General features: G+C 45.4%; 3 protein-coding genes across 3 annotated transcripts in view; 2 read left to right on the top strand and 1 right to left on the bottom strand.

Moving 5' to 3' along the window:
• Positions 1 to 14,199: 14,199 nt before the first annotated feature.
• Positions 14,200 to 36,949, top strand: LOC139383369 (mitochondrial amidoxime-reducing component 1-like). Its single transcript, XM_071127885.1, has 7 exons — positions 14,200 to 14,534; positions 23,453 to 23,623; positions 25,672 to 25,837; positions 30,084 to 30,224; positions 33,512 to 33,573; positions 34,675 to 34,746; positions 36,449 to 36,949. The coding sequence occupies exons 1-7, from the start codon at positions 14,284 to 14,286 to the stop codon at positions 36,573 to 36,575; spliced, it is 990 nt and encodes a 329-aa protein (XP_070983986.1). The 5' UTR covers positions 14,200 to 14,283; the 3' UTR covers positions 36,576 to 36,949.
• Positions 36,950 to 39,239: 2,290 nt separating this feature from the next.
• Positions 39,240 to 42,209, top strand: LOC139383660 (involucrin-like). Its single transcript, XM_071128195.1, has 6 exons — positions 39,240 to 39,264; positions 40,002 to 40,135; positions 40,471 to 40,629; positions 40,687 to 41,331; positions 41,567 to 41,923; positions 42,012 to 42,209. The coding sequence occupies exons 1-6, from the start codon at positions 39,240 to 39,242 to the stop codon at positions 42,207 to 42,209; spliced, it is 1,518 nt and encodes a 505-aa protein (XP_070984296.1).
• Positions 42,210 to 58,630: 16,421 nt separating this feature from the next.
• LOC139383733 (probable carboxypeptidase X1) overlaps positions 58,631 to 72,089 on the bottom strand; it is a 34,948-nt gene continuing 21,489 nt past the window's right edge. Inside the window, exons 10-13 of the mRNA XM_071128292.1 lie at positions 65,860 to 66,154; positions 63,908 to 64,047; positions 63,315 to 63,417; positions 58,631 to 60,587 (exon numbers count right to left, since the gene is read on the bottom strand). Of these exons, the coding sequence (XP_070984393.1) occupies positions 60,247 to 60,587; positions 63,315 to 63,417; positions 63,908 to 64,047; positions 65,860 to 66,154 (879 nt within the window). The 3' untranslated portion in view covers positions 58,631 to 60,246. The remainder of the gene's footprint in view (positions 60,588 to 63,314; positions 63,418 to 63,907; positions 64,048 to 65,859; positions 66,155 to 72,089) is intronic.

The raw sequence follows: 72,089 nt of genomic DNA on the forward strand, positions 1-72,089 counted from the left end.
GCAGAAATGTTAATGAATTGAATCTATTGTTAATGACATTGCACTCGTGTAGTGTACATTTTATGTATAATTCTGCTCCATCACTATGAATGATTATCACTGTGGCTAGGCAATCATTGATTTCTGATCGTCTAATCAATTTCAATTTAAAATAAAATAAAAACATGTTTATTTTAAACTCTCCAGGTATTACTTTTTTGTGCATATTTTTTCTTACACTTTAAGTTGCTCTCAATGGTCATTCACCAAGTACGACCATATTTAACTTATTTGACTAGATTTGTGCCTAATCTTGACAACACAGAACCCAGCAAATATCCAGCAAACTACATAATCTATATATATATATATATATATATATATGTATGTATGAATAATCTATATCGACAAGAGATTAGTACAAAACCAGGTCTGAAATGCACCAGAAACAACAGCATTGTGACGAAACAAGGCATGTGACAAGTCCTACACCAGGACAGGTGGTTTCACCACAGGACCACTGACGCCAGGCCCAGGTCCTACTCTGCTCTTCTAGCTATCCAACAGACCCTTTTCTGAGGTGTCATCATACCCAACCTGTGCCACTGCATCACAACTAACGCTGAAACGTTCCAGTAACTCCCCCCTCCCCCCAAAAATGTTCAGGTTTCCCAGAAATCTTAGTTTGGAAGATTTTGGAATCCTAATCTGAAGTAAAACAACATTGGATATACAGTTTATGAGTTGTAGTATTCTGTCTGGTATGTTATGTGCTTTAAACGGTACGAAGAGATTAAATAGAGCTTTTTCTGAACTCGTAATGTAAAGGAAATGTTACGTCTTGTGTACTAGTTACAGTACATGGATACAATCAGAAGTACAGTACATGGGTACAATCAGAGTTCCAGTACATGGGTACAATCAGAGTTCCAGTACATGGGTACAATCAGAGTTCCAGTACATGGATACAATCAGAGTTCCAGTACATGGGTACAATCAGAGGTACAGTACATGGGTACAATCAGAGGTACAGTACATGGGTACAATCAGAGGTACAGTACATGGGTACAATCAGAGTTCCAGTACATGGGTACAATCAGAAGTACAGTACATGGGTACAATCAGAAGTACAGTACATGGGTACAATCAGAGTTCCAGTACATGGGTACAATCAGAGTTCCAGTACATGGGTACAATCAGAGTTCCAGTACATGGGTACAATCAGAGTTCCATTACATGGGTACAATCAGAGGTACAGTACATGGGTACAATCAGAGTTCCAGTACATGGGTACAATCAGAAGTACAGTACATGGATGCAATCAGAGTTCCAGTACATGGGTACAATCAGAGTTCCAGTACATGGGTACAATCAGAGTTCCAGTACATGGGTACAATCAGAGTTCCAGTACATGGGTACAATCAGAGTTCCAGTACATGGGTACAATCAGAGTTCCAGTACATGGGTACAATCAGAGTTCCAGTACATGGATACAATCAGAAGTACAGTACATGGGTACAATCAGAGGTACAGTACATGGGTACAATCAGAGTTCCAGTACATGGGTACAATCAGAGTTCCAGTACATGGGTACAATCAGAGTTCCAGTACATGGGTACAATCAGAGTTCCAGTACATGGGTACAATCAGAGTTCCAGTACATGGGTACAATCAGAGTTCCAGTACATGGGTACAATCAGAGTTCCAGTACATGGGTACAATCAGAGGTACAGTACATGGGTACAATCAGAGTTCCAGTACATGGGTACAATCCGAGTTCCAGTACATGGGTACAATCAGAGGTACAGTACATGGGTACAATCAGAGGTACAGTACATGGGTACAATCAGAGGTACAGTACATGGGTACAATCAGAAGTACAGTACATGGGTACAATCAGAGGTACAGTACATGGGTACAATCAGAGTTCCAGTACATGGGTACAATCAGAGTTCCAGTACATGGGTACAATCAGAGTTCCAGTACATGGGTACAATCAGAGTTACAGTACATGGGTACAATCAGAGTTCCAGTACATGGGTACAATCAGAAGTACAGTACATGGGTACAATCAGAGTTCCAGTACATGGGTACAATCAGAGTTCCAGTACATGGGTACAATCAGAGTTCCAGTACATGGGTACAATCAGAGTTCCAGTACATGGGTACAATCAGAGTTCCAGTACATGGGTACAATCAGAGTTCCAGTACATGGGTACAATCAGAGTTCCAGTACATGGGTACAATCAGAAGTACAGTACATGGGTACAATCAGAGGTACAGTACATGGGTACAATCAGAGTTCCAGTACATGGGTACAATCAGAGTTCCAGTACATGGGTACAATCAGAGTTCCAGTACATGGGTACAATCAGAGTTACAGTACATGGGTACAATCAGAGTTCCAGTACATGGGTACAATCAGAAGTACAGTACATGGGTACAATCAGAGTTCCAGTACATGGGTACAATCAGAGTTCCAGTACATGGGTACAATCAGAGTTCCAGTACATGGGTACAATCAGAGTTCCAGTACATGGGTACAATCAGAGTTCCAGTACATGGGTACAATCAGAGTTACAGTACATGGGTACAATCAGAGTTCCAGTACATGGATACAATCAGAGGTAGCCAACAAATGCTTTTTTGCCTTGATCACATTATTCCACCCATTCACTTTTCATTTTCCTTGTCGCTTTTAATCTTACCTGGTACCCAGGCTATTGTGGGCAGAGGTGGCTGTGAACCAGATTACCATAGCAGGCATATACAGTACAGTAGTGACCAGTTTAGGCTTCCATAGGGCTCTGGTCAAAAGTAGTGCACTATATAGGGCATAGGGTGCCATTTTGGAAGCACCCTTGACCAAAACAGCATCAGAAGGATGACCCATTCAACAAATCCCTGTTTTGCCTCCCTATGAAGAGAGCATCTGCTGTTTTCTGCTGACAGAAATAGTTTCGCTGGGAAGGTCAGAGATGATATTACATCATCATAGGAAGTCTTCTACTCATCACTGCCTTGACCATATTAGGACAGTCTTTTTTTTGCTGATTGTAAGAGTAGATAGAGCATTCGGAAAGTATTCTGACCCCTTGACTATTTCCACATTTTGTTACGTTACAGCCACATTCTAAAATGGATTAAATTGTTTTTTCCCCCTCGTCAATCTACACACAATACCCCATAATGACATCACAATACCCCATAATGACATCACAATACCCCATAATAACATCACAATACCCCATAATGACATCACAATACCCCATAATGACATCACAATACCCCATAATAACATCACAATACCCCATAATGACATCACAATACCCCATAATGACAAAGAAAAAAAGTTTTTGGGACTTTTTAGCAAATTTATATTTAAAAAACCCCCCTGGAAATATCACATTTACATAAGTATTCAGACCCTTTACTCAGTACTTTGTTGAAGCACCTTTGGCAGCGATTACAGCCTCAAGTCTTCTTGGGTATGACGCTACAAGCTTGGCACACCTGTATTTGGGGAGTTTCTCCCATTCTTCTCTGCAGATCCTCTCAAGCTCTATCAGGTTGGATGGGGAGCGTTGCTGCACAGCTATTTTCAGGTCTCTCCAGAGATGTTAGATCGGGTTCAAGTCCACGCTCTGGTTGGTCCACTCAAGGACATTCAGAGACTTGTCACGAAGCCACTCCTGCGTTGTCTTGGCTGTGTGCTTAGAGTCGTTGTCTTGTTTGAAGGTGAACCTCTGCCCCAGTCTAAGGTCCTGAGTGCTCTGGAGCAAGTTTCCATCAAGGATCTCTCTGTACTTTGCTCCGTTCATCTTTCGCTTGATCCTGACTAGTCTCCCAGAAACTGCCGCTGAAAAACATCCCCACAGCATTATGTTGCCACCACCATGCTTCACCGTAGGGATTGTGCCAGGTTTCCTCCAGACTTTGCATTCAGGCCAAAAAGTAAAATCTTGGTTTCATCAGACCAGAGAATCTTGTTTCTGATGATCTGAGAGTCCTTTGGGTGCCTTTTTGGCAAACTCCAAGTGTGCTGTCATGTGCCTTTTACTGAGAAGTGGCTTCCGTCTGGCCACTGGACCCATGATATCGGCATCGGTATGCATGGCGACGTCAAAGTGTGTTTCAAAAATCGTCAGAGTAATGATTTAGTTTATAGTACAATATTATGGGGAAGGGGAATGAGAGGGCTACTTACACAGCGTTGGGAAGAGATCACAGCAGTGACTGAATGAGGGTATGAGGCATGAGTTGAGGTGTTCAGAGCCTTGACTTCAGTGCAGGACAGGATTTGGAAGATAAAAAAAACAATAACACAACGCACTACACAGTTAGACAACAGAGCTAAGAATGAGTTAGTCCAACCAAGGAGTAAAATCACTGATGTGTAATAACGTGATTGTGTTTGAGTATGTGATTGACTCTACATACAGTAAATGGATAGGTGTACTCACAGTGCTTGGAGAGACAACGTGTTTCTCCATCATGTCAAACACAGACTGCGTATCACGCCCACTTGACAGATCAAAGTAGCCCAAGAAACGTTCCTGAATAAAGCCCGATCATCCACATAACTGATGATAACTGACAACTGCAAGCAGACTGGTGGCACCATAGGTCCCAGAGGGGTCAGACTGGTGGCACCATAGGTCCCAGAGTGGTCAGACCGGTGGCACCACATGTCTCAGAGTGGTCAGACTGGTGGCAAGTCCCAGCGTGGTCAGAGTGGTGGCACCATAGGTCCCAGAGTGGTCAGACTGGTGGCAGGTCCCAGAGTGGTCAGACTGGTGGCACTATACGTCCCAGAGTGGTCAGACTGGTGGCACTATAGGTCCCAGAGTGGTCAAAATGGTGGCACCATAGGTCCCAGAGCAGTCAGACTGGTGGCACTATAGGTACCAGACTGGTCAGACTGGTGGCACTATAGGTCCCAGAGTGATCAGACTGGTGGCAGGTCCAAGAGTGGTCAGACTGGTGGCAGGTCCCAGAGTGGTCAGACTGGTGGCACTATAGGTCCCAGAGTGGTCAGACTGGTGGCACTATGGGTCCCAGAGTGGTCAGACTGGTGGCAGGTCACAGAGTGGTCAGACTGGTGGCACTATGGGTCCCAGAGTGGTCAGACTGGTGGCACCATAGGTCCCAGAGTGGTCAGACAGGTTGCACCTTAGGTCCCAGAGTTGTCAGACTGGTGGCACTATAGGTCCCAGAGTGGTCAGACTGGTGTCAGGTCCCAGAGCGGTCAGACTGGTGGCAACATAGGTCCCAGAGTGGTCAGACTGGTGGCAGGTCCCAGCGTGGTCAGACTGGTGGCACCATAGGTCCCAGAGTGGTCAGACTGGTGGCAGGTCCCAGAGTGGTCAGACTGGTCACACCATAGGACCCAGAGTGGTCAGACTGGAGGCACCATAGGTCCCAGAGTGGTCAGACTGGTGGCAGGTCCCAGAGTGGTCAGACTGGTGGCACTATAGGTCCCAGAGTGGTCAGACTGGTGGCACTATAGGTCCCAGAGTGGTCAGACTGGTGGCAGGTCCCAGAGTGGTCAGACTGGTGGAACTATAAGTCCCAGAGTGGTCAGACTGGTGGCACTATAGGTCTCAGAGTGGTCAGACTGGTGGCACTATAGGTCCCAGAGTGGTCAGACTGGTGGCAGGTCCCAGAGTGGTCAGACTGGTGGCAGGTCCCATCGTGGTCAGACTGGTGGCACCATAGGTCCCAGAGTGGTCAGACTGGTGGCACCATAGGTCCCAGAGGGGTCAGACTGGTGGCAGGTCCCAGAGTGGTCAGACTGGTGGCACTATAGGTCCCAGAGTGGTCAGACTGGTGGCAGGTCCCAGAGTGGTCAGACTGGTGGCAGGTCCCAGAGTGGTCAGACTGGTGGCACCATAGGTCCCAGAGGGGTCAGACTGGTGGCAGGTCCCAGAGTGGTCAGACTGGTGGCACTATAGGTCCCAGAGTGGTCAGACTGGTGGCAGGTCCCAGAGTGGTCAGACTGGTGGCACTATAGGTCCCAGAGTGGTCAGACTGGTGGCAGGTCCCAGAGTGGTCAGACTGGTGGCACTATAGGCCCCAGAGTGGTCAGACTGGTGGCACCTTAGGTCCCAGAGTGGTCAGACTGGTGGCACCATAGGTCCCAGAGATGTCAGACAGATGGCACCTTAGGTCCCAGAGTGGTCAGACTGGTGGCACCACAGGTCCCAGAGTGGTCAGACTGGTGGCAGGTCCCAGCGTGGTCAGACTGGTGGCACCATAGGTCCCAGAGTGGTCAGACTGGTGGCAGGTCCCAGAGTGGTCAGACTGGTGGCACAATAGGTCCCAGAGGGGTCAGACTGGTGGCAGGTCCCAGAGTGGCCAGACTGGTGGCACTATAGGTCCCAGAGTGGTCAGACTGGTGGCAGGTCCCAGAGTGGTCAGACTGGTGGCACCATAGGTCCCAGAGTGGTCAGACTGGTGGCAGGTCCCAGAGTGGTCAGACTGGTGGCACTATAGGTCCCAGAATGGTCAGACTGGTGGCAGGTCCCAGAGTGGTCAGACTGGTGGCAGGTCCCAGAGTGGTCAGACTGGTGGCACCACAGGTCCCAGAGTGGTCAGACTGGTGGCAGATCCCAGCGTGGTCAGACTGGTGGCACCATAGGTCCCAGAGTGGTCAGACTGGTGGCAGGTCCCAGAGTGGTCAGACTGGTGGCACCATATGTCCCAGAGGGGTCTGACTGGTGGCAGGTCCCAGAGTGGTCAGACTGGTGGCATTATAGGTCCCAGAGTGGTCAGACTGGTGGCAGGTCGCAGAGTGGTCAGACTGGTGGCACCATAGGTCCCAGAGTGGTCAGACTGGTGACACTATAGGTCCCAGAGCGGTCAGACTGGTGGCACTATAGGTCCCAGAGTGGTCAGACTGGTGGCACTATGGGTCGCAGAGTGGTCAGACTGGTGGCACCATAGGTCCCAGAGATGTCAGACAGATGGCACCTTAGGTCCCAGAGTGGTCAGACTGGTGGCACTATAGGTCCCAGAGTGGTCAGACTGGTGGCATCTTAAGTCCCAGAGTGGTCAGACTGGTGGCAGGTCCTAGAGTGGTCAGACTGGTGGCACCGTAGGTCCCAGAGTGGTCAGACTGGTGGCAGGTCTCAGCGTGGTCAGTCTGGTGGCACCATATGTCCCAGAGTGGTCAGACGGGTGGCAGGTCCAAGCGTGGTCAGACTGGTGGCACCATAGGTCCCAGAGTGGTCAGACTGGAGGCACCATAGGTCCCAGAGTGGTCAGACTGGTGGCAGGTCCCAGAGTGGTCAGACTGGTGACACTATAGGTCTCAGAGTGGTCAGACTGGTGGCACCATAGGTCCCAGAGGGGTCAGACTGGTGGCACAATAGGCCTCAGAGTGGTCAGACTGGTGGCACTATAGGTCCCAGAGTGGTCAGACTGGTGGCAGGTCCCAGAGTGGTCAGACTGGTGGCACTCTAGGGCCCAGAGTGGTCAGACTGGTGACACCATAGGTCCCAGAGTGGTCAGACTGGTGACACTATAGGTCCCAGAGCGGTCAGACTGGTGGCACTATAGGTCCCAGAGTGGTCAGACTGGTGGCACTATAGGTCCCAGAGTGGTCAGACTGGTGGCAGGTCCCAGAGTGGTCAGACTGGTGGCACTATAGGTCCCAGAGTAGTCAGACTGGTGTCAGGTCCTAGAGTGGTCAGACTTGTGTCACTATGGGTCCCAGAGTGGTCAGACAGGTGGTACCATAGGTCCCAGAGTGGTCAGACTGGTAGCACTATGGGTCCCAGAGTGGTCAAACTCGTGGCACCATAGGTCCCAGAGTGATCAGACTGGTGGCAGGTCCCAGAGTGGTCAGACTGGTGGCACTATAGGTCCCAGAGCGTTCAGACTGGTGGCACCATAGGTCCCAGAGCAGTCAGACTGGTGACACTATAGGTCCCAGAGTCGTCAGACTGGTGGCACTATAGGTCCCAGAGTGGTCAGACTGGTGGCACCACAGGTCCCAGAGTGGTCAGACTGGTGACACCATAGGTCCCAGAGTGGTGGGGCAATGTTTACCCCCTGAGGCCCCATAGTTTTTCCATATCTGTTAAACCTAACCAGGAAAACTCTGGACCCTGTTAGGTATGACAGTGATCAATCAGTTGTAAAAACGTTTTAAAGGGCCATGATGGGACCAGTTTTTTCCTAATCAGGTCACATGGTTTTAAAAAAAACTGGGGGAAAAAAACTCCTAGCCCTGGAGGGGTGAAAACCCTGTCAAATTGCAGCTACAGTACCTTATATTTGTTCATATAAATGATATTTATACTAGATTTATTCTACCCAGAGACAACAACGGCTTGTGTTTTGTCCGGTAGTGAGTATATGTTACCATAATTTCTGAATAAAAAGTGGAAATCTCTCTTCAATCTAACTTTAATGGATGATGCGATGGAAACAACTATTGAATTGATTTGGACATCCCAGAAAAAGACAGTAGAAAGTAGACTTTCACCCCCAGTGGTGTTGATAAACCGCTTGTGACTATCCCTGTTTCTTCTTACTTTTTCGTTGCGTTGCGCAGTTTGAATAAGCAGATCTTAATCATGATCGATGCGGCTCCCCCCCCTCTCCCAGAAGCTTGAATCTGATGTGGCGTTTATACACTCCTTGCGTTTAGCTGAACAATCGATGTTCTTTAGGTCACTGTACCCCTCTTTCTCCCCCCAAAAACAGGCGAGGCCAGCAATACAGCCGGTTTGATGTAAGACTTCCTGTCAACCAACTAACGTTATACTTTTGATACCAGTTGGTATTAAAATCCCTCACCTTTTCACCCTTCTTCGTGAAACTGATCTCAGGTAGAGGTCGACACCTCCGTTTTAACTCGGAACCTTTTCCGTGTTCCCCAGAGAACGAAAGAGGGTTTTCAACAACAACAAAAAGTCAACAACATATTCAGTAACGTAGGGGGCGAAAACTGCACACTGGAGCTGGCTGGTAGCACTGCTGGCTGGTAGCACTGCTGGCTGGTAGCACTGCTGGCTGGTAGCACTGCTGGCTGGTTGGTAGCACTACTGGCTGGTAGGTAGCACTACTGGCTGGTAGGTAGCACTACTGGCTGGTAGGTAGCACTACTGGCTGGCTGGTAGCACTGCTGGCTGGTTGGTAGCACTACTGGCTGGTAGGTAGCACTACTGGCTGGTAGCACTGCTGGCTGGTAGCACTGCTGGCTGGTAGCACTGCTGGTTGGTAGCACTGCTGGCTGGTAGCACTGCTGGCTGGTAGCACTGCTGGTAGGTAGCACTACTGGCTGGTAGCACTGCTGGCTGGTAGCACTGCTGGTTGGTAGCACTGCTGGCTGGTAGCACTGCTGGCTGGTAGCACTGCTGGCTGGTAGCACTGCTGGCTAGTTGGTAGCACTACTGGCTGGTAGCACTGCTGGCTGGTAGCACTGCTGGTTGGTAGCACTGCTGGCTGGTAGCACTGCTGGCTGGTAGCACTGCTGGCTGGTAGCACTGCTGGCTAGTTGGTAGCACTACTGGCTGGTAGCACTGCTGGCTGGTAGCACTGCTGGCTGGTAGCACTGCTGGCTGGTAGCACTGCTGGCTGGTTGGTAGCACTGCTGGCTGGTAGCTAGCTACTGCTACTTGCATACTGATGTTAGCAATGCAAATTGAACTGGACATAAAAATACAGTTTTAAAACCAAGAAAACATAATGTCAAGTATTTTGTACTAGTTCCAGTACATGGGTACAATCAGAGGTACAGTACATGTACAATCCTGGGTACAATCAGAGGTACAGTACATGGGTACAATCAGAGTTAGAGTTCCAGTACATGGAGACAATCAGAGTTACAGTACATGGATACAATCAGAGGTACAGTACATGGGTACAATCAGAGGTACAGTACATGGGTACAATCAGAGGTACAGTACATGTACAATCCTGGGTACAATCAGAGGCAGCCAACAAATGATTTTTTGCCTCTTTCACTTTTTATTTTCAACAAACAATTATTTTGGCATTCCTTGTTGCTTGTAGTCTTACCTGGTACCCAGGCTACTGTGATTACTTATAGCAGGCGTACAGTACAGCAGTGACCAGTTTAGGTTTTGCCTGGTAATCAGGTTTGCTTGCCATTTCAACATCAAGCCAAATAGAGAGAGCTGGCTGTGTGCCTTACACTCTGCCTTTAGCCATTAAACCAATCGTGCAGTCCCAAATAGCACCCCATTCCCTATATAGTGCACTTATTTAGGCTTCCATAGGGCTTCAATAGGGCTCTGGTCAAAAAGTAGTGTACTATATGGGGCATAGGGTGCCCATTCTCTGGTCAAAAAGTAGTGTACTATGTAGGGCATAGGGTGCACATTCTCTGGTCAAAAAGTAGTGTACTATATAGGGCATAGGGTGCCCATTCTCTGGTCAAAAGTAGCTTGGGAAGCACTCCCGCACAAAACAGCAACAGAAGGAGGATCCATTTAACAAATCCCTGTATTGCCTCCCTATGAAGAGAGCATCTGCTGTTTTCTGCTTGGCCACAGACTTTGGTAGTCATGTCAAAGACAGAAATAGTTTCCCTGGGAAGGTCAGAGATGACATTACATCATCACAGGAAGTCTTCTAATCATCACTGCCTTGACCATATTAGGACAGAAAAAGTACCCAATTGTCATACTGTAGTAAAAGTAAAGATACCTTAATAGAAAATGACTCAAGTAAAAGTGAAAGTCGCCCGGTAAAATATCACTTGAGTAAAAGTCTCAAAGTATTTGGTTTTAAATATACTTAAGTATCAAAAGTAAATGTAATTGCTAAAATATACTTAAGTATCAAAAGTGAAAGTACACATAATTTCAAATGTTTTTATTTACGTAAAGCACACTCCAACACTCAGACACAATTTACAAACAAAGCATGTGTGTTTAGTGAGTCCTCCAGATCAGAGGCAGTAGGGATGGCCAGGGATGTTCTCTGTTTAGTGAGTCCTCCAGATCAGAGGCAGTAGGGATGGCCAGGGATGTTCTCTGTTTAGTGAGTCCTCCAGATCAGAGGCAGTAGGGAGGACCAGGGATGTTCTCTGCTTAGTGAGTCTGCCAGATCAGAGGCAGTAGGGATGGCCAGGGATGTTCTCTGTTTCGTGAGTCCTCCAGATCAGAGGCAGTAGGGAGGACCAGGGATGTTCTCTGCTTAGTGAGTCTGCCAGATCAGAGGCAGTAGGGATGGCCAGGGATGTTCTCTGTTTAGTGAGTCCTCCAGATCAGAGGCAGTAGGGATGACCAGGGATGTTCTCTGTTTAGTGAGTCCTCCAGATCAGAGGCAGTAGGGAGGACCAGGGATGTTCTCTGTTTAGTGAGTCCTCCAGATCAGAGGCAGTAGGGATGACCAGGGATGTTCTCTGTTTAGTGAGTCCTCCATATCAGAGGCAGTAGGGATGACCAAGGATGTTCTCTGTTTAGTGAGTCCACCAGATCAGAGGCAGTAGGGATGACCAGGGATGTTCTCTGTTTAGTGAGTCCTCCAGATCAGAGGCAGTAGGGAGGACCAGGGATGTTCTCTGTTTAGTGAGTCCTCCAGATCAGAGGCAGTAGAGATGACCAGGGATGTTCTTTGTTTAGTGAGTCCTCCAGATCAGAGGCAGTAGGGATGACCAGGGATGTTCTCTGTTTAGTGAGTCCTCCAGATCAGAGGCAGTAGGGATGACCAGGGATGTTCTCTGTTTAGTGAGTCCTCCAGATCAGAGGCAGTAAAGCTCACCAGGGATGTTCTCTGTTTAGTGAGTCCTCCAGATCAGAGACAGTAGGAATGACCAGAGATGTTCTCTGTTTAGGGAGTCCTCCAGATCAGAGGCAGTAGGGATGACCAGGGATGTTCTCTGTTTAGGGAGTCCTCCAGATCAGAGGCAGAAGGGATGACCAGGGATGTTCTCTGTTTAGTGAGTCCTCCAGATCAGAGGCAGTAAAGATGACCAGGGATGTTCTCTGTTTAGTGAGTCCTCCAGATCAGAGGCAGTAGGGATGACCAGGGATGTTTTCTGTTTAGTGGGACCATATCACCTCCACCCTACCTGACACCCTAGACCCACTCCAATTTGCATACCGCCCCAATAGGTCCACAGACGACGCAATCGCAACCACACTGCACACTGCCCTAACCCATCTGGACAAGAGGAATACCTATGTGAGAATGCTGTTCATTGACTACAGCTCAGCATTTAACACCATAGTACCCTCCAAACTCGTCATCAAGCTTGAGACCCTGGGTCTGAACCTCACCCTATGCAACTGGATCCTGGACTTCCTGATGGGCCACCCCCAGGTGGTGTGAGGGAAGGTAACAGCATCTCCACCCCGCTGATCCTCAACACCCCGCTGATCCTCAACACTGGGGCCCCACATGGGTGCGTTCTGAGCCCTCTCCTGTACTCCCTGTTCACCCACGACTGCGTGGCCATGCACGCCTCCAACTCAATCATCAAGTTTGCGGACGACACTACAGTGGTAGGCTTGATTACCAACAACGACGAGACGGCCTACAGGGAGGAGGTGAGGGCCCTCGGAGTGTGGTGTCAGGAAAATAACCTCACACTCAACATCAACAAAACAAAGGAGATGATTGTGGACTTCAGGAAACAGCAGAGGGAGCACCCCCCTATCCACATCGACAGGACAGTAGTGGAGAGGGTAGTAAGTTTCAAGTTCCTTGGCATACACATCACGGACAAACTGAATTGGTCCACCCACACAGACAGCGTCGTGAAGAAGGCGCAGCAGCGCCTCTTCAACCTCAGGAGGCTGAAGAAATTTGGCTTGTCACCAAAAGCACTCACAAACTTCTACAGATGCACAATCGAGAGCATCCTGTCAGGCTGTATCACCGCCTGGTACGGCAACTGCTCCGCCCACAACCGCAGGGCTCTCCAGAGGGTAATGTGGTCTGCACAACGCATCACCGGGGGCAAACTACCTGCCCTCCAGGACACCTACACCACCTGATGTCCCAGGAAGGCCATAAAGATCATCAAGGACAACAACCACCCGAGCCACTGCCTGTTCACCCCCACCCCGCTATCATCCAGAAGGCGAGGTCAGTACAGGTGCATCAAAGCTGGGACCGAGAGACTGAAAAACAGCTTCTATCTCAAGGCCATCAGACTGTTAAACAGCCACCACTAACATTGAGTGGCTGCTGCCAACATACTGACTCAATGTAACAGTATAACTTTAGACCGTCCCCTCTCCCATACCCGGGCGCGAACCAGGGACCCTCTGCACACATCAACAGTCACCCTCAAAGCATCGTTACCCATCGCTCCACAAAAGCCGCGGCCCTTGCAGAGCAAGGAGAACCACTACTTCAAGGTCTCAGAGCAAGTGACGTCACCGATTGAAACGCTATTTAGCGCGCACCACCGCTAACTAAGCTAGCCGTTTCACATCCGTTACATATATAACTACTGCCACTACAACTCCAGCCACTTTAATAATGGAAACTGATGGAAATTGATGTAAAAAATGTATCACTAGACATTTTAAACAATGCCACTTAATATAATGTTTACATACCCTACATTACTCATCTCATATGTATATACTGTACTCTATATCATCTACTGCATCTTTATGTAATACATGTATCACTAGCCACTTTAACTATGCCACTTTGTTTACATAATCATCTCATATGTAATACTGTACTCTATACCATCTACTGTATCCTGCCTATGCTGCTCTGTACCATCACTCATCCATATATCTTTATGTACATATTCTTTATCCCTTTACACTTGTGTGTATAAGGTAGTAGTTTTGGAATTGTTTAGGTTAGATTACTCGTTGGTTATTACTGCATTGTCGGATCTAGAAACACAAGCATTTCGCTACACTCGCATTAACATCTGCTAACCATGTGTATGTGACAAATAAAACATTATTTGATTTGACTTTAAATTATTTTTTACTTAAGTACTTTACACCACTGTGTATATGTAGAATTAACCCTAACCCTAACCCTTTACACCACTGTGTATATGTAGAGTTAACCCTAACCCTAACCCTTTACACCACTGTGTATATGTAGAGTTATTGTGGACAAATTGGCCTGCAAATAATGTTATAATGACAAGCTGATGGTCTTCCAACTTCAGCACCTTCAATAATCCATTCATTAATTCAGGACCCAGGAACTAGTCCTTCGTACAATTCAGAGCCCAGGAACTAGTCCTGTTTATCTGACGTCATCATAGAACAGCCCCTTCACTAACAAGTTCAACACGAAACAGTCTCTGGTTCAATGTCCATCTGAGCCGTTTGAAAAGTAAAGATGTACTTTAAAGAAGTGTTAATTAATGCGTTGACAGAGAATAGGAAAGCCCTGCTGTTAGCTGGAGGTGCTGGTCTTACTGTTGTTGGACTGGGACTTGGGTATAAGTATTTCCTGAAGCCGGAGAAAGTTGTCCGCGTGGGAGTTGTGTCACAGCTGCTCATTCACCCACTGAAATCGGGGAAAGCCGTGTCCGTGGCCCTCGCAGAATGTCAACAGATTGGTTTGAAGTGCGGTGAACTACAAGATCGGTCAGTGGGCATTTATTTTCATAACTATAAATGAATGTTATTGAGTTTAGGCTAATGTTGGCCGACACCGCTTGAATTGGTGACACATGTTGATTCGTGTTAGTGATTATCAATGATTTATAGGCGTCAGTACTACTTTTACCCACCGTTATGACCACAGATCAGAAATGAGAGAATGACCATTGCAGTTCTCTATTTGACGGTGTATTGACTCCAAACTCACAGGCCAGTCTGACCGTAGCCTACGCCAGATAACTGATAAAACAATCACAGCTACTTACTCACTGTCAGGACATGAAAAGAGAGCGAACAATGCCAGCATGGCAATGTAGCAGATATCCAGTGTCCAGCGCCCTGCCATTAAATACATGTAATTTTGTCCTTAAAACATTTAATTGATACTGCACAATTATATTAATTCCTATGGCGGAGTGCCAATATGGCCCGATCAAAGGCTTCAAAGCCTCTCAAAGTCCAATACATGTAGCATCAGCAATCCAGGGTTGATTATCATTGATGATTATCATGTTGAACAAATTGCATGTTCACCACAACAACAAATTGCACGTTTGTCCGTTTTTGAATCAGGAGGTCGCCAAGTGTCATCATCCAAACTTGTCAGGAAGGTTGTGGTTGGCTGTAACCACCCAGCGTTGCCAGGTCAAGCAAACATTTCTAAAACCAATGACCAATGAAATGCTGCCCACAAGGCATAAAAACGAGCCCAATTATTTTATTTTCACAGCAAGAGGAGTTGCCATATTTTATACAATAAACCCCCTTTTTCCACAACGTTATCGAGCCATTTAAGAATTAATATCATAGTAACTTGTAACAACTTTAGCAGCAAATATTGTGTTTCCTCAAAATAATGATTATTGCAAGCTATGAAATGTACATAATAAAGGAATTTCAATATGTGGCAAGAGAAAATATAATTTAAATTAAACTCGCCAGATAATTCTCCATCAATGGATGTCCGTTTAACTCGTTTGACTGCTATGATTAAGCTATACGTCACAAGGGGGGTGTGGTATATGGCCAATATTCCACGGCTAAGAGCTGTTTTTTTTAAGCATGACGCTACGTGGTGGTATAATGGCCGTATATCACTAACCCCCGGGGTGCCTTATTGCTATTATAAACTGGTTACCAACGCAATTAGTAGTCAAACTAAATGTTTTGTCATACCTGTGGTATATTATCTAATATACCACGGCTTTCAGCCAATCAGCATTCAGGGCTCTAACCAGGTTTATAATTGTAAATAAATCGCCTTTGCTATATATAGCTATAGATATATCCGACAGGAGAGACTGAGTGAAGAAAGTTGGACAGAGGACCTCAATCTCTGAGCAAGAAACACTTGGATGAACGTTAAAAAAAAACTAATGTTGGGCTTTTTTTTCTGGCAATTGTGCCGTTATTATGTGCCAGATGTTAAGACTACAAACCGTTATAAAATGGCCCATTTGCGAGATTGACTTGTCATTTCAATAGACATAGGCTACAGACTAAAATCTGGGTTTATGATTGTAATTCAGTTTTGCCGTGGTTTTGAGTAGATAAAGGCAGGTAGCCTATAGCCCCTGATAGGTCTACATCTAATGTCAGATAACCTACAGTAACCTAGACAAGATGTAGACAAGAACGATTTAGCAGCTTGCCTAGTTCAAATTGACAGACTAATTTATTCAACATGAATAGTGAGGCGATTTTGATGTTTGTGCTTTGTTTCCCCAATAGCCTGCAGGAATAGGCTACAGAGGATGAGGGGGGGGGTCATCATTTAAATCCCTGAATGAAATATTAATAATATGTATATGAACTGAATATACGTGTCACTATGTGATTGGCAATTGCGATTAAGCTTTGATCATTTACAATTTAATGAACTAAACATGCCCATGAATAATGGCACAGTAACACAAGGCTACAACAATAATACACTGAAGTTTTATAGGCTATTTATTCAATTGGTTTTCCAGCTCCAGGTAGGCTACACAAGTGTCACAAATTGATTTGCAATAACTTCCGTGATATCGTCATTTCAACATATTTATTGTGGTAGCCTACAATTCCATTTAAATGAATAGGCTATTTGATGGCCAACAGAGACAAATATATAATTATCCACATTTGGCCTAATGTCAGTTTCATTGAGGACTTTTCCCCATTAAAAATAACCACGCGAGGGAGTTCCATAACTTCCATTTTAAATTTCCACTCGGGGCAGCCCCTCGAGACCCAGGAACTGAGCATGTTTACTTTAAGCAGGCAACATTAGAACGCAGTTCAAACCACCTCCAGGCGAATAAATGTAATGCCCTCTGGTGCGCCCAATGTTGTTTTCCAGTGCTTTGTCCCCATTAACTCGCTTGATCTGCATCAGTTCGAGCTTATTCATGTTTTATGGGGGGGGAGAAGGTTAGAAACAGGAGTATCCATAATAACAATCTAAATAGCATACCTACAAACGGGTAAAAAAAATAAAAAAAAGTTGTCACGACGACGTGCACATGCGGCGCTCTCACATGACTCAGCCAATAGCTGTAGCGCGGCAGACACACCCCTCCGGCCTCTCTCCCAACTCAGTCACTCGGCAACAGCCTGCCTCACTGCTTGACCGTCAGCTGCAGGTCATAGTAAAACACATCCAGTACTGGTCAACAGTTTGGACACACCGACTCATTCAAGGGTTTTTCTTTATTTGAACTATTTTCTACATTTTAGAATAATAGTCAAAACATCAACACGAATAAATAACAGTAATAATGGACTGTTGTTTCTCTTTGCTTATTTGAGCTGTTCTTGCCATAATATGGACTTGGTCTTTTACCAAATAGGGCTATCTTCTGTATACCCCCTCTACCTTGTCACAACACAACTGATTGGCTCAAACGCATTAAGAAGGAAAGAAATTCCACAAGTGAACTTTTAACAAGTTAATTGAAATGCATTCCAGGTGCCTACCTCACGAAGCTGGTTGAGAGAATGCCAAGCCTGTGCAAAGCTTTCATCAAAGCAAAGGGTGGCTACTTTGAAGAATCTCAAATATAAAATATATTTAGCTTTGGTTAAGACTTTTTTGGTTACTACATGATTCCATGTGTGTTATTTCATAGTTTTGATGTCTTCACTATTATTCTATAATGTAGAAAATAGTAAAAAATAAATAAAAACCCTTGAATGAGCAGGTGTGTCCAAACTTTTGACTGGTACTGTATGTAGATAGTTTAGTGCCTAAAATAAGGGGATACATGCATGTCAACAGGACAGATACTTTAGAACAAACTTCCTTTTGGGATTATCTGTTATTCAATGTGTTTCTATGGGCTAATAGCAGTAAGGACTGTCTGTTATTCAATGTGTTTCTATGGGCTAATAGCAGTAAGGTCTATGTGTTTCTATGGGCTAATAGCAGTAAGGACTGTCTGTTATTCAATGTGTTTCTATTGGCTAATAGCAGTAAGGACTATCTGTTATTCAATGTGTTTCTATTGGCTAATAGCAGTAAGGACTATCTGTTATTCAATGTGTTTCTATGGGCTAATAGCAGTAAGGACTATCTGTTATTCAGTGTGTTTCTATTGGCTAATATCAGTAAGGACTATCTGTAATTCAATGTGTTTCTATGGGCTAATAGCAGTAAGGTCTATGTGTTTCTATGGGCTAATAGCAGTAAGGACTATCTGTTATTCAATGTGTTTCTATGGGCTAATAGCAGTAAGGACTATCTGTTATTCAGTGTGTTTCTATTGGCTAATAGCAGTAAGGTCTATGTGTTTCTATGGGCTAATAGCAGTAAGGACTATCTGTTATTCAATGTGCTAATAGCAGTAAGGTCTATGTGTTTCTATGGGCTAATAGCAGTAAGGACTATCTGTTATTCAATGTGTTTCTATGTGCTAATAGCAGTAAGGACTATCTGTTATTCAATGTGTTTCTATGTGCTAATAGCAGTAAGGACTATCTGTTATTCAATGTGTTTCTATGGGCTAATAGCAGTAAGGACTATCTGTTATTCAGTGTGTTTCTATTGGCTAATAGCAGTAAGGTCTATGTGTTTCTATGGGCTAATAGCAGTAAGGTCTAGGTGTTTCTATTGGCTAATATCAGTAAGGACTATCTGTAATTCAATGTGTTTCTATTGGCTAATAGCAGTAAGGTCTATGTGTTTCTATTGGCTAATAGCAGTAAGGACTATCTGTTATTCAATGTGTTTCTATTGGCTAATAGCAGTAAGGACTGTCTGTTATTCAATGTGTTTCTATTGGCTAATAGCAGTAAGGTCTAGGTGTTTCTATTGGCTAATAGCAGTAAGGTCTAGGTGTTTCTATTGGCTAATATCAGTAAGGTCTAGGTGTTTCTATTGGCTAATAGCAGTAAGGTCTAGGTGTTTCTATTGGCTAATATCAGTAAGGTCTAGGTGTTTCTATTGGCTAATAGCAGTAAGGACTGTCTGTTATTCAATGTGTTTCTATTGGCTAATAGCAGTAAGGACTATCTGTTGTTCAATGTGTTTCTATTGGCTAATAGCAGTAAGGACTATCTGTTATTCAATGTGTTTCTATTGGCTAATAGCAGTAAGGACTATCTGTTATTCAATGTGTTTCTATGGGCTAATAGCAGTAAGGACTATCTGTTATTCACAGTGTTTCTATTGGCTAATAGCAGTAAGGACTATCTGTTATTCACAGTGTTTCTATTGGCTAATAGCAGTAAGGACTATCTGTTATTCAATGTGTTTCTATGGGCTAATAGCAGTAAGGACTATCTGTAATTCAATGTGTTTCTATGGGCTAACAGCAGTAAGGACTATCTGTTATTCAATGTGTTTCTATGGGCTAATAGCAGTAAGGACTATCTGTTATTCACAGTGTTTCTATTGGCTAATAGCAGTAAGGACTATCTGTTATTCACAGTGTTTCTATTGGCTAATAGCAGTAAGGACTATCTGTTATTCAATGTGTTTCTATGGGCTAACAGCAGTAAGGGACTATCTGTTAAATGTGTTTCTATTGGCTAATAGCAGTAAGGACTATATGTTAAATGTGTTTCTATTGGCTAATAGCAGTAATGCTAAATTCAATGTTTCATCTAATAAGGTTTTTTGTATTCGTTGACACCTTAAGGGGTCTTAACATTCAAAGTCAAATAGTCATACCAAGGATCATTTAGCTAACTTAAAACAATTCCATATGTTAGCTTAGAACTTCATTTTTGTAATAATAATATTATGTATTTTAATCAAATACATACTTTGAAGAACAAACATTGTGGCAATTCATATCTTGTAGTAAAACTGTACATAACACTTTCATCTCAAGAGAACACATTACATGTTAAAGGATAAATGTTCTCTTACTTCGAAAATAGTCTTAGTTATATAGGTCTAGACAAAATCCCAAACTAACAATACATAGAATTTTATACCATTTCAGTCATTTTAAATTCTAAAGTTGTGTCTTTCTTTATACACAATATCACAACAAATGTTTCCAATCTGGGAGGTGAACTCGATCAAGTTTTCAATCATTTCACTGTGTATTTCAGATAAAATCAAGGCATTAGAATGTTCCAGAATAAAGCTTTACACTGTAAACACATTGGAGCTGTATTAAGTAACAGACAACAGCTTTACCCTTCAGCGTGACGTGTCTCTGTGACATCAGTGCTGCGTTGGACGGGGCAATAATCAGGAAGTATTCAGACCCCTTGACTTTTTCCACATTTTGTTACATTAAAGCTCAATTCGAAAAATTTATTAAATAGTTTTCCCCCCCCTCGTCAATCTACACACAATACCCCATAATGACATCACAATACCCCATAATGACATCACAATAGCCCATAATGGGAGGTGAGGGCACTCGGATTGTGGCAGGAAAACAACCTCTCACTCAACGTCAACAAAACAAAGGAGATGATCGTGGACTTCAGGAAACAGCAGAGGGAGCACGCCCCTATCCACATCAACAGGACAGCAGTGGAGAAGGTGGAAAGTTTCAAGTTCCTCGATGTACAGTAGACATCACGGACAAACTGAAATGGTCCACTCATACAGACAGTGTGGTGAAGAAGGCACAACAGCGCCTCTTCATCCCCAGGAGGCTGAAAAATGTGGCTTGTCATCGGAAACACTCACAAATTTCTACAGATGCCACAATTGAGAGCATCCTTTTACTGAGGAGTGGCTTCCGTCTGGCCACTCTACCATAAAGGCCTGATTGGTGGAGTGCTGCAGAGATGGTTGTTCTTCTGGAAGGTCCTGCCATCTCCACAGAGGAACTCTGGAGCTCTGTCAGAGTGACCATTGGGTTCTTGGTCACCTCCCTGACCAAGGCCCTTCTCCTCTGATTGCTCAGTTTGGCGGCCAGCTCTAGAAAGAGTCTTGGTGGTTCCATACTTCTTCCATTTAAGAATGATGGAGACCACTGGGTTCTTGGGGACCTTCAATGCTGCAGAAATGTTTTGGTACCCTTCCCCAGATCTGTGCCTAGACACAATCCTGTCTCGGAGCTCTACCGACAATTCCGCCGACCTCATGGCTTGGTTTTTGCTCTGACATGCACTGTCAACTGTGGGACCTTCTATAGACAGGGGTGTACCTTTCCAAATCATGTCCAATCAATTGAATTTACCACCGGTAAATCAAGTTGTAGAAACATCTCAAGGATGATCAATGGAAACAGGATGCACCTGAGCTCAATTTAGAGTCTCATAGCAAAGGGTCTGAATACTTATGTAAATAAGGTATTTCTGTTTACCATTTTTAATACATTTGCCAAAATTTCTAAAAAACATTTTTTTTTCAGTCTGTCATTATGGGGGTATTGTGTTTTAGATAAAAAATATATATATATATATATATATATATATATATATATATATTTTAGAATAAGGCTGTAACGTAACAATGTGTAAAAAGTCAAAGGGTCTGAATACTTTCCGTATGTTGAATTCATTCAAATGTATGTTTTTCACACGATATTCCAAATGCCTGTGTCACAAGAATCAAGATTTTGTTATTTTTAGTTTGTCTGAGCGTTTACGTCCGACTTGCTCTCACGGTGTCTTTTTTGGTCTCCTTTCCTTCACTCCTCTGGACACCTTCACATTTACACCCGAGATCTGAATATAATGACAGATGCTCATGTCTCCGCCGAAAGGCGGGAAGGCAAGGCGACAAGCTTCTTGACTTTTTTTTCTTTCTCTCTTCTGCACATTTTAAACTGGCCTTTTTTTATTGTCTCCAGCACAAGGTGCACCTGTGTAATGATCATGCTGTTTAATCAGCTTCTTGATATGCCACACCTGTCAGGGTGGATGGATTATCTTGGCAAAGGAGAAATGCTCACTAACAGGGATGTAAACAAATTTGTGCACCAAATTTGAAATAAATACGCTTTTTGTACATATGGAACATTTCTGTGCTCTTTTATTTTAGCTCGTGAAACATGGGACCAACACTTTACATGTTGCGTTTATATTCAGTGGACAGTACCAGTCAACAGTTTGGACACACCTACTCATTCCAGGGTTTTTCTTTATTTTTACTATTTTCTACATTGTAGAATAATAGTGAAGACATCAAAACTATGAAATAACACATATGGAATCATGTAGTAACCAAAAAAGTGTTAAACAAATCAAAATATATTTGAGATTCTTCAAAGTAGCCACCCTTTGCCTCGATGACAGCTTTAACCAATCGGGAGGCCCCGTGGACACTTATTCTAACGTCTTCAAGCTTGCGTGTTTTGTTAAGATTAATTACCATATTCTGAAGGGGATTTCTGTCATTCTGGTCTAAAGTAGTGCCCTATTCCCTATGGGCCCTGGTCTAAAGTAGTGCCCTATTCCCTATGGGCCCTGGTCTAAAGTAGTGCCCTATTCCCTATGGGCCCTGGTCTAAAGTAGTGCCCTATTCCCTATGGGCCCTGGTCTAAAGTAGTGCCCTATTCCCTATGGGCCCTGGTCTAAAGTAGTGCCCTATTCCCTATGGGCCCTGGTCTAAAGTAGTGCCCTATTCCCTATGGGCCCTGGTCTAAAGTAGTGCCCTATTCCCTATGGGCCCTGGTCTAAAGTAGTGCCCTATTCCCTATGGGCCCTGGTCTAAAGTAGTGCCCTATTCCCTATGGGCCCTGGTCAAAAGTAGTGCCCTATTCCCTATGGGCCCTGGTCTAAAGTAGTGCCCTATTCCCTATGGGCCCTGGTCTAAAGTAGTGCCCTATTCCCTATGGGCCCTGGTCTAAAGTAGTGCCCTATTCCCTATGGGTCCTGGTCTAAAGTAGTGCCCTATTCCCTATGGGTCCTGGTCTAAAGTAGTGCCCTATTCCCTATGGGCCCTGGTCTAAAGTAGTGCCCTATTCCCTATGGGCCCTGGTCTAAAGTAGTGCCCTATTCCCTATGGGACTGGTCTAAAGTAGTGCCCTATTCCCTATGGGCCCTGGTCTAAAGTAGTGCCCTATTCCCTATGGGCCCTGGTCTAAAGTAGTGCCCTATTCCCTATGGGCCCTGGTCTAAAGTAGTGCCCTATTCCCTATGGGCCCTGGTCTAAAGTAGTGCCCTATTCCCTATGGGCCCTGGTCTAAAGTAGTGCCCTATTCCCTATGGGCCCTGGTCTAAAGTAGTGCCCTATTCCCTATGGGCCCTGGTCTAAAGTAGTGCCCTATTCCCTATGGGCCATGGTCTAAAGTAGTGCCCTATTCCCTATGGGTCCTGGTCTAAAGTAGTGCCCTAACAGTGGGTTAAACTGCCTGTTCAGGGGCAGAACGACAGATTTGTACCTTGTCAGCTCGGGGGTTTGAATTTGCAACCTTACGGTTACTAGTCCAACTCTCTAACCACTAAGTCTACCCTGCCGCCCCACTAACTAACTGTCACCCCCTGGATAATGCTGTGTTTTTCTGCAGGCACTGGCTGGTGATCACTGAGGATGGTCATTTCGTGACGGGCAGACAGGAGCCTCGCCTTGTTCTGGTATCTCTGACCAGCGAGGGGGGGCAGGTGTGTCTGAACGGTCCAGACATGGAGGAGCTCAGGTTCCCCCTACTGCAGCCCGACAACCCTGTCATTGACTGCAGGTATGTGTTACTAATGACATGCCACTGGGCTTTGAGTAAAGCCAGTGTGTCTGTGTATGTGGATGACTCAACACTGTACACGTCAGCTACCACAGCGACTGAAATGACTGCAACACTTAACAAAGAGATGCAGTTAGTTTCAGAGTGGGTGGCAAGGAATAAGTTAGTCCTAACTATTAAAATGCGTTGTATTTGGGGCAAATCATTCACTAAACCCTAAACCTCAACTAAATCTTGTAATGAATAATGTAGAAATTGAGCAAGTTGAGGTGACTAAACTGTTTGGAGTAACCCTGGATTGTAACCCTGAACTGTCATGGTCAAAACATATTGATACAACAGTAGCTAAGATGGGGAGAAGTCTGTCCATAATACAGCGCTACTCTGCCTTCTTAACAACACTATCAACAAGGCAGGTCCTACAGGCCCTAGTTTCTACCTTCTTAACAACACTATCAACAAGGCAGGTCCTACAGGCCCTAGTTTCTACCTTCTTAACAACACTATCAACAAGGCAGGTCCTACAGGCCCTAGTTTCTACCTTCTTAACAACACTATCAACAAGGCAGGTCCTACAGGCCCTAGTTTCTACCTTCTTAACAACACTATCAACAAGGCAGGTCCTACAGGCCCTAGTTTTGTCACACCTTATGGAACAGCAGGGACTGTGAAGCAACACAAACATTGGTACAGACACACGATAACATACACACACGTACACATGGATTACAAACATGTACACACATATATACACACACACACATGTACACATGGATTTTGTGTTGTAGAGTAGGGGCGTGTTGGCACACACTTAATGTGTTGTGAAATCTCTTGTGACATATATTGTAATTAGGGTCTGTCCCCAACTAAAATAAATATTGGTCGAACCAGTTGTCTATTCTTTCCGAAATTTTCAAACTTGTATTTTTCTATATAGTGTCTAACTCTTCTGTCTGTGTCAGCAGGAAGTGTCTTAACCCTTCTGTCTGTGTCAGCAGGAAGTGTCTTAACCCTTCTGTCTGTGTCAGCAGGAAGTGTCTTAACCCTTCTGTCTGTGACAGCAGGAAGTGTCTTAACCCTTCTGTCTGTGTCAGCAGGAAGTGTCTTAACTCTTCTGTCTGTGTCAAGAGGAAGTGTCTTAACCCTTCTGTCTGTGTCAGCAGGAAGTGTCTTAACTCTTCTGTCTGTGTCAGCAGGAAGTGTCTTAACTCTTCTGTCTGTGTCAAGAGGAAGTGTCTTAACCCTTCTGTCTGTGTCAGCAGGAAGTGTCTTAACCCTTCTGTCTGTGTCAAGAGGAAGTGTCTTAACCCTTCTGTCTGTGTCAAGAGGAAGTGTCTTAACCCTTCTGTCTGTGTCAGCAGGAAGTGTCTTAACCCTTCTGTCTGTGTCAGCAGGAAGTGTCTTAACCCTTCTGTCTGTGTCAGCAGGAAGTGTCTTAACCCTTTTGTCTGTGTCATTAGGAAGTGTCTTAACCCTTCTGTCTGTGTCAGCAGGAAGTGTCTTAACCCTTTTGTGTGTGTCAGCAGGAAGTGTCTTAACCCTTCAGTCTGTGTCAGCAGGAAGTGTCTTAACCTCTGTCTGTGTCAGCAGGAAGTGTCTTAACCCTTCTGTCTGTGTCAGCAGGAAGTGTCTTAACCCTTCTGTCTGTGTCAGCAGGAAGTGTCTTAACCCTTCTGTCTGTGTCAGCAGGAAGTGTCTTAACCCTTCTGTCTGTGTCAGCAGGAAGTGTCTTAACCCTTCTGTCTGTGTCAGCAGGAAGTGTCTTAACCCTTCTGTCTGTGTCAGCAGGAAGTGTCTTAACCCTTCTGTCTGTGTCAGCAGGAAGTGTCTTAACCCTTCTGTCTGTGTCAGCAGGAAGTGTCTTAACCCTTTTGTGTGTGTCAGCAGGAAGCGTCTTAACCCTTCAGTCTGTGTCAGCAGGAAGTGTCTTAACCTCTGTCTGTGTCAGCAGGAAGTGTCTTAACTTCTGTCTGTGTCAGCAGGAAGTGTCTTAACCCTTCTGTCTGTGTCAGCAGGAAGTGTCTTAACTCTTCTTCTCTGTGTCCCAGAGTGTTTAGTACAGACATCCAGGGCAGGGACTGTGGGGACGAGGCGTCTAGCTGGCTGACCCGCTACCTGGGGGCAGGTAAAACCTATCGCCTGGTGCACTTTGAACCCCACATGACACACAGGAGATCAGCGGATAGCGAGCCTCTCTTTCCTCGCAATGAAAAGGTAACAGCTCAGTTGGTGGATAGATTTTAATATATTTGATCATTCAAAGTAGTAGGCAGCTCCAGCCAGAGAGAAAATTGCAAACATTAAAGGGATCAAGGACAAAGGTTTTTGTTTGTCTTAATACCTTTAGTTATCACTTTATGACTTAGTTGACGGGTTTGATTAACATAGTAAAGTTATGCTTATTCCACACTTGCATTTCCTCCCTTTTTTTAAAAGAGGACTTCTGACCTCAGTGGGACTTCAACACAGGACTAAGATCAATACTACATCGGGTCTGACGCTCGTCGGATGTGACAGGGCTTTGAACCCTATCGCGGATTACAAATGGAAACCCAGCCGCGAGCTGCCAAGTCACGCGAGCTGCCAAGTCACGCGAGCTTATCAGACGAGCTAAATTCCTTCGATACTCGCATCGAAGCAAGAAACACTGGAACCATGCATCAGAGCACCAGCTGTTCCCGACGACTGTGTGATCTTGCTCTCTGTAGCCGATGTGAGTAAAACCTTTAAAGAGATGAACATTCACAAGGCCGCGGGGCCAGATGGATTACCAGGTTGCAAACTCAGAACATACACTGCTGATCAGATGTCAAGTGTCTTCACTGACATTTTCAACCTCTCCCTGACCCAGTCTGTAATACCTACATGTTCAACCTGTCCCTAACCTAGTCTGTAATACCTACATGTCTCAACCTGACCCAGTCTGTAATACCTACATGTCTCAACCTGACCCAGTCTGTAATACCTACATGTCTCAACCTGACCCAGTCTGTAATACCTACATGTCTCAACCTGACCCAGTCTGTAATACCTACATGTCTCAACCTGACCCAGTCTGTAATACCTACATGTCTCAACCTGACCCAGTCTGTAATACCTACATGTCTCAACCTGACCCAGTCTGTAATACCTACATGTTTCAAGCAGACCACCATAGTCCCTGTGTCCAAGAACACCAAGGTAACCTGTCTAAATGACTATGGCCCCGTAGCACTCACCTCTGTAGCCATGAAGTGCTTTGAAAGGCTGGTCATGGGTCACATCAACACCATTATCCCAGAAACCCTAGACCCACTCCAATTCACAGATCCACAGATGACGCAATCTCTATTGCACTCCACACCTGGACAAGAGGAATACCTATGTGAGAATGCTGTTCAATGACGACAGCTCAGCTTTCAACACCATAGTGCCCACAAAGCTCATCACTAATCTCAGGACCTGAACACCTCCCTCTGAAACTGGATCCTGGATTTCCTGACGGGCCGCCCCCCCCCCCCCTCAGGTGGTGAGGGTAGGCAACAACACATCCGCCACGCTGACCCTCAACACGGGAACCTCGTGGGTGTCAGGCTCAGTCCCCTCCTCTACTCCCTGTTCACCCACGACTGAGTGTCCACATCACTAAGGAATTAACATGGTCCACGCAGACCAATACAGTCGTGAAGAAGACACAAAAACACCTTTCCCCCCTCAGTGTGACGGACGTTACTACTTTACAGGAGAGGCATTTGAACGTAAAAAAGTAAACATTTGATCAGAATGTGCCTTAATAACAAACCTGTATGTAATTTGTACATATGTGAAAATCACTAAGCTGTTTAGACACAGAGAAAATACAGAATCTCGCCTAGCCATGATTGGTTGAGATAATAAGGGGGCTGGGACATTCAGGAGAAAGAGTGTCCATTCTGTCACTCAAAGATTCTCTGTCAAATGGCACTTCCTGGTCTCTGTTACCATGGATATTTGAAAGAGCCATCGGATTTACTGAGCCAAAGTTTAATGAAGTCAAGGCGTCTTATGATATAGGCCTAGATTTTTTTATTTTACCTATATTTAACTAGGCAAGTCTTATTTTCAATGTCGGCCTAGGAACAGTGGGTTAACTGCCTTGTTCAGGGGCAGAACGACAGATTTGTACCTTGTCAGCTCAGGGATTCGATCTACACTCGAACCACTAGGCTACCTGCCGCCCCTAAATTCTAACCACTAGGCTACCTGCCCCCCTACACTCTAACCACTAGGCTACCTGCCCCCCTACACTCTAACCACTAGGCTACCTGCCCCCACTACACTCTAACCACTAGGCTACCTGCCTCCCCTACACCCTAACCACTAGGCTACCTGCCCCCACTACACTCTAACCACTAGGCTACCTGCCCCCACTACACTCTAACCACTAGGCTACCTGCCCCCACTACACTCTAACCACTAGGCTACCTGCCCCCACTACACTCTAACCACTAGGCTACCTGCCTCCCCTACACTCTAACCACTAGACTACATGCAGCCCCTACACTCTAACCACGAGTGTACCTGCCACCCCTACACTCTAACCACTAGGCTACCTACTGCCCCTACACTCTAACCACTAGGCTACGCTGCCACCTCTACACTCTAACCACTAGGCTACCTGCCACCTCTACACTAACCACTAGGCTACCTACTGCCCCTACACTCTAACCACTAGGCTACGCTGCCACCTCTACACTCTAACCACTAGGCTACGCTGCCACCTCTACACTCTAACCACTAGGCTACCTGCCTCCTCTACACTCTAACCACTAGGCTACCTGCCACCTCTACACTCTAACCACTAGTGTACCTGCCTCCCCCACACTTTAACCACTAGGCTACCTGCCACCTCTACACTAACCACTAGGCTACGCTGCCGCCCCGAACCAAGATCTCGATAGGGTTTTTACCTAAGCCTTTGTGTTTGTTGACTTTAAAAATATATAATTGTAGGCTACAACGGGCGTAAACAAAGAACAGCACTGGCTGTTCAATGTGAAAGGATATCTTTATTATTACAACAAGAGACCATGTTAATGCCATAAATGGCTTCTCTAATGGGGCAACTTGGTTGAGATAATGTTTAGAGAATCCATTTTTTTTGCAATTTAGTGAAAGTATTTATTTTCTAAATATATTTCCCAAGGATTAGTGTAGAGCAAGTGTGAAAATCACAGCAAAATGTTTGAATGCCTTTTTTTTGTCCTGAATTAGATTCTAAGTGTATCAACTTTTGAAGTTTCATCACTTCCTCATGTTTCTATCAAGGCACAAGGCGAGACACAGGAGGCAGATGGTTGGAGTCTTACAATGTTTATTCATCCAAAAGCGTAGACAAGAGAATGGTCGTGGACAGACTAAAAGGTCAAAACCAGATCAGAGTCCAGGAGGTACAGAGTGGCAGACAGACTCGTGGTCAAGGCAGGCAGAATGGTCAGGCAGGCGGATACAAAGTCCAGAAACAGGCAAGGCTCAAAACCGGGAGGACTAGAAAAAGGAGAATAAAAAAAGCAGGAGAACGGGGAAAAAGCTGGTTGACTTGGAAACAGGACAAACTGGTACAGAGACACAGAAAACACAGGGATAAATACACTGGGGATAATAAGTGACACCTGGAGGGGGTGGAGACAATCACAAGGACAGGTGAAACAGATCAGGGCGTGACAGTTTCCTCCATCTACCGTGTATGATACGTCATATAGAAACTCTTGAGTCTGTACTTTTATCCGATGTAACATAAAGACTGAAAAGAGACGGTGGGTCACAAATAATAATTTATTGATTTGACTTCCTGGATAAGAAAAGTTTAAATAAAGTAGGACTCATAGTTTTCTAAACACACACCTATAATGTCACCAGTATTCCCTACATGATTAAAGAAACACACCTTTTTACGATATAAATAAGAACCACTTCATGACTGTAAATTGTTTTATTTTCCTGATTTTCTAGTCCTCACGACTGATTTCAGAAGTTATGGAAGTCTTCCGTTGTTTTCACTCGTGAGTCTGGGTTCAACAACACAAAGTGCAACATATCCTAATTGTCGTCAGACTCTGTGTCTGTCACGGGTAGGATCTGAACCCTGGTCTCCCAGTCAGGAAACCAACCCGACGTAACCAATAGGCCAAGAGGAAATTATCTTTTTAGGTCAAGGGTGACACTACATTTTAAGTCACAGGCAGAGCTATCTCATCATGAGAGCCTGTCCGACTTACCTCAGCTACATCCCTAGGTTGTGTACTCTGACATTTGGTCCTGTCATGTTGTTGTGTCCTCTGACATTTGGTCCTGGCATGTTGTTGTGTACTCTGACATTTGGTCCTGTCATGTTGTTGTGTACCCTGACATTTGGTCCTGTCATGTTGTTGTGTACCCTGACATTTGGTCCTGTCATGTTGTTGTGTACCCTGACATTTGGTCCTGTCATGTTGTTGTCTAGATAGTGTACAATGACCTTGGCCCTATCATGCTGCTGTCTGAAGCCTCTGTGAAGGACCTGAGCAGCAGGCTGGAGAAGGAGGTCACCGTGGCACGGTTCCGACCCAGCATCGTGGTCAGTGATTGTGATGCTTTTGACGAGGTACAGTGTTATTGCTTTCAGCTTTATCAACACGCACACACCACACAGCATCACACATCACACAGCATCTACACAGCATCACACATCACACATCAACACACCACACACATCAACACACATCACACATCAACACACACCACACAACATTACACATCAACACACCACACACATCACACATCAACACACCACACACATCACACATCAACACACACCACACAACATTACACATCAACACACCACACATCAACACACACCACACAACATTACACATCAACACACACCACACAACATTACACATCAACACACCACACACATCAACACACATCACACAGCATCTACACAGCATCACACATCACACATCAACACACCACACACATCACACATCAACACACACCACACAACATTACACATCAACACACCACACACATCACACATCAACACACACCACACAACATTACACATCAACACACACCACACAACATCACACATCAACACACCACACACATCAACACACATCACACATCAACACACACCACACACCAACACACCACACACATCACACATCAACACACACCACACAACATTACACATCAACACACCACACAGCATCACACATCACACATCAACACACCACACACATCAACACACATCACACATCAACACACACCACACAACATTACACATCAACACACCACACACATTACACATCTACACACCACACACATTACACCACACCACACAACATTACACATCAACACACACCACACAACATTACACATCAACACACCACACAACATTACACATCAACACACCACACACATTACACATCAACACACCACACACATTACACATCTACACACCACACAACATTACACATCAACACACCACACAACATTACACATCAACACACCACACAACATTACACATCAACACACCACACACATCAACACACATCACACCACACCACATCACATCACACCACACCACATCACATCACACCACACCACATCACACCACACCACATCACACCACACCACACCACATCACACAACATCACACACCACACCACACCACATCATATCACACACCACACATCACAACACACCACATCACATCACACCACACCACATCACACCACATCACACCACACCACACCACATCACATCACATCACAACACATCACACCACACCACATCACATCACATCACACCACATCACATCACACCACACCAGATCACACACCACACCACATCACACCACATCACATCACATCACACCACACCACATCACACCACACCACATCACATCACACCACATCACATCACACCACATCACACCACATCACACCACATCACACCACATCACATCACACCACACCAGATCACACACCACACCACATCACACCACATCACATCACATCACACCACACCACATCACACCACACCACATCACATCACACCACATCACATCACACCACATCACACCACATCACACCACACCACATCACACATCATACACCACACCACACCACATCATATCACACACCACACCACACCACACATCACAACACACCACACCACACCACACCACATCACACCACACCACACCACATCACACCACATCACAACACATCACACCACACCACATCACATCACATCACACCACACCAGATCACACACCACACCACACCACACCACATCACACCACATCACATCACATCACACCACATCACACACCACACATCACACACCACACCACCCATCACACACCACATCACACACCACATCACACACCACATCACACCACATCACATCACACAACATCACACATCAAACAGCATCAACACATCACACAACATCACACATCAACACACATCAAACAGCATCAACACACCACACTACATCAACAAACATCACACACACATCAAACATCAACCAACATCAACCAACATCATACATCAACCAACAACATCAACCAACATCAACCAACATCAAACATCAACCAACATCAACCAACATCATACATCAACCAACAACATCATACATCAACCAACATCATACATCAACCACCAACATCATACATCAACCACCATCAACCAACATCATACATCAACCACCAACATCATACATCAACCAACAACATCATACATCAACCACCAACATCATACATCAACCAACATCATACATCAACCACCAACATCAACCAACATCAACCAACATCATACATCAACCAACAACATCAACCAACATCAACCAACATCATACATCAACCAACAACATCAACCAACATCAACCAACATCATACATCAACCAACAACATCAACCAACATCAACCAACATCATACATCAACCAACAACATCATACATCAACCAACATCATACATCATCAACCAACATCATACATCAACCAACAACATCAACCAACATCAACCAACATCATACATCAACCAACAACATCAACCAACATCATACATCAACCAACAACATACATCAACCACCAACATCATACATCAACCAACATCAACCAACATCATACATCAACCAACAACATACATCAACCACCAACATCATACATCAACCAACATCAACCAACATCATACATCAACCAACATCATACATCAACCAACATCATACATCAACCACCAACATCATACATCAACCAACATCATACATCAACCAACATCATACATCAACCACCAACATCATACATCAACCAACATCATACATCAACCACCAACATCATACATCAACCACCAACATCATACATCAACCAACATCATACATCAACCACCAACATCATACATCAACCACCAACATCATACATCAACCACCAACATCATACATCAACCACCAACATCATACATCAACCAACATCATACATCAACCACCAACATCATACATCAACCAACATCAACCAACATCATACATCAACCACCAACATCATACATCAACCACCAACATCATACATCAACCAACATCAACCAACATCATACATCAACCAACATCAACCAACATCATACATCAACCAACATCATACATCAACCAACATCATCCAACAATATCACATTTTTGTAAACCTTGTTAATTCTATAATTGAGGAGGTTTAATTGGTATATCCAGAGTTTCTATGTTATTCTAGATGTCATTCTATGGGGAATATCCTGGTCTTTTGAGGCTAAAAGTGGCCTCTTGTAATTCCACTTAGTCATTACTTTGTTTTATTGTGTTGGGGTTTTAGGATACTAATTATATTCCCAAAACGTTAATTTAAATCTTCCTCTCGGTTAGGATTCTTGGGAAGATCTTCAGATTGGCAATGTGCGGCTGCACCGTGTGATGGCGTGTGGGAGGTAATGTGGTCTTAACTACTGATCATCATTTATCATCACAAACTTCCTCCCGTTGCTACGGGCACAAGCAAGGTTTGCTATTGTCGTGTTTATATAGATGGATATAATATAGTGACCCTGTGTTTATATAATATAGTGACCCTGTGTTTTATATAGTTGTATATAATATAGGGACCCTGTGTTTATATAATATAGGGACCCTATTATATAAACTATATAAACACAGGGTCACTATATTATATAAACACAGGGTCACTATATTATATAAACACAGGATCACTATATTATATAAACACAGGGTCACTATATTATATAAACTATGTAAACACAGGGTCACTATATTATATAAACACAGGGTCACTCACTATATTATATAAACACAGGGTCACTATATTATTGTTAGGTTCTATTCCTCAGAGTAAAAACTCAACAGACACTATGAAAGCTTAACCAAGTTTATTCATCCCCAGAGGATCAATACAGCTCCATTAGACAAAGCATTTTCACACAAGCCCTGATATTTAACCTTTCCTCCTAGGCTGAGTCTCCTCCTACACATCTGTACAAACATTGTATCTTTACTGCTAGGCAGGACACTAAGTGATACGGGCCATAAACTTTTATTTCTCCCTTAACGTGACCTGACTTGACCTCAACCCCCCCCCTTCACCACTAATCTATGGCTCTCTCCGCTTATCAATGCCTGCCACATGTACTCGCTTCCCTGCACTACCTTCCTCCTACAACCATTAACTTCTAGTGTCGACCCTCTAAACCTCAGCACTCCCCCAGTAACATGAATAAGTACAGTGGGGAGAACAAGTATTAGATACACAGACGATTTTGCAGGTTTTCCTACTTACAAAGCATGTAGAGGTCTGTAATTTTTTTAAATCATAGGTACACTTCAACTGTGAGAGACGGAATCAAAAAGAAAAATCCAGAAAATCACATTGTATGATTTTAAGTAATTAATTAGCATTTTATTCTTCTCCCCACTGTATATTTTCATTTTCTCAGGACCTCAGAACCCAACATTATATAAAATTACTATTAAGGTGTTAAGTAAAGGATGTCATCCTCATTTGTCATCCTTACCAGATGCATCTCCACCACGGTTGACCCTGAAACAGGAGTCATCAGCAGGAAACAACCACTGGACACACTCAAAAGGTAACAAGAGTAGCTGGCACTATATATACACTGAACAAAAATATAAAACGCAACATGTAAAGTGTTGGTCTCGTGTTTCATGAGCTGAAATAAAAGATCCCAGAAATGTTCCATACGCACCAAAAGCTTATTCATCTCAACTTTTGTGCACAAATTTGTTTACATCCCTGTTAGTGAGCATTTCTCCTTCGCCAAGATAATCCATCCACCTGACAGGTGTGGCATATCAAAAAAGCTGATTAAACAGCATGATCGTTACACAGGAGCACCTTGTGCTGGGGGACAATAAAAGGCCATTATAAAATGTGCAGTTTTGTCACACAACAACAATGCCACAGATGTCAAATTATGAGGGAGTGTGCAATTGGCATGCTGGCTGCAGGAATTTCCACCAGAGCTGTTGCCAGATTGTTGAATGTTCATTTCTCAACCATAAGCCGCCTCCAACTTCGTTTTTTTTTTAAGAATTTGGTCATCCAACCGTTCAGCATCGTAATTGACTTCAGTGGTCAAATGATCACCTTCGATGGCCACTGGCACACTGGAGAAGTGAGCTCTTCACGGATGAATCCCGGTTTCAACTGAACCGAGCAGATGGCATCTCATCCTGTCTACATGGCAGACAGCGTGTATGGCGTTGTGTGGGCGAGAAATTTGCTGATGTCAACGTTGTGAACAGAGTGCCCCATCGTGGCGGTGGGGTTATGGTATGGGCAGACATAAGCTATGGACAACAAACATAATTGCATTTTATCGATGGCAGTTTGAATGCACAGAGATACCGTGACAAGATCCTGAGGCCCACTGTCGTGCCATTCATCCACCGCCATCACCTCATGTTTCAGCATGATAATGCACGGCCCCATGTCGCGAGGATCTATCTGTACACAATTCCTGGACACTGAAAATGTCCCATGGCCTGCATACTCACCAGACATGTCACCCATTGAGCATGTTTGGGATGCTCTGGATCGACAGCGTGTTCCAGTTCCCGCCAATATCCAAGATCTAAACACAGTCATTGAAGAGGAGTGGGACGACATTCCACAGGCCATAATCAACAGCCTGATCAACAAAACGAAAGGAGGACCAAGGCACTCTTCATATAATTAATAACAATTCCTTTATTTGTATGGCATGTTCAATAGAAGCAAGGTTTTAAAAAATCTGACGCGTTTCGGCTGCTGATCAACTCTATGTGAAGGAGATGTGTCGCGCTGCATGAGGCAAATGGTGGTCACACCAGATACTGACTGGTTTTCTGATCCACACCCCAAGCTCTGAGACCAACAGATGCATATCTGTATTCCCAGTCATGTGAAATTCATAGATTAGGGACCTAATTTATTTATTTCAATTAACTGATTTCTTTTATATGAACTGTAACTCAGTAAAATCTTAGCGTTTTATATTTTTTGTTCAGTGTGGGATTTGTCTGTCTTTGGGTTTGTTCGATATTGCAGCTCGATAGTGCAAGTAACTGCCGACGGACTGATCTACAAATCACCTTGCATCATAAATAACTACTCATTATTATTTGAAGATCAGTCAGTCACAATTTACCCACAATGCATTACAAATTTGATTCTCTCGAAAAACTGCCATCTGTGATCAAGCACAATGTGACTTCTGTTATAGAACAACTAGAACAGGTAATTGCTTATAGAAGGTATTAACTCCTACGGTTTGATTTGCTTCTCAGCTATCGAATGTGTGACCCATCCCAGAAGAACATCTATAAGGCAGCACCACTGTTTGGACAGATGTATATCGTCAGCAAGACAGGGGTACTCCAGGTTGGAGATGTGGTGTACAAGACCAGCCACTGAGATGGATGGAAGACTAGCTACTATAATATATGCTTTATATGTAGTAGTGTGATGGCATAGATTATTAGAAAGTCACAAAATAACAAATAGAACAGAATGCGCTTTTCATATTTTGCAGTTAAATCATTCTTTCTAAGTAGGCTGAAGATTATGAGATTATAAGGAGGGAAAAATAGGAATTTGTTTAAAAAAAAATAATCTCCTTTTTTATGATTGAGAACATTTTGTAGTTGGTTTTAATGTGTGTTCTGTATGAGCTTGAAAATTTAAATGTTTATCATGGAAAGGAAAAGAACCAATCAAACAGTGCTAGTGCTGAGAGGGCAAGTCTACCGGGGTGCGTTCAGTTCAATAAACGTTTTTTGCTACATTCAGTGATGTTTTTTTTTTTGCGCACCATTTTTTCAACAGCCTTGAGGTATTGTTTTCTCCAATTTGGTGTGTGTGGAGGGGTGTGGCCTGATCAAAACACACACACGCTCTGGGGCCACTATGGCAGCGTTTACACGGGCAGCCCAATTCTCATCTTTTTTTCCCCCACTAATTGTTCTTTTGACTAATCGCAAAATATTTTTTTCACATCAGCTCTTTTCAGAGCTGATCTGATATGGCCAAAAGACCAATTAGTGAAAAAAAAAGATCAGAATTGGGCTGCCTGTGTAAACGCTGCCCATGAGTACAACATTCTTCAACTGGTTGTTCAGAACAGCACAGTTTCCATTAAAAGTTGCACGCCATTGAGTCCTGTTGGAACGAGACCTTGGCCTATAGCCTAAGGGGCAACTCCTCCCCTCTAACTCTCTCCTGCAGTCCCACGTAACATCAACCTCCCCTTATGCTGCATTCGTAACCCAGTGAGAGGTTGAGAATTTACCAGTTGTGAAGCCGTAAACTTAAAATTTAGTGTTAAAAAAAAACAATAATTAATAGATCGTTTTTTTAATAAATGTTTTGTTGCGTTTTAACTGCTGAAAATCCTGTTGAGGTCATTTGCTTTAGTAGGGGACGTCAGAGGTCAGCATGTGGGAGAAGTGGGAGCTACGGATGACGGACTAGTTTTCCACTGGGAATGCTGCATTCAAAACAACTGGGAAAACGGCTCCGACTGGGATTATTCATATTTTTTTAATAGTCATCCAACTCCAACAACAAAACAGTCATTTATTTAAAAAATAAATATAGAATACTACGGTTTTTGAACACTTATCATTTATTTGCGAGCATAATAGCTGTACTTTTAGTTCATGGTTGACGCAGCTTGTTTGCCATTAGCCAATCAGCGTTTCTCAACGAGTTCAAAGCACTTGAATGCATCTAACTCGTATTTACGACTTCACAACGGGTAATTACCACCTTCCCATTTGTTTATGAACACAGCATGAGGGCTGGGAGAGGAGCCTCCTTGGTCACAGCAGAGTCTGGGAGAGGAGCCTCCTGGGTCACAGCAGAGTCTGGGAGAGGAGCCTCCTTGGTCACAGCAGAGTCTGGGAGAGGAGCCTCCTTGGTCACAGCAAAGTCTGGGAGGGGAGCCTCCTTGGTCACAGCAGAGTCTGGGAGAGGAGCCTCCTTGGTCACAGCAAAGTCTGGGAGGGGAGCCTCCTTGGTCACAGCAGAGTCTGGGAGAGGAGCCTCCTTGGTCACAGCAGAGTCTGGTCAGATGGGGTAGAAGTTCTGTAACCTCCAGGACCAGTGAGTTACTGGGCCACACAGACCTAAATCAGTGTTTCCCAATCTTGGTCCCTGGCGACCCAATTAGGGCACATTTTTTGCACTAACACTTGATTCAACTAATCACCTCATCTTTAGCAAACGTCCCATTTAAATATTGTTAATCTTTACCACTTCTCTTCTACGACCGTTTCAGATAGAAACGCCAGGTCCTCCCGAGTGGCACAGCTAAGGGAAAAAATGACTTAAGATATTTTATCCACTGAGACATGGTATACATGATAATCCACTTAGAGGAATGGAAGATTCATTCCTACCTTAAGTCATTTCCTGTCGGTGACCCGGCAATCAAATGACCTAGTGGCCTCATGTATGGAGCGATTTCAGTGCCAACAGAAATTGTATTAGAATCTTGTCATTTAGAAATTTGTGTTAGGATATTGAATTTAATGCACACATTCAGTACCACCACTGTCACTGGTAATTTATTATGGTCAGTCATACTTTGATCACTCGCAACGCTAAGTGGAATGCAGGATAGGGGGTAATGTTAGCTAGCTAGCTAGAATAGGTAACAAAAAAAAAAAAAAGCTATGTAATGTTAAAATACAATGTAAACTCTTGGGATAACTAAAACTAAGAGAAACTATAACACATTGAATTGATGTTTAATTTAATTTCATCAGAGCAACCAAAACGGCACAAAACAGGCTTCTTATGAAGTCAGCTAACTAGCAACAGTTTACCCCAATACCATGGCAACAGTTTACCCCAATACCATGGCAACAGTTTACCCCAATACCATGGCAACAGTTTACCCCAATACCATGGCAACAGTTTACCCCAATACCATGGCAACAGTTTACCCCAATACCATGGCAACAGTTTACTCCAATACAATGGCGCTGGTTAACACGGCGCTGGTTAACCAGATCCAGATGTTGAGATCTGTTAACATGCGGCCACGGTTAACCCCCCACAGTCTCAAACCGTAACATGCGGCCACGGTTAACCCCCCACAGTCTGAAACCGTAACATGCGGACACGGTTAACCCCCCACAGTCTCAAACCGTAACGTGGACACGGTTAACCCCCCACAGTCTCAAACCGTAACGTGGACACGGTTAACCCCCCACAGTCTCAAACCGTAACATGTGGCCACAGTTAACCCCCCACAGTCTCAAACCGTAACATGTGGCCACAGTTAACCCCCCACAGTCTGAAACTGTAACATGCGACCACGGTTAACCCCCCACAGTCTCAAACCGTAACATGTGGCCACAGTTAACCCCCCACAGTCTCAAACCGTAACATGTGGCCACAGTTAACCCCCCACAGTCTGAAACTGTAACATGCGACCACGGTTAACCCCCCACAGTCTCAAACCGTAACACGTGGACAGTTTGCTTGCAACCAGGCTGTGCCTCCTAGAGTTGGTTTAGCAGACTGACAGAAGCCAGACACTCCAACTCAAGCTTTAAACATGGTTGGACATCCTCCAACATCTACATCATTTGATGTAAAGACCTATCAGCTTGAAAACTTGATGAAGTTTGTTATTAAATAATAGTCAGATTCATCTAACCAAGCCAACCCCATAGGTATGTTAATTTGGATGCTGATCCAGCCTCTCCAACTTGTGTGTGTGTATGTGTGTGTGTGTGTGTGTGTGTGTGTGTGTGTGTGTGTGTGTGTATTTCTGTCATGTCTGGATAATATAGTATTATAATTATATATTTTTATTCTTCTACGCAACAGTTGCGGATATAAAGGACACATTCTGGATCATAGGATTCATCTACAGCAGGCAGGTCAAGGAGGTGGAGGTCTGTCAGGGTCAGGTCAAGGAGGTGGAGATCTGTCAGGGTCAGAGGCAGGTCAAGAAGGTGGAGGTCTGTCAGGGTAGGGGCAGGTCAAGGAGGTGGAGGTCTGTCAGGGGCAGAGGCAGGTCAAGGAGGTGGAGGTCTGTCAGGGTCAGGGGCAGAGGCAGGTCTAGAAGGTGGAGGTCTGTCAGGGGCAGGTCAAGAAGGTGGAGGTCTGTCAGGGGCAGGTCAAGAAGGTGGAGGTCTGTCAGGGGCAGGTCAAGGAGGTGGAGGTCTGTCAGGGGCAGGGGCAGGTCAAGAAGGTGGAGGCCTGTCAGGGTCAAGGGCAGAGGCAGGTCAAGGAGGTGGAGGTCTGTCAGGGTCAGGGGCAGAGGTAGGTCAAGAAGGTGGTCTGTCAGGGGCAGGTCAAGAAGGTGGAGGTCTGTCATGGTCAGGGGCAGGCCAAGGAGGTGGAGGTCTGTCAGGAGCAGGGGCAGGTCAAGGAGGTGGAGGTCTGGCAGGGTCAGAGGCAGGTCAAGGAGGTGGAGGTCTGGCAGGGTCAGAGGCAGGTCAAGAAGGTGGAGGTCTGTCAGGGGCAGGGGCAGAGGCAGGTCTAGAAGGTGGAGGTCTGTCAGGGTCAGGGGCAGGGGCAGGTCAAGGAGGTGGAGGTCTGGCAGGGGCAGGGGCAGGTCAAGGAGGTGGAGGTCTGTCAGGGTCAGGGTCAGAGGCAGGTCAAGGAGGTGGAGGTCTGTCAGGGTCAGGGACAGGTCAAGAAGGTGGAGGTCTGTCAGGGTCAGAGGCAGAGGCAGGTCAAGGAGGTGGAGTTCTGTCAGGGGCAGGTCAAGAAGGTGGAGGTCTGTCAGGGGCAGGTCAAGGAGGTGGAGGTCTGTCAGTGTCAGGGGCAGGTCAAGGAGGTGGAGGTCTGTCAGGGTCAGGTCAAGGAGGTGGAGGTCTGTCAGGGGCAGGTCAAGGAGGTGGAGGTCTGGCAGGGGCAGAGGCAGGTCAAGGAGGTGGAGGTCTGTCAAGATCAGGGTCAGAGGCAGGTCAAGGAGGTGGAGGTCTGTCAGGATCAGGGTCAGAGGCAGGTCAAGGAGGTGGAGTTCTGTCAGGGTCAGAGGCAGGTCAAGAAGGTGGAGTTCTGTCAGGGTCAGAGGCAGGTCAAGAAGGTGGAGTTCTGTCAGGGTCAGAGGCAGAGGCAAGTCAAGGAGGTGGAGGTCTGTGAGGGTCAGGGGCAGGTCAAGAAGGTGGAGGTCTGTCAGGGCCAGAGGCAGGTCAAGAAGGAGGAGGTCTGTCAGTGGTCAGGTCAAGGAGGTGGAGGTCTGTCAGGGGCAGGGCCAGAGGCAGGTCAAGAAGGTGGAGGTCTGTCAGTGGTCAGGGGCAGGTCAAGGAGGTGGAGGTCTGTCAGGGCCAGAGGCAGGTCAAGAAGGTGGAGGTCTGTCAGTGGTCAGGTCAAGGAGGTGGAGGTCTGTCAGGGGCAGGGCCAGAGGCAGGTCAAGAAGGTGGAGGTCTGTCAGTTGTCAGGTCAAGGAGGAGGAGGTCTGTCAGGGTCATGCCAAGGAGGAGGAGGTCTGTCAGGGCCAGGTCAAGGAGGTGGAGGTCTGTCAGGGGCAGAGGCAGGTCAAGGAGGTGGAGGTCTGTCAGGGCCAGAGGCAGGTCAAGGAGGTGGAGTTCTGTCAGGGGCAGGTCAAGAAGGTGGAGGTGTGTCAGGGTCAGAGGCAGGTCAAGAAGGTGGAGTTCTGTCAGGGTCAGAGGCAGAGGCAAGTCAAGGAGGTGGAGGTCTGTGAGGGTCAGGGGCAGGTCAAGAAGGTGGAGTTCTGTCAGGGGCAGGTCAAGGAGGTGGAGGTCTGTCAGGGCCAGAGGCAGGTCAAGAAGGTGGAGGTCTGTCAGTGGTCAGGTCAAGGAGGTGGAGGTCTGTCAGGGGCAGGGCCAGAGGCAGGTCAAGAAGGTGGAGGTCTGTCAGGGCTAGAGGCAGGTCAAGAAGGTGGAGGTGTGTCAGGGGCAGAGGCAGGTCAAGGAGGTGGAGGTCTGTCAGGGCCAGAGGCAGGTCAAGGAGGTGGAGGTCTGTCAGGGTCAGAGGCAGGTCAAGGAGGTGGAGGTCAGTCAGGGGCAGAGGCAGGTCAAGAAGGTGGAGGTCTGTCAGGGTCAGGGCCAGAGGCTGATGTAGTTTACACCCGTGGATGGGTACACTTCACCCGGCAGGATTTCTTGTGTCTCTCAATCCAATCCCCAAAGTCCCAACGCAGTATTCAACAAATAATCAAATAGCTGAACAGTCAGTCATTCCTTATCCTTTGCTACCACCTTGTGGTGCTTTCATGTATTTACTAAATGAAGTGAAAACAGAAAGGCCCAGAGTCGTGTTTCTTAATCCTGGTACTGGGGACACCAACAGAAAGGCCCAGAGTCGTGTTTCTTAATCCTGGTACTGGGGACACCAACAGAAAGGCCCAGAGTCGTGTTTCTTAATCCTGGTACTGGGGACACCAACAGAAAGGCCCAGAGTCGTGTTTCTTAATCCTGGTACTGGGGACACCAACAGAAAGGCCCAGAGTCGTGTTTCTTAATCCTGGTACTGGGGACACCAACAGAAAGGCCCAGAGTCGTGTTTCTTAATCCTGGTACTGGGGACACCAACAGAAAGGCCCAGAGTCGTGTTTCTTAATCCTGGTACTGGGGACACCAACAGAAAGGCCCAGAGTCGTGTTTCTTAATCCTGGTACTGGGGACACCAACAGAAAGGCCCAGAGTCGTGTTTCTTAATCCTGGTACTGGGGACACCAACAGAAAGGCCCAGAGTCGTGTTTCTTAATCCTGGTACTGGGGACACCAACAGAAAGGCCCAGAGTCGTGTTTCTTAATCCTGGTACTGGGGACACCAACAGAAAGGCCCAGAGTCGTGTTTCTTAATCCTGGTACTGGGGACACCAACGGAAAGGCCCAGAGTCGTGTTTCTTAATCCTGGTACTGGGGACACCAACGGAAAGGCCCAGAGTCGTGTTTCTTAATCCTGGTACTGGGGACACCAACGGAAAGGCCCAGAGTCGTGTTTCTTAATCCTGGTACTGGGGACACCAACAGAAAGGCCCAGAGTCGTGTTTCTTAATCCTGGTACTGGGGACACCAACAGAAAGGCCCAGAGTCGTGTTTCTTAATCCTGGTACTGGGGACACCAACAGAAAGGCCCAGAGTCGTGTTTCTTAATCCTGGTACTGGGGACACCAACGGAAAGGCCCAGAGTCGTGTTTCTTAATCCTGGTACTGGGGACACCAACAGAAAGGCCCAGAGTCGTGTTTCTTAATCCTGGTACTGGGGACACCAACAGAAAGGCCCAGAGTCGTGTTTCTTAATTCTGGTACTGGGGACACCAACAGAAAGGCCCAGAGTCGTGTTTCTTAATCCTGGTACTGGGGACACCAACAGAAAGGCCCAGAGTCGTGTTTCTTAATTCTGGTACTGGGGACACCAACAGAAAGGCCCAGAGTCGTGTTTCTTAATCCTGGTACTGGGGACACCAACAGAAAGGCCCAGAGTCGTGTTTCTTAATCCTGGTACTGGGGACACCAACAGAAAGGCCCAGAGTCGTGTTTCTTAATCCTGGTACTGGGGACACCAACAGAAAGGCCCAGAGTCATGTTTCTTAATCCTGGTACTGGGGACACCAACAGAAAGGCCCAGAGTCGTGTTTCTTAATCCTGGTACTGGGGACACCAACAGAAAGGCCCAGAGTCGTGTTTCTTAATCCTGGTACTGGGGACACCAACAGAAAGGCCCATAGTCGTGTTTCTTAATCCTGGTACTGGGGACACCAACAGAAAGGCCCAGAGTCGTGTTTCTTAATCCTGGTACTGGGGACACCAACAGAAAGGCCCAGAGTCGTGTTTCTTAATCCTGGTACTGGGGACACCAACGGAAAGGCCCAGAGCAGTGTTTCTTAATCCTGGTACTGGGGACACCAACAGAAAGGCCCAGAGCAGTGTTTCTTAATCCTGGTCCTAGAGCCACACAAAGGGGGCACATTGTTGTGTTTGCCTTATCACTACACTCCTGAATCCACTAATCAGCTCCTCATCAAGCCATCCCCAGGACCTAAGGGTTAATAAACACGGCCAAATCTGGACCGCCGAGCCAGTTCCACTGCTTTTTTTAATCCGTCCACTCTAATCAGGGCCTGATTTAAACCTGGGACACCAGGTGGGGTTGATATTAATGATCAGGGCCTGATTTAGACCTGGGACACCAGGTGGGGTGATGTTAAGGATCAGGGCCTTATTTAGACCTGGGACACCAGGTGGGGTGATATTAATGATCAGGGGCTGATTTAAACCTGGGACACCAGGTGGGGTGATATTAATGATCAGGGCCTGATTTAGACCTGGGATACCAGGTGGGGTGATATTAAGGATCGGGGCCTGATTTAGACCTGGGACACCAGGTGGGGTGATATTAATGATCAGGGGCTGATTTAAACCTGGGACACCAGGTGGGGTTGATATTAAGGATCAGGGGCTAATTTAGACCTGGGACACCAGGTGAGGTTGATATTAAGGATCAGGTAGAACAGAATCAGCAGTAGTCCGAACCTCGTAGAGTAAGACCTGAATACCACTTGCTCTATCCTGTTCCCCTCTGAATGGTGATCAGCCAGGTTCATAGCGTGGATTACAATTACTTTACAATTAGAACCATATATTTTTTAAACTCTAAAAGTTGTCTCTAAATATATGGCTGTGACCTTGCCCAGGTTTGTGTTGAGGTCTGTGCTCTTCAGAACGTTGGAGTAACAGTAGTTCTGGTCAGACAGGTTGACCAGGGTGGAGAACCTAGAGCTGTCCTTCTCACTGGGTGTCCTGCAGGGCGGTGCTTTCCGTCAGGAATTTGACCATGGAGTGATATTTTAGGTGGGTGGAGCACAGACCAGGCAGGTGTCTAACTGTAGTGTATGGGTCCACTGCATTAAAGAGATGGGCTGAGTACTTCTATAATGACACACAGAACTGAGAAGAGCCCTTCTACATGAGACACAGGACTAAGGAGAGCCCTTCTACATGAGACACACAGGTAGGGTTGCAAAATTCTGGTAATTTCCCCAAGAAGGTTCTTTCCAAAATCCTGGTTCGAGAATTCCGGATTACCATGTTTCACCCCCTCCTGATTCCGGGAATCTTCCTACCAGGATTTTGTGAAAACCTGGGAGTTTTGTTAAAGTTAGTGTAATTTTGCAACCCTACTGACACAGCACATGGAACTGTTGGGTGAATACGGTGGAGGCTGCTGAGGGGAGGACGGCTCATAATAATGTCTGGACCGGAGCGAATGGAATGGAATCAAACGCATGGAAACCACGTGTTTGTTGTATTTGATATCATTTAGCTCAGGCCATTACCACGAGCACGTTCCCCCCAATTAAGGACCCACCAACCTCCTGTGAGTGAATATGATAAATATTGTGTTAATTTTACTGTTGTAAAATACATAGTTCAAAATGTATGAGGCCATTGAGCTAAAGAGCTAGGCATTTTGAATGACAATAATACAACTTTAAAATCTACTGTGATCTACTGATAAATATACCCATTCCCTTGGCCAATGAGTCGACAGTCAATTACACTGAGTATCCCCAACAATACGAACACCTGCTCTTTCCATGGCGTACCGTGTAGACTGACCAGGTAAATCCAGGTGAAAGCTATGATCCCTTATTGATGTCACCGGTTAAATCCACTTCAAATCAGTGTAGATGAAGGGGAGGAGACAGGTTAAAGAAGGATTTTTAAGCCTTGAGATAAATTGAGACATGGGTTGTGTTCGTGTGTCATTCAGAGGGTGAATGGACAATACAAAATATTTAAGTGCCTTTGAACAGGGTACGGTGGTAGGTGCTTTTGAACAGGGTACGGTGGTAGGTGCTTTTGAACAGGGTACGGTGGTAGGTGCTTTTGAACAGGGTACGGTGGTAGGTGCCTTTTGAACAGGGTACAGTGGTAGGTGCCTTTGAACAGGGTACGGTGGTAGGTGCTTTTGAACAGGGTACGGTGGTAGGTGCTTTTGAACAGGGTACGGTGGTAGGTGCTTTTGAACAGGGTACGGTGGTAGGTGCTTTTGAACAGGGTACGGTGGTAGGTGCTTTTGAACAGGGTACGGTGGTAGGTGCTTTTGAACAGGGTACGGTGGTAGGTGCTTTTGAACAGGGTACGGTGGTAGGTGCTTTTGAACAGGGTACGGTGGTAGGTGCTTTTGAACAGGGTACGGTGGTAGGTGCCTTTTGAACAGGGTACGGTGGTAGGTGCTTTTGAACAGGGTACGGTGGTAGGTGCTTTTGAACAGGGTACGGTGGTAGGTGCTTTTGAACAGGGTACGGTGGTAGGTGCTTTTGAACAGGGTACGGTGGTAGGTGCTTTTGAACAGGGTACGGTGGTAGGTGCCTTTTGAACAGGGTACGGTGGTAGGTGCCTTTTGAACAGGGTACGGTGGTAGGTGCCTTTTGAACAGGGTACGGTGGTAGGTGCCTTTTGAACAGGGTACGGTGGTAGGTGCCTTTTGAACAGGGTACGGTGGTAGGTGCTTTTGAACAGGGTACGGTGGTAGGTGCTTTTGAACAGGGTACGGTGGTAGGTGCCAGGCACACCGGTTTGAGCTGATAACGCTGCTGCGTTTTTTTTTACGCTCAACTCAATATTATGAGGGGTGGGGGGGTTCTCTGCTAAAATAAAGGTGGAAAGGAATGTGAGTCTTATTTAGTACATTTAGTTATTGCCAGCAGGGGAGGCAACTAAGATAGTTAGACAGAGTAGCTACTCTAACTTGACTCTGGCCTGAAATGGCTTCTGGGTAGCTAGTTATGAGGATGGGAGGTTGGGAACCTATCTGGGGTAGCTAAAGACTTCTTCATCAAAGTTCTGGGTAGCTAATAGTATGACAGAGAAACAACAACATATTATTATTCTTTTTTTTTAACAGGACAAATCTGAGGGGGCATGACGCCTCGTGTGTGTGTGTGTGTGTGAGGACTGAACGGGCCCCAAACGGAGTAAATTGAGTGCACCTCTTTTGGTACCGTAACACACAGGGCACGCCAATTACCAAACCAACCACAACATACAGTGAATTCGGAAAGTATTCAGACCCCTTGACTTTTCCCACATTTCGTTATGTTACAGCCTTATTGTAAAATGGATTAAATAAAAAAAATGTCCTCATCAAAATCTACACACAATATCCCATAACGACATCACAATATCCCATAACGACATCACAATACCCCATAACGACATCACACTACCCCATTACGACATCACAATACCCCATAACGACATCACAATACCCCATAACGACATCACAATACCCCATAACGACATCACAATACCCCATAACGACATCACAATATCCCATAATGACATCACAATATCCCATAATGACATCACAATAACCCATAATGACATCACAATATCCCATAATGACATCACAATATCCCATAATGGCATCACAATATCCCATAATGACATCACAATACACCATAATGACATCAAAATATCCCATAATGACATCACAATATCCCATAATGACATCACAATATCCCATAATGACATCACAATATCCCATAATGACATCACAATATCCCATAATGACATCACAATACACCATAATGACATCACAATATCCCATAATGACATCACAATAACCCATAATGACATCACAATACACCATAATGACATCACAATATCCCATAATGACATCACAATAACCCATAATGACATCACAATAACCCATAATGACATCACAATATCCCATAATGACATCACAATAACCCATAATGACATCACAATATCCCATAATGACATCACAATACACCATAATGACAAAGCGAAAACAGGTTTTTAGATCTTTTTGCAAAAAAGAAAGAAAGAAAAAAATTCCTTATTTACATAATTATTCAGACCCTTTGATATGAGACATGAAATTGAGCTCAGGTGCATCCTGTTTCCATTGATCATCCTTGAGATGTTTCTACAACTTGATTAGAGTCCCCCTGTGGTAAATTCAATTGATGGGACATGATTTGGAAAGGCACACACCTGTCTATATAAGGTCCCACAAGTTGACAGTGGATTTTCATGAGGTCGAAGGTAATGTCGTAGAGGTCTGAGACCGGATTGTGTCGAGGCACAGATCTGGGGAAGGATACCAAAACATTTCTGCAGCATTGAAGGTCGGGGAAGAAGGGTCTTGGTCATGGAGGTGTCTCTAGGTGGTGCTGGTACAAGATGTAATACCCACAGGGTGTCTCTAGGTGGTGCTGGTACAAGATGTAATACCCACAGGGTGTCTCTAGGTGGTGCTGGTACAAGATGTAATACCCACAGGGTGTCTCTAGGTGGTGCTGGTACAAGATGTAATACCCACAGGGTGTCTCTAGGTGGTGCTGGTACAAGAGGTAATACCCAAAGGGTGTCTCTAGGTGGTGCTGGTACAAGATGTAATACCCACAGGGTGTCTAGGTGGTGCTGGTACAAGATGTAATACCCAGAGGGTGTCTCTAGGTGGTGCTGGTACAAGATGTAATACCCACAGGGTGTCTAGGTGGTGCTGGTACAATATGTAATACCCACAGGGTGTCTCTAGGTGGTGCTGGTACAAGATGTAATACCCACAGGGTGTCTCTAGGTGGTGCTGGTACAAGATGTAATACCCAGAGGGTGTCTCTAGGTGGTGCTGGTACAAGATGTAATACCCACAGGGTGTCTCTAGGTGGTGCTGGTACAAGAGGTAATACCCAGAGGGTGTCTAGGTGGTGCTGGTACAAGATGTAATACCCAGAGGGTGTCTCTAGGTGGTGCTGGTACAGGATGTAATACCCACAGGGTGTCTAGGTGGTGCTGGTACAAGATGTAATACCCACAGGGTGTCTCTAGGTGGTGCTGGTACAAGATGTAATACCCACAAGGTGTCTCTAGGTGGTGCTGGTACAAGATGTAATACCCACAGGGTGTCTCTAGGTGGTGCTGGTACAAGATGTAATACCCAGAGGGTGTCTAGGTGGTGCTGGTACAAGATGTAATACCCAGAGGGTGTCTAGGTGGTGCTGGTACAAGATGTAATACCCAGAGGGTGTCTCTAGGTGGTGCTGGTACAAGATGTAATACCCACAGGGTGTCTAGGTGGTGCTGGTACAAGATGTAATACCCACAGGGTGTCTCTAGGTGGTGCTGGTACAAGATGTAATACCCAGAGGGTGTCTCTAGGTGGTGCTGGTACAAGATGTAATACCCACAGGGTGTCTCTAGGTGGTGCTGGTACAAGATGTAATACCCACAGGGTGTCTCTAGGTGGTGCTGGTACAATATGTAATACCCACAGGGTGTCTCTAGGTGGTGCTGGTACAAGATGTAATACCCAGAGGGTGTCTAGGTGGTGCTGGTACAAGATGTAATACCCAGAGGGTGTCTAGGTGGTGCTGGTACAAGATGTAATACCCAGAGGGTGTCTAGGTGGTGCTGGTACATGATGTAATACCCACAGGGTTTCTCTAGGTGGTGCTGTTACAGGATGTAATACCCAGAGGGTGTATCTAGGTGGTGCTGGTACAAGATGTAATACCCAGAGGGTCTAGGTGGTGCTGGTACAAGATGTAATACCCAGAGGGTGTCTAGGTGGTGCTGGTATAGGATGTAATACCCAGAGGGTGTCTAGGTGGTGCTGGTACAAGATGTAATACCCAGAGGGTGTCTAGGTGGTGCTGGTACAAGATGTAATAACCAGAGGGTGTCTCTAGGTGGTGCTGGTACAGGATGTAATACCCACAGGGTGTCTAGGTGGTGCTGGTACAAGATGTAATACCCACAGGGTGTCTCTAGGTGGTGCTGTTACAGGATGTAATACCCAGAGGGTGTATCTAGGTGGTGCTGGTACAAGATGTAATACCCAGAGGATGTCTAGGTGGTGCTGGTACAAGATGTAATACCCAGAGGGTGTCTAGGTGGTGCTGGTACAAGATGTAATACTCAGAGGGTGTCTCTAGGTGGTGCTGGTACAGGATGTAATACCCACAGGGTGTCTAGGTGGTGCTGGTACAAGATGTAATACCCAGAGGGTGTCTCTAGGTGGTGCTGGTACAAGATGTAATACCCACAGGGTGTCTCTAGGTGGTGCTGGTTCAAGATGTAATACCCACAGGGTGTCTCTAGGTGGTGCTGGTACAAGATGTAATACCCAGAGGGTGTCTCTAGGTGGTGCTGGTACAAGATGTAATACCCAGAGGGTGTCTCTAGGTGGTGCTGGTACAAGATGTAATACCCACAGGGTGTCTCTAGGTGGTGCTGTTACAGGATGTAATACCCAGAGGGTGTATCTAGGTGGTGCTGGTACAAGATGTAATACCCAGAGGGTCTAGGTGGTGCTGGTACAAGATGCAATACCCAGAGGGTGTCTAGGTGGTGCTGGTATAGGATGTAATACCCAGAGGGTGTCTAGGTGGTGCTGGTACAAGATGTAATACCCAGAGGGTGTCTAGGTGGTGCTGGTACAAGATGTAATACCCAGAGGGTGTCTCTAGGTGGTGCTGGTACAGGATGTAATACCCACAGGGTGTCTAGGTGGTGCTGGTACAGGATGTAATACCCACAGGGTGTCTAGGTGGTGCTGGTACAAGATGTAATACCCACAGGGTGTCTCTAGGTGGTGCTGGTAAAGGATGTAATACCCACAGGGTGTCTAGGTGGTGCTGGTACAAGATGTAATACCCAGAGGGTGTATCTAGGTGGTGCTGGTACAAGATGTAATACCCAGAGGGTGTCTAGGTGGTGCTGGTACAAGATTTAATACCCAGAGGGTGTCTAGGTGGTGCTGGTACAAGATGTAATACCCAGAGGGTGTCTCTAGGTGGTGCTGGTACAGGATGTAATACCCACAGGGTGTCTAGGTGGTGCTGGTACAAGATGTAATACCCACAGGGTGTCTAGGTGGTGCTGGTACAAGATGTAATACCCAGAGGGTGTCTAGGTGGTGCTGGTACAGGATGTAATACCCAGAGGGTGTCTAGGTGGTGCTGGTACAAGATGTAATACCCAGAGGGTGTCTAGGTGGTGCTGGTACAAGATGTAATACCCAGAGGGTGTCTAGGTGGTGCTGGTACAAGATGTAATACCCACAGGGTGTCTAGGTGGTGCTGGTACAAGATGTAATACCCAGAGGGTGTCTAGGTGGTGCTGGTACAAGATGTAATACCCACAGGGTGTCTAGGTGGTGCTGGTACAAGATGTAATACCCAGAGGGTGTCTCTAGGTGGTGCTGGTACAAGATGTAATACCCAGAGGGTGTCTAGGTGGTGCTGGTACAAGATGTAATACCCACAGGGTGTCTAGGTGGTGCTGGTACAAGATGTAATACCCAGAGGGTGTCTAGGTGGTGCTGGTACAAGATGTAATACCCACAGGGTGTCTAGGTGGTGCTGGTACAAGATGTAATACCCAGAGGGTGTCTAGGTGGTGCTGGTACAGGATGTAATACCCACAGGGTGTCTAGGTGGTGCTGGTACAAGATGTAATACCCACAGGGTGTCTCTAGGTGGTGCTGTTACAGGATGTAATACCCAGAGGGTGTATCTAGGTGGTGCTGGTACAAGATGTAATACCCAGAGGGTGTCTAGGTGGTGCTGGTACAAGATGTAATACCCAGAGGGTGTCTAGGTGGTGCTGGTACAAGATGTAATACCCAGAGGGTGTCTCTAGGTGGTGCTGGTACAGGATGTAATACCCACAGGGTGTCTAGGTGGTGCTGGTACAAGATGTAATACCCACAGGGTGTCTCTAGGTGGTGCTGTTACAGGATGTAATACCCAGAGGGTGTATCTAGGTGGTGCTGGTACAAGATGTAATACCCAGAGGGTGTCTAGGTGGTGCTGGTACAGGATGTAATACCCAGAGGGTGTCTAGGGGGTGCTGGTACAGGGTGTAATACCCAGAGGGTGTCTAGGGGGTGCTGGTACAAGATGTAATACCCAGAGGGTGTCTAGGTGGTGCTGGTACAAGATGTAATACCCAGAGGGTGTCTAGGTGGTGCTGGTACAAGATGTAATACCCAGAGGGTGTCTAGGTGGTGCTGGTACAAGATGTAATACCCAGAGGGTGTCTAGGTGGTGCTGGTACAAGATGTAATACCCAGAGGGTGTCTAGGTGGTGCTGGTACAAGATGTAATACCCAGAGGGTGTCTAGGTGGTGCTGGTACAAGATGTAATACCCAGAGGGTGTCTAGGTGGTGCTGGTACAAGATGTAATACCCAGAGGGTCTAGGTGGTGCTAGTACAAGATGTAATACCCAGAGGGTGTCTAGTGTCTAGGTGGTGCTGGTACAGGATGTAATACCCAGAGGGTGTCTAGGTGGTGCTGGTACAAGATGTAATACCCAGAGGGTGTCTAGGTGGTGCTGGTACAAGATGTAATACCCAGAGGGTGTCTAGGTGGTGCTGGTACAAGATGTAATACCCACAGGGTGTCTAGGTGGTGCTGGTACAAGATGTAATACCCAGAGGGTGTCTCTAGGTGGTGCTGGTACAATATGTAATACCCAGAGGGTGTCTAGGTGGTGCTGGTACAAGATGTAATACCCAGAGGGTGTCTAGGTGGTGCTGGTACAGGATGTAATACCCACAGGGTGTCTAGGTGGTGCTGGTACAACATGTAATACCCACAGGGTGTCTCTAGGTGGTGCTGTTACAGGATGTAATACCCAGAGGGTGTATCTAGGTGGTGCTGGTACAAGATGTAATACCCAGAGGGTGTCTAGGTGGTGCTGGTACAAGATGTAATACCCAGAGGGTGTCTAGGTGGTGCTGGTACAAGATGTAATACCCAGAGGGTGTCTCTAGGTGGTGCTGGTACAGGATGTAATACCCACAGGGTGTCTAGGTGGTGCTGGTACAAGATGTAATACCCACAGGGTGTCTCTAGGTGGTGCTGTTACCGGATGTAATACCCAGAGGGTGTATCTAGGTGGTGCTGGTACAAGATGTAATACCCAGAGGGTGTCTAGGTGGTGCTGGTACAAGATGTAATACCCAGAGGGTGTCTAGGTGGTGCTGGTACAGGATGTAATACCCACAGGGTGTCTAGGTGGTGCTTGTACAAGATGTAATACCCACAGGGTGTCTCTAGGTGGTGCTGGTACAAGATGTAATACCCAGAGGGTGTCTAGGTGGTGCTGGTACAAGATGTAATACCCAGAGGGTGTCTAGGTGGTGCTGGTACAAGATGCAATACCCAGAGGGTGTCTCTAGGTGGTGCTGGTACAGGATGCAATACCCACAGGGTGTCTAGGTGGTGCTGGTACAAGATGTAATACCCACAGGGTGTCTCTAGGTGGTGCTGGTACAGGATGTAATACCCAGAGGGTGTATCTAGGTGGTGCTGGTACAAGATGTAATACCCAGAGGGTGTCTAGGTGGTGCTGGTACAGGATGTAATACCCAGAGGGTGTCTAGGTGGTGCTGGTACAAGATGTAATACCCAGAGGGTGTCTAGGTGGTGCTGGTACAAGATGTAATACCCAGAGGGTGTCTAGGTGGTGCTGGTACAAGATGTAATACCCAGAGGGTGTCTAGGTGGTGCTGGTACAAGATGTAATACCCAGAGGGTGTCTAGGTGGTGCTGGTACAAGATTCAATACCCAGAGGGTGTCTAGGTGGTGCTGGTACAAGATGTAATACCCACAGGGTGTCTAGGTGGTGCTGGTACAAGATGTAATACCCAGAGGGTGTCTAGGTGGTGCTGGTACAAGATGTAATACCCAGAGGGTGTCTAGGTGGTGCTGGTACAAGATGTAATACCCAGAGGGTGTCTAGGTGGTGCTGGTACAAGATGTAATACCCAGAGGGTGTCTCTAGGTGGTGCTGGTACAAGATGTAATACCCAGAGGGTGTCTAGGTGGTGCTGGTACAAGATGTAATACCCAGAGGGTGTCTAGGTGGTGCTGGTACAAGATGTAATACCCACAGGGTGTCTAGGTGGTGCTGGTACAAGATGTAATACCCAGAGGGTGTCTCTAGGTGGTGCTGGTACAATATGTAATACCCAGAGGGTGTCTAGGTGGTGCTGGTACAAGATGTAATACCCCGAGGGTGTCTAGGTGGTGCTGGTACAGGATGTAATACCCACAGGGTGTCTAGGTGGTGCTGGTACAACATGTAATACCCACAGGGTGTCTCTAGGTGGTGCTGTTACAGGATGTAATACCCAGAGGGTGTATCTAGGTGGTGCTGGTACAAGATGTAATACCCAGAGGGTGTCTAGGTGGTGCTGGTACAAGATGTAATACCCAGAGGGTGTCTAGGTGGTGCTGGTACAAGATGTAATACCCAGAGGGTGTCTCTAGGTGGTGCTGGTACAGGATGTAATACCCACAGGGTGTCTAGGTGGTGCTGGTACAAGATGTAATACCCACAGGGTGTCTCTAGGTGGTGCTGTTACCGGATGTAATACCCAGAGGGTGTATCTAGGTGGTGCTGGTACAAGATGTAATACCCAGAGGGTGTCTAGGTGGTGCTGGTACAAGATGTAATACCCAGAGGGTGTCTAGGTGGTGCTGGTACAGGATGTAATACCCACAGGGTGTCTAGGTGGTGCTGGTACAAGATGTAATACCCACAGGGTGTCTCTAGGTGGTGCTGGTACAAGATGTAATACCCAGAGGGTGTCTAGGTGGTGCTGGTACAAGATGTAATACCCAGAGGGTGTCTAGGTGGTGCTGGTACAAGATGCAATACCCAGAGGGTGTCTCTAGGTGGTGCTGGTACAGGATGCAATACCCACAGGGTGTCTAGGTGGTGCTGGTACAAGATGTAATACCCACAGGGTGTCTCTAGGTGGTGCTGGTACAGGATGTAATACCCAGAGGGTGTATCTAGGTGGTGCTGGTACAAGATGTAATACCCAGAGGGTGTCTAGGTGGTGCTGGTACAGGATGTAATACCCAGAGGGTGTCTAGGTGGTGCTGGTACAAGATGTAATACCCAGAGGGTGTCTAGGTGGTGCTGGTACAGGATGTAATACCCAGAGGGTGTCTAGGTGGTGCTGGTACAAGATGTAATACCCAGAGGGTGTCTAGGTGGTGCTGGTACAAGATGTAATACCCAGAGGGTGTCTAGGTGGTGCTGGTACAAGATGTAATACCCAGAGGGTGTCTAGGTGGTGCTGGTACAAGATGTAATACCCAGAGGGTGTCTAGGTGGTGCTGGTACAAGATTCAATACCCAGAGGGTGTCTAGGTGGTGCTGGTACAAGATGTAATACCCACAGGGTGTCTAGGTGGTGCTGGTACAAGATGTAATACCCAGAGGGTGTCTAGGTGGTGCTGGTACAAGATGTAATACCCAGAGGGTGTCTAGGTGGTGCTGGTAAAAGATGTAATACCCAGAGGGTGTCTAGGTGGTGCTGGTACAAGATGTAATACCCAGAGGGTGTCTAGGTGGTGCTGGTACAAGATGTAATACCCAGAGGGTGTCTAGGTGGTGCTGGTACAAGATGTAATACCCAGAGGGTGTCTAGGTGGTGCTGGTACAAGATTCAATACCCAGAGGGTGTCTAGGTGGTGCTGGTACAAGATGTAATACCCACAGGGTGTCTAGGTGGTGCTGGTACAAGATGTAATACCCAGAGGGTGTCTAGGTGGTGCTGGTACAAGATGTAATACCCAGAGGGTGTCTAGGTGGTGCTGGTACAAGATGTAATACCCAGAGGGTGTCTAGGTGGTGCTGGTACAAGATGTAATACCCAGAGGGTGTCTCTAGGTGGTGCTGGTACAAGATGTAATACCCAGAGGGTGTCTAGGTGGTGCTGGTACAAGATGTAATACCCAGAGGGTGTCTAGGTGGTGCTGGTACAAGATGTAATACCCAGAGGGTGTCTAGGTGGTGCTGGTACAAGATGTAATACCCACAGGGTGTCTAGGTGGTGCTGGTACAAGATGTAATACCCACAGGGTGTCTCTAGGTGGTGCTGGTACAAGATGTAATACCCAGAGGGTGTCTAGGTGGTGCTGGTACAAGATGTAATACCCAGAGGGTGTCTAGGTGGTGCTGGTACAAGATGCAATACCCAGAGGGTGTCTCTAGGTGGTGCTGGTACAGGATGCAATACCCACAGGGTGTCTAGGTGGTGCTGGTACAAGATGTAATACCCACAGGGTGTCTCTAGGTGGTGCTGGTACAGGATGTAATACCCAGAGGGTGTATCTAGGTGGTGCTGGTACAAGATGTAATACCCAGAGGGTGTCTAGGTGGTGCTGGTACAGGATGTAATACCCAGAGGGTGTCTAGGTGGTGCTGGTACAAGATGTAATACCCAGAGGGTGTCTAGGTGGTGCTGGTACAGGATGTAATACCCAGAGGGTGTCTAGGTGGTGCTGGTACAAGATGTAATACCCAGAGGGTGTCTAGGTGGTGCTGGTACAAGATGTAATACCCAGAGGGTGTCTAGGTGGTGCTGGTACAAGATGTAATACCCAGAGGGTGTCTAGGTGGTGCTGGTACAAGATGTAATACCCAGAGGGTGTCTAGGTGGTGCTGGTACAAGATTCAATACCCAGAGGGTGTCTAGGTGGTGCTGGTACAAGATGTAATACCCACAGGGTGTCTAGGTGGTGCTGGTACAAGATGTAATACCCAGAGGGTGTCTAGGTGGTGCTGGTACAAGATGTAATACCCAGAGGGTGTCTAGGTGGTGCTGGTAAAAGATGTAATACCCAGAGGGTGTCTAGGTGGTGCTGGTACAAGATGTAATACCCAGAGGGTGTCTAGGTGGTGCTGGTACAAGATGTAATACCCAGAGGGTGTCTAGGTGGTGCTGGTACAAGATGTAATACCCAGAGGGTGTCTAGGTGGTGCTGGTACAAGATTCAATACCCAGAGGGTGTCTAGGTGGTGCTGGTACAAGATGTAATACCCACAGGGTGTCTAGGTGGTGCTGGTACAAGATGTAATACCCAGAGGGTGTCTAGGTGGTGCTGGTACAAGATGTAATACCCAGAGGGTGTCTAGGTGGTGCTGGTACAAGATGTAATACCCAGAGGGTGTCTAGGTGGTGCTGGTACAAGATGTAATACCCAGAGGGTGTCTAGGTGGTGCTGGTACAAGATGTAATACCCAGAGGGTGTCTAGGTGGTGCTGGTACAAGATGTAATACCCAGAGGGTGTCTAGGTGGTGCTGGTACAAGATTCAATACCCAGAGGGTGTCTAGGTGGTGCTGGTACAAGATGTAATACCCAGAGGGTGTCTAGGTGGTGCTGGTACAAGATGTAATACCCAGAGGGTGTCTAGGTGGTGCTGGTACAAGATGTAATACCCAGAGGGTGTCTAGGTGGTGCTGGTACAAGATGTAATACCCAGAGGGTGTCTAGGTGGTGCTGGTACAAGATGTAATACCCACAGGGTGTCTAGGTGGTGCTGGTACAAGATGTAATACCCAGAGGGTGTCTAGGTGGTGCTGGTACAAGATGTAATACCCAGAGGGTGTCTAGGTGGTGCTGGTACAAGATGTAATACCCAGAGGGTGTCTAGGTGGTGCTGGTACAAGATGTAATACCCAGAGGGTGTCTAGGTGGTGCTGGTACAAGATGTAATACCCAGAGGGTGTCTAGGTGGTGCTGGTACAAGATGTAATACCCAGAGGGTGTCTAGGTGGTGCTGGTACAAGATGTAATACCCAGAGGGTGTCTAGGTGGTGCTGGTACAAGATGTAATACCCAGAGGGTGTCTAGGTGGTGCTGGTACAAGATGTAATACCCAGAGGGTGTCTAGGTGGTGCTGGTACAAGATTCAATACCCAGAGGGTGTCTCTAGGTGGTGCTGGTACAAGATGTAATACCCACAGGGTGTCTAGGTGGTGCTGGTGCAAGATGTAATACCCAGAGGGTGTCTCTAGGTGGTGCTGGTACAAGATGTAATACCCAGAGGGTGTCTAGGTGGTGCTGGTACAGGATGTAATACCCAGAGGGTGTCTCTAGGTGGTGCTGGTACAAGATGTAATACCCAGAGGATGTCTCTAGGTGGTGCTGGTACAGGATGTAATACCCAGAGGGTGTCTAGGTGGTGCTGGTACAGGATGTAATACCCAGAGGGTGTTTCTAGGTGGTGCTGGAAGACAAAGCTCTTTCAGTTTTGATTCTTCTGCTAGTGTATTTTAAATCAAATAATTTCCCACTATATCAGCATTTGAGTTCAATCACATTCACTCCACATGATCATATTAGTTAGGGGAATCAGCCTGTGTGTGTGTGTGATACCTTCTCCTTCAGGGGTATCAGAAGCTTGACATTAATTGAACAATCTGTTTTGTATACATTGTTCTTCTATGGAGTTCTAAGTCCCCTTGCCCTGCCTTTTTACCTTGTTTTTAAAAATCCTCTATGTTTGTCTTTCACGTGTGTGTGTGTGTGTGTGTGTGTGTGTATGTGTGTGTGTGTGTGTGTGTGTGTGCGTATACATATACTAACCTTAACCTCAAACTGACAGCAGGTCCTACGCGGCAAAAGAGGAAACAACACACGTTTTCATCACAGTTCTCCTGGTTCTGAACAAGTACATTACTGACCCGACTCTTTCTACCCAAATTGTCCTTTAATGAAATAGTCAAAACACACAATGATATACAACGTATCAGGCCAGCTGATACTGCCGTGGCCTCCCCTCGTCATCATAAAAGGTCTTCTTCTATATTGTTCATAGTTAGTGTAAAAACAGCTGTACTAAAGACCAGTGGCGAGGATAAACTAAACTGAATATTCACACGCCTGGTCCCAGATCTATTTGTGCCGTCTTGCAGACTCCTGTTGTCATTAACCACGTTTCCATTCACAGTGTCTATTTCAGTAAAGTCATACCGTATAAAAACAAAAAAATGGACAAATGGAAACTGTGATGGAAACAGGTCGTTTCAGTACAATTTTATAAATGTCGACAGACAATTTGTTTCGTTCAAACATCTTTTTTTTTGTCGGGAAAATTTAAATTATGCGAGAAATGGCGTATTTTATGCGCAAATATTGATATAATTGCTATCGAACCGTATCAAAGTAAAGTTGGGAGTCACGAGATGATATTGGCGTGTGGTCCTCTCACTACGGGGAAACCATGTAGTTTATTAGGCTACAGATGAACTGACTTATGATGAACATCACAGGGTGGTGAATGGATGCTGTGAGCTGGACGTTCCTTAGTCTGGTGACATGATGATCGATGCTTGACTGCCGGGTCAACAACAACTAAAATATCTTCTCTCTGATCCATAATAATCTGATCATAATAATCTGATGGTTTTACCCGAGCTGTTGGCTAGAGTACGCACGTGTGCTATTCAGCGCAACAAACTATCAATACGAGTTGAAAATGCGATGGAAAAAACATTTTAATTCGGTAACGTGAAAACCTTTTAAGTGAAGAAGTACTATTTGTGCGCACTACGTCATCACGGACTGATGTTTTATCCGCAACAAATCCAGTTTGGTGGAAACACCACTGGTGGGAAAATATGCAGATTTTTTTTATGCAGATTTTTTTTATGCAGATTTTAAAAAAAATATATATTCGCATGAAAATTTGTCGCCAATTGGATGGAAACCTAGCTACTGTTGACCACTTTCCCAACAAGCCAAACAACTAGTTATGAAGGTATGAAATATTCCTACCAATGTAAAGATACAGCCTCATCAACTACATTATCTCTCTACCTTTTTAACAAACAACTGACATGTTGACCAGTGTCCCAACAAGCTAGTTAGAACACATTAAATCTCCCTGTACTACTCTGCTATTCAAATCTGAAATGGCAACATTCACTGGGAATACAGACTTGTGTTGAAGCCGCTGTGTCTTGTTTCAGATCGACTACATTGCAGTCGGATTTACAAATCACCTTCCTAAAAATGACTTCTCATTGACGTTTTGTATTTCAGTCTGTCTGTCGTCGCTGACTACAATGTAGTCCATCTCAAACACCCCGGTCGTTTCAAAGCCTCAAGTTTGAGTCCCAAATGGCACCCTATTCTCTATATAGTGCACTACTTTAGACCAGAGCCCTATGGCACCCTATTCTCTACATAGTGCACTACTTTAGATCAGAGACTATGGCACCCTATTCCCTTTATAGTGCACTTCTTTTGACCAGAGCCATGTGGGGAATAGGGTGTCATTAGAGACACAGTCTGTCCCCTGTCTCTCAGGCCAGGGGTGTGAGAGGGCGTGGTGCCCTAGCGAACCGTGTTCCCCTGGCCTTGCGGCTGTGCTCCCTCCGCTGGTTGATGGCCTTGGTGGAGGCTCTTAGTTTCCGGAGCCTCAGTGCTCTCAGCTTCAGTTGTAGATCCTGGGGTAACTTCCCCCCTTTAGCTAGGATCTCGTTCATCCTCTGCCGTGGAGTCTTGATCAAGATGAAGTCACAGATGGTGGGGCGTGCTTCGGTCCCGACGTTGCACCGCCTCATGGAGGGAAGGTATCCCTCCGCCCACACTGTCACTTTGTATTCCCCGGGGTTCAACAGACGCCAGTAGTCCCCATCAGCCGCTAAAGGAGATACACAGGAGAGTCTCAAGATCATTCATTCAGAAAATGTATCAAAAATATTTTGTCGATAATACCACAATTAAAGGGGGATGGGGACCTAGCTGATACAAACTGATGTTTACAGTAGAATAAAATACATGGCTTGAAACTAAAGAGATACATGTAATTGTGTAACAAAGACAGTAAAGTATCCGTTTTTTTAAAGATACTGTTGCATCTTGGGAGTAGAATAAAATAAATGGAAGCCAGGGGTAAATTAAATGAAGATACGAGAGAGAGCACGGACTGTGTTTTGGCGGTGTATTGTATATGTACCGTATTTGCTGTAATAACGGATCCGGAGAAGATGGCTGCCGTTTTTACTGGGGCTCCTAACCAATTGTGTTATCGTGTGTGTTTTTTCACGTTGTTGGTAACTTATTTTGTACATACGTTATGACCGAAAAGAGCTTCTGGATGTCAGAACAGCGATTCCTCGCCTCGTACTGGAAGAAGATTTTTTCGTTAACTAGTAGGACACGAAGGATTTACTTCAGACACCCGACAAGGCTCAAATCCCCGTCATTCACATGAAGAAGAGTCGGATATATAGGGGTCGTAGGTCAGGGTGCCTTGTAAGAATCCGACGGCTAGTGGATAATCCTCCTCTACCATCAGTCCTATTAGCCAACGAGCAATCATTGGATAACACCATAACAGCGCCGATCAAGACTATCAACTGGACATTAAAAACTGTAATATCTTATGTTTCACTGAGTCGTGGCTGAACGACGACATGGATAATATACAGTTGGCTGGGTTTATGCTGCATCGGCAAGATAAAACAGCTCCCTCCGGTAAGACAAAGGGTGGAGGTCTGTGTCTATTGGTCAATAACAGCTGCCTCCGGTAAGACAAAGGGTGGAGGTCTGTGTCTATTGGTCAATAACAGCTGCCTCCGGTAAGACAAAGGGTGGAGGTCTGTGTCTATTGGTCAATAACAGCTGCCTCCGGTAAGACAAAGGGTGGAGGTCTGTATCTATTGGTCAATAACAGCTGCCTCCGGTAAGACAAAGGGTGGAGGTCTGTATCTATTGGTCAATAACAGCCGGCTGGGTTTTAGTTCCATCAGCAAGATAAAACAGCTGCCCGGCGTTTTCCTGTTTCCTCTTGTTTCCTCTATTTCATCTATACAGCTCTTAGTGCCAGCATCAGTTTGGTAAGACAAAGGGTGGAGGTCTATTGGTCAATCAATAAGAGCATCGAGGACGTCGTCCCCACAGTGACGGTGCGTACAAATTCAACAGGTGTAGTAGCCCTTAACATTTAGTTTATTTAGTAAATACTTTAACACTAATTTTTTCTTAACTGCATTGATGGTTAATTTAGGGAGTGTTAGTAAGCATTTCATTGTTGTATTCGGCGCATGTGACAAATAAAATTTGATTTCATTTGATTTGGAAAAGGCCACAGGATGGTTTTTCAATTACCGTCAAATATTTCTTAGATGTTTTTCCAATAAATTTGAATATTTGTAGCTACTTTTTAAGTACCTGCAGTCAACTTGTGCAATACGTCAGGAGGTAAAGAAGATTGCGTTTTTCATGTCTCATTATTTTACATGAAGTTTACCGTAGTTCAGTTGAGCCAGTCACATTATGAAGCTTACCGTAGTTCCCCAGGACAGTTGAGACAGTCACATTATGAAGCTTACCGTAGTTCCCCAGGACAGTTGAGACAGTCACATTATGAAGCTTACCGTAGTTCCCCAGGACAGTTGAGACAGTCACATTATGAAGCTTACCGTAGTTCCCCAGGACAGTTGAGTCTGTCACATTATGAAGCGTACCGTAGTTCCCCAGGACAGTTGAGTCTGTCACATTATGAAGCGTACCGTAGTTCCCCAGAACTGTTCAGCCAGTCTCATTATTTAACATAAAGTTTACTGTAGTTCCCCAGAACTGTTCAGCCAGTCTCATTATTTAACATGAAGTTTACCGTAGTTCCCCAGAACTGTTATATTATGATTATTAAGTTATCAGATATCTTATAATGGCTTTCTGCCAGTAGTTCTGTACAGTTGTCATTTTTTCCCTGTGCTTCCTGTTAGCGTGTTTTCCCTCCATTCTTCTTCCCTCTGCTCCGTGGACACAAGCTGCTCTTCCTTCAGAAAAGCATCACAACTTTGTTCATTTGCACAATTTCTCTCATTTACTTTCCCTTGTAATTGAACACACACCTAAAAAAAATGATATTCTGTAGCTACTAACTATGCTTGTATAACTTTACATTCTGTAGCTACTAACTATGCTTGTATAACTTTACATTCTGTAGCTACTAACTATGCTTGTATAACTTTACATTCTGTAGCTACTAACTATGCTTGTATTACTTCATGAGCTGGATTTGCCCGTCTTTGCAATTTGTTTATGTTAGTTTTCGCTAGTTTAGCATCTCAGCGTCTGAGATTTCACTATTAGATTGTGCACATTTTGTTAGCATTCTGTTACTAGAGGCCCAATGGGCTTTTCTTGTGTTTTCAGCACCCCCTTGTGTGCTATGCCGGTAACACCGTAAATCCCGAGCACGGAGCATTGTGTCTGCTACTACAAGCAGTTAGAAATTGGTGCTGGCAGGAATTTGACATACAAGCAGTGCGAGGTAAACAGAAAAAATGGCTGATTCTTTTTCTGTTTCTTCTGTGTAGTGTAGTGCATCATGTAAATCGTTCTAGAATCTTATGTCTACCTGATCGTATGTCGTGGTCCAGGTCTTCCACTTTCACAATGGCGTCTGCAATGCCTTTCTTCGTCATCTTGTCTCTCACCACTCCCTTGATGCCTCTGTGAACCTGGTAGAGGCAAGGACAGAACATCAGAAACAGAGATGATCAGGGAACATCAGAAACAGAGATGACCAGGGAACATCAGAAACAGAGATGATCAGGGCACATCAGAAACAGAGATAATCAGGGAACATCAGAAACAGAGATGATCAGGGAACATCAGAAGCAGAGATCGTCAGGGAACATCAGAAACAGAGATAATCAGGGAACATCAGAAACAGAGATAATCAGGGCACATCAGAAACAGAGATAATCAGGGAACATGAGAAACAGAGATAGTCAGGGAACATCAGAAACAGAGATGATCAGGGAACATCAGAAACAGAGATGATCAGGGAAATATCTACAAATTGGAGAGCTGGTAAGAAAGAGCTGGGATATGCAGTAGGACAGTATTCTACAAGTGAAGTCTTTCCAATTGGGGCCATTTCCAGTAGTTTGAATAACTCCGATACAGTATAACTTTGGTAAATAATCCATGTAAAGAACAGTAGACCTGCTCCATGTAGACAAGCAGAGACTCCTTGTTGTTCTCCCACTCTGTAGGAAGCTCGCTGGCATGAGGAAACTTGTCACACGACAGCTCCACCGTCACCTCGAAGCAGTTAGTGTGCATGTAGCTGAAGTCATTCATACCTGGGGGACAAAAATATGGTAACAAAACACATGAAAAACAAATAGTCTTTGATAAGGGCCTGAATTTATATATATATATATATATATATATAACTACTGACTCCCAGGGACAGTGCTGGTTATTATATATTTGATACACTGCCGATTTTGCAGGTTTTCCTACTTACAAAGCATGTAGAGGTCTGTAATTCTAATCATAGGTACACTTCAACTGTGAGAGACGGAATCTAAAACAAAAATCCAGAAAATCACATTGTATGATTTTTAAGTAATTCACTTGCATTTTATTGCATGACATAAGTATTTGATCACCTACCAACCAGTAAGAATTCCGGCTCTCACAGACCTGTTAGTTTTTCTTTAAGAAGCCCTCCTGTTCTCCACTCATTACCTGTATTAACTGCACCTGTTTGAACTCGTTACCTGTATAAAAGACACCTGTCCACACACTCAATCAAACAGACTCCAACCTCTCCACAATGGCCAAGACCAGAGAGCTGTGTGAGGACATCAGGGTTAAATTGTAGACCTGCACAAGGCTGGGATGGGCTACAGGACAATAGGCAAGCAGCTTGGTGAGAAGGCAACAACTGTTGCCGCAATTATTAAAAAATGGAAGAAGTTCAAGATGACGGTCAATCACCCTCGGTCTGGGGCTCCATGCAAGATCTCACCTCGTGGGGCATCAATGATCATGAGGAAGGTGAGGGATCAGCCCAGAACTACACGGCAGGACCTGGTCAATGACCTGAAGAGAGCTGGGACCACAGTCTCAAAGAAAACCAATAGTAACACACTACGCCATCACAGATTAAAATCCTGCAGCGCACGCAAGGGTCCCCTGCTCAAGCCAGCGCATGTCCAGGCCCGTCTGAAGTTTGCCAATGACCATCTGGATGATCCAGAGGAGAAATGGGAGAAGGTCATGTGGTCTGATGAGACAAAAATAGAGCTTTTTGGTCTAAACTCCACTCGCCGTGTTTGGAGGAAGAAGAAGGATGAGTACAACCCCAAGAACACCATCCCAACCGTGAAGCATGGAGGTGGAAACATCATTCTTTGGGGATGCTTTTCTGTAAAGGGGACAGGACGACTGCACCGTATTGAGGGGAGGATGGATGGGGCCATGTATCGCGAGATCTTGGCCAACAACCTCCTTCCCTCAGTAAGAGCATTGAAGATGGGTCGTGGCTGGGTCTTCCAGCATGACAACAACCCGAAACACACAGCCAGGGCAAGTAAGGAGTGACTCCGTAAGAAGCATCTCAAGGTCCTGGAGTGGCCTAGCCAGTCTCCAGACCTGAACCCAATAGAAAATCTTTGGAGGGAGCTGAAAGTCCGTATTGCCCAGCGACAGCCCCGAATCCTGAAGGATCTGGAGAAGGTCTGTATGGAGGAGTGGGCCAAAATCCCTGCTGCAGTGTGTGCAAACCTGGTCAAAAACTACAGGAAACGTGTGATCTCTGTAATTGCAAACAAAGGTTTCTGTACCAAATATTAAGTTCTGCTTTTCTGATGTATCAAATACTTATGTCATGCAATAAAATGCTAATTAATTACTTAAAAATCATACAATGTCATTTTCTGGATTTTTGTTTTAGATTCCGTCTCTCACAGTTGAAGTGTACCTATGATAAAAAATTACAGACCTCTTCAAGCTTTGTAAGTAGGAAAACCTGCAAAATCGGCAGTGAATCAAATACTTGTTCTCCCCACTGTATATATATATACTACTACTGAGAACTACTGACTCCCAGGGACAGTGTTGATTATTATATATATATATATTATATATATAGGAGAACTACTGACTCCCAGGGACGGTGTGCCAGGCTCCTCCGTTAATGATGTTGTTGTGCTGTTGGAAGTCTTCAGAGTGGCAGATCCTCCTATCAGGGTTGGCCATGACCAGGTTGGTGGAGGCGTAGACCGTGGCCAGCCAGCGGAAGAAACTATCGTCAGCTGTAGGGGTGTTTTCCTGAGGGGCCCAGTCCCGGGTGCAGTCGAAGGGGTAGGTAACCACCAGTTCCCCCCCGTGGAGGTTGGCACTCAGGACAAAGGGGATGTCCTGCATCCAGCTGATGACCGCACGTGTCTCTGGGGTCACCTGGGACAGAAGAACATGTTACTAACACGTGTCTCTGGGGTCACCTGGGACAGAAGAACATGTTACTAACACGTGTCTCTGGGGTCACCTGGGACAGAAGAACATGTTAGTAACACGTGTCTCTGGGGTCACCTGGGACAGAAGAACATGTTAGTAACACGTGTCTCTGGGGTCACCTGGGAGAGAAGAACATGTTACTAACACGTGTCTCTGGGGTCACCTGGGACAGAATAACATGTTACTAACACGTGTCTCTGGGGTCACCTGGGACAGAAGAACATGTTAGTAACACGTGTCTCTGGGGTCACCTGGGACAGAAGAACATGTTACTAACACGTGTCTCTGGGGTCACCTGGGACAGAATAACATGTTACTAACACGTGTCTCTGGGGTCACCTGGGACAGAAGAACATGTTACTAACACGTGTCTCTGGGGTCACCTGGGAGAGAAGAACATGTTAGTAACCCGTGTCTCTGGGGTCACCTGGGACAGAATAACATGTTACTAACACGTGTCTCTGGGGTCACCTGGGAAAGGGACAGACGCACATGTCAGACAGCCTGGGACAGTACTGACAGCCTGGGACAGTACTGACAGCCTGGAACAGTACAGACAGCCTGGGACAGTACTGACAGCCTGGAACAGTACAGACAGCCTGGGACAGTACTGACAGCCCACTAGGCTGTAGAGAGACGGAGGCCCACAGCCCACTCGGCTGTAGAGAGACGGAGGCCCACTAGGCTGTAGAGAGACGGAGGCCCACAGCCCACTAGGCTGTAGAGAGACGGAGGCCCACTGAGAGGAAGTACATACCTTCCTACAGATCAGCTGTCCTTCATACTCTGAATGTTCTGTTTTCAATGTGTTCAGCAAGGGGCCAATTCCATACAGAGTTAAGGGCTTGTAATTAATTCAATTTTTATGAACTTTTCTTCACCTGCTGTTATTCACTTGTTATTAATCTGCTATTCACCTGTTATTCACCTGCTATTCACCTGCTATTCACCTGTTATTCACCTGCTATTCACCTGCTATTCACCTGCTATTCACCTGTTATTCACCTGCTATTCACCTGCTATTCACCTGTTATTCACCTGCTATTCACCTGCTATTCACCTGCTATACACCTGCTATACACCTGCTATAGACCTGTTATTCACCTGCTATTCACCTGTTATTCACCTGCTATTCACCTGCTATTCACCTGCTATACACCTGCTATACACCTGCTATACACCTGTTATTCACCTGCTATTCACCTGCTATTCACCTGTTATTCACCTGCTATACACCTGCTATACACCTGCTATTCACCTGTTATTAATCTGCTATTCACCTGTTATTAATCTGCTATTCACCTGTTATACACCTGTTATTCACCTGCTATTCACCTGTTATTCACCTGCTATTCACCTGTTATTCACCTGTTATTCACCTGTTATTCACCTGCTATTCACCTGTTATTCACCTGCTATTCACCTGTTATTCACCTGCTATACACCTGCTATTCACCTGCTATTCACCTGCTATTCACCTGTTATTCACCTGCTATTCACCTGTTATTCACCTGCTATTCACCTGCGATTCACCTGTTATTCATCTGCTATTCACCTGTTATTCATCTGCTATTCACCTGCTATTCACCTGTTATTCACCTGCTATTCACCTGCTATTCACCTGGTATTTGTTTGGGGTGGAGATCAAAGGTGTGGTGAAGGTGTATCTACTGATACACTGTATTAATGGAGGTGTGTCTACTGATACACTGTATTAATGGAGGTGTGTCTACTGATACACTGTATTAATGGAGGTGTGTCTACTGATACACTGTATTAATGGAGGTGTGGAGGAGGTGTGTCTACAGATACACTGTACTAATGAAGGTGTGTCTACAGATTCACTGTATTAATGGAGGTGTGTCTACTGATACACTGTATTAATGGAGGTGTGTCTACTGATACACTGTATTAATGGAGGTGTGTCTACAGATAGACTGTATTAATGAAGGTGTGGTGGAGGAGGTGTATCTACTGATACACTGTATTAATGGAGGTATGTCTACAGATACACTGTATTAATGGAGGTGTGTCTACTGATACACTGTATTGATGAAGGTGTGTCTACAGATTCACTGTATTAATGGAGGTGTGTCTACTGATACACTGTATTAATGGAGGTGTGTCTACTGATACACTGTATTGATGAAGGTGTGTCTACAGATACACTGTATTAATGGAGGTGTGTCTACTGATACACTGTATTAATGGAGGTGTGGAGGAGGTGTGTCTACAGATACACTGTATTAATGGAGGTGTGTCTACTGATACACTGTATTAATGGAGGTGTGTCTACTGATACACTGTATTAATGGAGGTGTGGAGGAGGTGTGTCTACAGATACACTGTTAGTGGAGGTGTGGAGGAGGAGGTGTGTCTACAGATACACTGTATTAATGGAGACGTGTCTAAAGATACACTGTATTAATGGAGGTGTGTCTACAGATGCACTGTATTAATGGAGGTGTGGAGGAGGTGTGTCTACAGATACACTATTAATGGAGGTGTGGAGGAGGTGTGTCTACAGATACACTGTATTAATGGAGGTGTGTCTACTGATACACTGTATTAATGGAGGTGTGGAGGAGGTGTGTCTACAGATACACTGTATTAATGGAGGTGTGGAGGAGGTGTGTCTACAGATACACTGTATTAATGGAGGTGTGTCTACAGATACACTGTATTAATGGAGGTGTTTCTACAGATACACTGTATTAATGGAGGTGTGTCTATAGATGCACTGTATTAATGGAGGTGTGGAGGAGGTGTGTCTACAGATACACTATTAATGGAGGTGTGGAGGAGGTGTGTCTACAGATACACTGTATTAATGGAGGTGTGTCTACTGATACACTGTATTAATGGAGGTGTGGAGGAGGTGTGTCTACAGATACACTATTAATGGAGGTGTGGAGGAGGTGTGTCTACAGATACACTGTATTAATGGAGGTGTGTCTACTGATACACTGTATTAATGGAGGTGTGGAGGAGGTGTGTCTACAGATACACTATTAATGGAGGTGTGGAGGAGGTGTGTCTACAGATACACTATTAATGGAGGTGTGGAGGAGGTGTGTCTACAGATACACTGTATTAATGGAGGTGTGTCTACTGATACACTGTATTACTGGAGGTGTGTCTACTGATAGACTGTATTAATGGAGGTGTGTCTACTGATACACTGTATTACTGGAGGTGTGTCTACTGATACACTGTATTACTGGAGGTGTGTCTACTGATACACTGTATTAATGGAGGTGTGTCTACTGATACACTGTATTACTGGAGGTGTGTCTACTGATACACTGTATTAATGGAGGCGTGTCTACAGATACACTGTATTAATGGAGGTGTGTCTTGATACACTGTATTAATGGAGGTGTCTCTTGATACACTGTATTAATGGAGGTGTGTCTACTGATACACTGTATTAATGGAGGTGTGTCTATAGATACACTGTATTAATGGAAGTGTGGAGGAGGTGTGTCTACAGATACACTGTATTAATGGAGGTGTGGAGGAGGTGTGTCTACAGATACACTGTATTAATGGAGGTGTGTCTACTGATACACTGTATTAATGGAGGTGTGTCTACTGATACACTGTATTAATGGAGGTGTGTCTACTGATACACTGTATTAATGGAGGTGTGTCTACTGATACACTGTATTAATGGAGGTGTGTCTACAGATACACTGTATTAATGGAGGTGTGTCTACTGATACACTGTATTAATGGAGGTGTGTCTACTGATACACTGTATTAATGGAGGTGTGTCTACTGATACACTGTATTAATGGAGGTGTGTCTACTGATACACTGTATTAATGGAGGTGTGTCTACTGATACACTGTATTAATGGAGGTGTGTCTACTGATACACTGTATTAATGGAGGTGTGTCTATAGATACACTGTATTAATGGAGGTGTGTCTACTGATACACTGTATTAATGGAGGTGTGTCTACTGATACACTGTATTAATGGAGGTGTGTCTACAGATACACTGTATTAATGGAGGTGTGGTGGAGGAGGTGTGTCTACTGATACACTGTATTAATGGAGGTGTGTCTACTGATACACTGTATTAATGGAGGTGTCTACAGATACACTGTATTAATGGAGGTGTCTACAGATACACTGTATTAATGGAGGTGTGGAGGAGGTGTGTCTATAGAGCCACTGTATTAATGGAGGTGTCTACAGATACACTGTATTAATGGAGGTGTGGAGGAGGTGTGTCTACTGATACACTGTATTAATGGAGGTGTGTCTACTGATACACTGTATTAATGGAGGTGTGTCTACTGATACACTGTATTAATGGAGGTGTGTCTACTGATACACTGTATTAATGGAGGTGTGTCTACTGATACACTGTATTAATGGAGGTGTGTCTACAACAGTGGAGGCTGCTGAGGGGAAGACGGCTCATAGGAATGGACTTCATTCCAGACATTATTATGAGCCGTCCTCCCCTCAGCAGCCTCCACTGGTCTACAGACACGCCGTATTCTGACCTTGACTTAATTCCCTGATAAGGCCACCTATGACCAACAAAACCATGAATAAGGTCTAGAGAACCTTCCGGTTCCACGTGGAAAAAGCATCTACTTCATTTTTCACTGTAGAAATAACACCCTTCTCCATGGACTGTCATTTACCTCTTGATAAGAGCTATTGATAAGAACTATTGATAAGAACTATTGATAAGAACTATTGATAAGAACTATTGATAAGAACTAGGTCAATTAGTAATCCGTTTGGAGAAGGGAATTGTAAATATAAATGACAATTATTTTATTTCTAGTTTACCTTATAATCTCTGGAGACAAATGTGAAACCAGTCATATGGCAGCAAACTGAAGCAGGAAAGTTGATGAAATGCTGTGCCATTATGCAGAATTTAAATTGTCCGTACTTTTTACACTTCTACGGGACCGGTGTCCCTACACCGGGACGGTTGTTGCTCAACATGCGATAATGTGACTAGAATTATGTTGTATACAACAGCCAACTTTCCAGGACATTGACATGTCTTATACGAGCAGAAAGCTTAAATTCGTGTTACTGTAAATGCACTGTCCAATTTACAGTAGCTTTTACAGTGAAATAATACTGTGCTATTGTTTGAGGAACAAAACACTTTTATCACGGCAACTGGTTTGATACATTCACCTCTGAAGGTAAATAATGTACTTACATTCAATAATCTAGCTCTGATGTGTCATCCTGAGGCTCCCAGAGATAAAATGTATAATAGTTTTGTTTAATAAAATCCAGTTTTATATTCTACAGATTGACCCCACTGTTGTCTCTGGCTCCAAACTCATCCCATCCGGACATCTAGATGTGTGATAGTTTATGTATAAGCTAATGATCCATCATGTATGACATTTCTGGGAGTGTGTAAACTTACATGTTTTATTACCATAGCATTTATGTATGTTCTCTATAGTTATGTAGTTGAAAATGAATAAATTGACCAATTCGGCACATTTGGGCAAACTCCTGGCAGACTTTATGCAAAATATTGAGTAGTAATGTAATTCTTCACTGGATCAGTCTGACACTTTGTACACACACTGCTGCCATCTGGTGGACAACATTTAAATTACACCTAGGATCCTATCTTAATGTATGGCATTTCAAAAGCTGATGGAGAAAAGAAAATGTGAAAACACATGTTTTTTTTCTTTGTATTATCTTTTACCAGATCTAATGTGTTATATTCTCCTACATTAATTTCACATTTCCACACATTTCAAAGTGTTTCATTTTAAATGGTATCAAGAATATGCATATCCTTGCTTCAAGGTCCTGGGTTACAGGCAGTTAGATTCAGGTATGTCATTTTAGGATGAAATTGGAAAAAAAGG

Source organism: Oncorhynchus clarkii, chromosome 25, assembly GCF_045791955.1.
Source record: "Oncorhynchus clarkii lewisi isolate Uvic-CL-2024 chromosome 25, UVic_Ocla_1.0, whole genome shotgun sequence".
In the NCBI taxonomy this organism is placed as follows: Eukaryota; Metazoa; Chordata; class Actinopteri; order Salmoniformes; family Salmonidae; genus Oncorhynchus; species Oncorhynchus clarkii.

Coding starts and splice junctions, on each gene's coding strand:
- LOC139383369 (XM_071127885.1), top strand. CDS start 14,284: ATGTACTTTAAAGAAGTGTTAATTAATGCGTTGACAGAGAATAGGAAA. Junction 23,624..25,671: donor AACCCTGTCATTGACTGCAG/GTATGTGTTACT, acceptor TCTGTGTCCCAG/AGTGTTTAGTACAGACATCC. Junction 25,838..30,083: donor TCTTTCCTCGCAATGAAAAG/GTAACAGCTCAG, acceptor GTTGTTGTCTAG/ATAGTGTACAATGACCTTGG.
- LOC139383660 (XM_071128195.1), top strand. CDS start 39,240: ATGCGGCCACGGTTAACCCCCCACA. Junction 39,265..40,001: donor GCCACGGTTAACCCCCCACA/GTCTGAAACCGT, acceptor TCTACGCAACAG/TTGCGGATATAAAGGACACA. Junction 41,924..42,011: donor GGCAGGTCAAGAAGGTGGAG/GTCTGTCAGTGG, acceptor TGTCAGGGCTAG/AGGCAGGTCAAGAAGGTGGA.